The sequence below is a fragment of the Lepus europaeus genome, chromosome Y (genome assembly GCF_033115175.1).
Source record: "Lepus europaeus isolate LE1 chromosome Y, mLepTim1.pri, whole genome shotgun sequence".
NCBI classification, from domain to species: Eukaryota; Metazoa; Chordata; class Mammalia; order Lagomorpha; family Leporidae; genus Lepus; species Lepus europaeus.
Window position 1 is genome coordinate 338,239 of NC_084851.1, and position 72,089 is coordinate 410,327.

At 40.1% G+C, this 72,089-nt stretch overlaps 1 protein-coding gene across 1 annotated transcript; it reads left to right on the forward strand.

The window, feature by feature from the left end:
- Nucleotides 1–29,633: 29,633 nt before the first annotated feature.
- Nucleotides 29,634–41,431, forward strand: LOC133754212 (zinc finger X-chromosomal protein-like). Its single transcript, XM_062184721.1, is given in 6 exon segments — nt 29,634–29,912; nt 35,976–36,125; nt 36,359–36,502; nt 37,047–37,199; nt 37,696–37,836; nt 38,586–41,431. Coding segments are annotated over 6 exon segments (2,019 nt in total). The 5' UTR covers nt 29,634–29,665; the 3' UTR covers nt 39,770–41,431.
- The last annotated feature ends 30,658 nt before the right edge of the window (nt 41,432–72,089 follow it).

Below are 72,089 nucleotides of genomic sequence, written 5' to 3' on the forward strand. Positions count from 1 at the left end.
TGAATAGACTGTACTTGCTCCAGGATTGGCTTTAGATCCTTGATCAAATATGAGTTGGCTGTAGATGTTTGTATGAGTTCTGGTGTTTCTATTCTGTTCCATTGGTCTATCCATGTGTTTCAGCAACAGTGCCATGCTGTTTTGATTATAACTACCCTGTAGTGTGTTCCGAAATCTGGTATTGTAATGTCTTCAGCATTGTTTCTGTTGCACAAGATAGGTTTAGCTATTCGCATTGTCTTGTGCATCCATATGAATTTCAGCATCATTTTTTCCTGATCTCAGAAGAATGTCTTTGGTATCTTGATTGCTATTGCATTGAATTTATAAATTGCTTTTGGGAGAATAGACATTTTGATGATATTGATTCTTTCCATCCATGAGCATGGAATATTTCTCTATTTCTTTCTTTAAGGTTTTGTAATTTTCATTGTAGAGATCTTTAACGTCCTTAGTTAAGTTAATACCAAGGTATTTGACTGTTTTTGCAGCTATTGTGAATGGGATTGATCTTAGAAGTTCTTCCTCAGCCGTGGCATTGCCTGTGTATACAAAGGCTGTTGATTTTTGTGCATTGATTATATCCTGCTACTTTGCCAAACTCTTCTATGAGTTCCAATCATCTCTTAGTAGAGTTCTTTGGATTCCCTAAATAAAGAATCATATCATCTGCAAAGAGGGATAGTTTGAGTTCTTCCTTCTCAATTTGTGTCCCTTTAATTTCTTTTTCTTGCTTGATGGCTCTGGCTAAAACTCCCAGAACTGTGTTGAATAGCAGTGGTGAGAGTGGGCATCCCTGTCTGGTACCAGATCTCAGCGGAAATGCTTCCAACTTTTTTCTATTCCATAGGATGTTGGCCGTGGGTTTTTCATAAATTGCTTTGATTGTCTTGAAGGACGTTCCTTCTATACCTAATTTGCTTTGAGTTTTCATCATGAAGGGTGTTGTATTATATCAAATGCTTTCTCTGCCTCTATTGAGATAATCATATGGGTTTTTTTTTCTTCAGTTTGTTAATGAGGTGTATCACATAGATTGATTTGTGAATGTTGAATTATCCCTGCATACCAGGGATAAATCCCACTTGGTCTGGGTGGATGATCTTTCTGATGTGTTACTGCATTCTATTGGCCAGAATTTTATTGAGTATTTTTTGCATCTATGTTCATCAGGGAAATTGGTCTGTAATTCTCTTTCAATGCCTCATCTCTTTCAAGTTTAGGAATTAAGATGTTATTAGCTGCATAGAAAGAATTTGGGAGGATTCTCTCTTTTTTGATTGTTCTGAATAGTTTGAGAAGAATTCGAGTTAGTTCTTCTCTAAATGTCTGGTAGAATTCAGCAGTGAATCCATCTGGTCCTGGGCTTTTGTTTGTTGGGAGGGCCTTTATCACTGTTTCAATTTCTGACTGTTATTTTACAGTTTAGTTTTTCTATGTCTTCCTGGTTCAATGTAGGTAATTTGCATGTGTCCAGGAATCTATCCATTTCTGATAGATTTCACTGTCGCTGGCATACAACTCTTTGTAGTAATTCTGATGACTCTTTTATTTCTGTGATTTTATTGTTTCATTGCCTTTTTCATCTGATTTTATCATATGGGTCTTTTCTCTTCTTCTTTTAGTTAGTTGGGTCCATGGTGTGTCAGTTTTGTTTGGTCAGAAAACCAGTTCTTCATTTTCCTGATCTTTTTAATAAATATGTGTTTCTTGTAGGCAGCAAAGAGGTGGGTTTTGTTTTTTAATCCATGCAGCCAGTCTATGCCTTTTAACTGGAGAGTTGAGGCCATTTACATTCAATGTGACTATTGATATGTAGTGATTTTTCCCTGCCATTTTCCCAAAGGTATTTCTAATTTATACTTTGAACCTCTTGTGATCTTCTACTGAGAGATTCTCTTCCTTTTCCTTCTTTCGTAATGATGACTGTGTTTCTGTGTGAAACAGATTTTTAATCATCTTTTTGTGGCTTGAACAAGAGGTGACCGATTCTCTCAATTTCTGCTTGCTATGAAAGGTCTTTATTTCACCTTCATTCACAAGTGAGAGCTTTGTAGGATATAATATTCTGGGCTTGCATTTTTTTCTCATTTCATTTTGATTCCTCCTTAAGATTTCATTTTCATTACAGAGAGTTCTGTAATATCCTCAGGGATTTCAGAAGTTCATGCATTATTTTTGATTACTTCTAAATATTCTTATCATAATTTTTTGAGTTCCATTTCTTTATTTTTGTTTTTTTAACTTTTATTTAATAAATATATATTTCCAAAGACAACTTTTGAATTATAGTGGCTTTACCCTCCAAAACTTCCCTCTCACCTGCAACTACACCATCTCTCACTTTCCATTCTTTATCAAGATTCATTTTCAATTATCTTCATATTCAGAAGCTCAACTTAGTATATACTAAGTAAAGATTCCAACAGACTTTACCCACAAAGACACACAAAGTATAGAGTATTGTTTGGGTAGTAGTTTTACTATTATTATGGCCATTCTGTTCTGTTATGCTATAATTATCTTATTATTTTTCTGTTAGTTAAGGCCAGAGAACTCTCTTCACTTCTTCAGGGTTAAAGGTGTGCCAAAAGTGACACACCAGGTTTAGAATGGTAAATCTTCTCTCTCTTTTTGTTTATTCAGAAAGGAAGTAATTCCACTCTGCTGAGCTCTTCTCCTTGATGGCAATCAGTGCCTGAGTGCTAGACTCAGTGAGTATAATATTTGTCTGCTCTGTCCCAAGGATCACACAAAGGATCTGTGCAGTCCTCAGTGTAAGCTCAGATTCCCCTGCAATGTCTCTCTCCAGGAATCCAAGGCTGCCTGAGGTTGTGGCCTCTCCCACTGAGACTACTCATGTCTCAGCCACACTGTGAGTTCTCCCACACACTCTCAGTTTTTTTTCACAGTCCTGGTTCATAAGCTCCACACATTTGCTAGGTCTTAATCTCCAGTTATTACTCCCCATCAGAGTCAGGTTTTTCTGTTTGGCTGAGTGCGGGCGCAGCCCTGATTTGGTGCAGCTATTCTGTATGTCTAAAATGGCACCTGCTCTATTTCCTTGCATGCCTTTGTAAGGTAAGTGGAGAGAGAGAATTGTGTCTGTAACATCCCTTTTTTTCTCTCTAGTTAGACTTGTGTACTTTCCCCCATGGGGCTTCCTCTTTCCCTCTAGGCTCTTTCTGCTGCTTTTCCACCAGTGTATCATGATACTGTGATTTCTTCTCACCTATATTTCCAGTGCTGGTGCAGAGACTCTTGGCAGCTGGGATCCGGAGCCTTGGGCGCCTGTGCTCTCCACATAGATCCACCATGTCCCACTAATTTGGAAGAGTTTCTTCTGCAATTTTTTTCCCAAATCTTCCCTGAGACTACACTATATCCACTTTTAGTAAACTATCTTTTCCTGGACTTTCAATGAGCTCCCTCCCTATTCCGCAGTCTTGGAACTGCTGATGCTGTAGTTCTTAAAAAAATTTAAAAATTGATATTAAGACCATTTTTAGATGTTTGCTAAGATATATGTAACTTAAAATTCTTGTTGCTTTGGCCGGCGACGCGGCTCACTAGGCTAATCCTCCGCCTTGTGGCACCGGCACACCAGGTTCTAGTCCCTGTCGGGGCACCGATCCTGTCCCGGTTGCCCCTCTTCCAGGCCAGCTCTCTGCTATGGCCCAGGAGTGCAGTGGAGGATGGCCCAAATGCTTGGGCCCTGCACCCCATGGGAGACCAGGAGAAGCACCTGGCTCCTGTCATCAGATCAGCATGGTGCACCGGCCGCAGCGCGCCAGGTGCAGCGGCAATTGGAGGGTGAACCAATGGCGAAAGGAAGACCTCTCTCTCTGTCTCTCTCTCACTGTCCACTCTGCCTGTCAAAAAAAATAATTCTTGTTGCTTTAACTGAGGATCAGACTCTAATTTGACATCAATCAAAGAAATCTAGATTGATAAATTTTGTATCTAAAAAAATTCTCCTTTCTTACAGCATGTTCTTCACCAAGAACACATTTTCATGCTTGAGGCATTTACACCATTTGCTCATTTCTAGTTTTATATTTAGAAATTACCCTTTAAAATTTTTAAAATTGACAGAACATATAGAATTTCAAACTATTTACTTTTAAATATTGATCATAAATGGAGATTTCATGAAAGCCTACTTGTTAACAAACCCAATCATCTTTATAAAACTTAAGAGGCTAAGACACTTAAGTTTACATTTAGAAACATTTACCTTCACCAATATTATTTTTCTAAATAACTATACCTCAATGACTTAACACACTGAGATTTCAATGAATACTATAATTTCATCTGAAATACTTGTCTCAGATCAAAATTACCTTGTTATGATTTTAAATAGGTGATAAGGGTAAGTATAACATGTCCTGACCACAAAGAGGGGAACAAAAGTATGTTAACAACTTTGGACATATTTTTATTCCCTTAAAAACAGTTTTAAAGCAAATCACCAAAAATACACATAAATCATGTGAACTGACAGGTATTTGGCTTGATTTAATTTTTCTAGATGACACGTTAATCACTTTGGTATAACAACATAAAAGCTTGCAAATGCAAATTTATTTTTCCTCATAAAATAGCTCTAACTGAAAAACAGTGACATGTGAGTGTTTGACACAAAAAAGAATGCAGTAATCTTTTTTTAAAGATTTTTTTATTTATTTGACAGGTGGAGTCATAGACAATGAGGGGGAGAGAGAGACAGAGAGAAAGATCTTCATTCCATTGGTTTACCCTTCAATTAGTGGCCACAGCTTGAGCTGCACTGATCCGAAGCCAGGAGCCAAGAGCTTCTCCCCTGTTCTCCCAGGCAGGTGCAGGACATAAGCACCTGGGCCATCCTCCACTCCCCTCCAGGGCCATAGCAGAGAGCTATGGAAGAGCAGCAATGGGGACTAGAAAGCAGAGACCATAAGGGATGCCAGCGCCGCAGCTGGAAGATGAACCTATTATGCCACGGTGTCGGCCCCAGATGTAATCTTCTAAGTACCAAAATGGTGGTATCTCTTTTTTTAATTAAACTATTATTTAATAAATATAAATTTCCAATGTACAGCTTATGGGTTACAATGGCTTCCCCCCTCCCATAACTTCCCTCCCACCCACAACCCTCCTCTTTCCCACTCCCTCTCCCCTTCCAATCACATCAAGATTCATTTTCAATTCTATTTATATACAGAAGATCAGTTTAGTATATATTAGGTAAAGAGTTCAACAGTTTGCCCCCAAATAGCAACACAAAATGAAAAAAATACTGTAGGAATACTAGTTATAGCATTAAATAAGAGTGTACAGCACATTAAAGACAGAGATCCTACATAATAGTTTTTTAAAATTTAATTTTCTATGCCATTTCCAATTTATCACCGAGTTTTTTTTCATTTCCAATTATCTTTATATACAGAAGATCAATTCAGTATATAATTAGTAAAGAACTCATCAGTTTGTACCCACGCAGAAACACAAAGTTTAAAAATACTACTTCAGTACTAGTTATAGCATCACTTCACATTAGACAACACATTAAGGACAGATCCCACATGGGGTGTAAGTACACAGTGACTCCTGTTGCTGACTTAACAATTTGACACTCCTGTTCATGCCGTCAGTAATCTCCCTAGGCTCTATTCATGAGTTGTCTAGGCTATGCAAGCCTTTAGAGTTTGCTGACTTTGATCTTATTCCAATAGGGTCATAGTCAAAGTGGAAGTTCTCTCCTCCCTTCGGAGAAAGGTACCTCCTTCTTTGATGCCCCGGTTCTTTCCACTCGGATCTCACTCACAGAGATCTTTCATTTAGGTCTTTTTTTTCCCGTGGTATCTTGGCTTTCCATGCCTACAATACTCTCATGGGCTCTTCAGCCAGATCCGAATGCCTTAAGGGCTGATTCTGAGGCCAGAGTGTTGTTTAGGACATCAGCCATTCTATGAGTCTGCTGTGTATCCCGCTTCCCATGTTGGATCATTCTCTCCCTTTTTGATTCTATCAGTTAGTATTAGCAGATACTTGTCTTGTTTGTGTGATCTCTTTGACTCTTAGACCTATCAGAGTCATTAATTGTGAACTGAAATTGATCACTTGGACTAGTGAGATGGCATTGGTACATGCCACCTTGATGGGATTGTGTTGGAATCCCTTGGCACATTTCTAACTCCACCATTTGTGGGAAGTCTGATTGAGCATGTCCCAAATTGTACATATCCTCCCTCTCTTTTTCCACTCTTAAATTTAACAGGGATCACTTTTCAGTTAAAATTTAAACACCTAAGAATAATTGTGTGTCAATTACAGAGTTCAACCACTAGTACTAGAACAACAACAACAACAAACACTAAAAAGGATAAAGTATTACATTGTACATCTAGAGTCAGGACAAGAGCTGATCAGGTCATTGTTTCTTATAGTGTCCATTTCACTTCAACAGGTTTCCCCTGTGGTGCACAGTTGTCACCCATCAGGGAAAACAAATGATATTTTTCTCTTTGGGACTGGCTTAATTCACTCAGCATGATGTTTTCCAGATTCCTCCAACTTGTTGCAAATGACCGGGTTTTGTTGTTTCTTACTGCTGTATAGTATTCTATGGAGTACATGTCCCATACTCTTTAATGGTGCATCTTTTTCTGGCTTAGGAATTAAGGTGATGCTGGATTCATAGAATTTGGGAGGATTCCCTCTTTTCGATTGTTCTGAATAGTTTGAGAAGAATTGGAGTTAGTTCTTCTCTAAATGTCTGGTAGAACTCAGCAGTGAATCCATCTGGCCCTGGGCTTTTGTTTGTTGGGAGGGCCTTTATTACTGTTTCAATTTCTGTGTCAGTTATTGGTCTGTTTAGGTTTTCTATGTCTTCTTGGCTCAATTTAGGTATGTTGTATGTGTCCAAGAATCTGTCCTTTTCTGTAGATTCCCCTGTTTGCTGGCATACAAGTCCTTGTAGTAATTTCTGATGATTCTTTTTATTTCTGTGGTGTCTGTTGTTACGTTTCCATTTTCATCTCTGATTTTATTGATTTGGGACTTTTCTCTTGCTTTTTTAGTTAGTTGGGCCAATGGGTGTCAATTTTGTTTATTTTTTTAAAAAACCAGCTCCTCGTTTGGCTGATTTTTTGTAATGTTTTTTTGGATTCAATCCTGTTGATTTCTTCTTTGATTTTAATTATTTCCCTTCTTCTACTGGGTTTGGGTTTGGTTTGCTGCAGATTTTCTAGATCCTTGAGATGACTTGAAAGCTCATCTATTTGGTGCCTTTCCAATTTCTTGATGTAGGCACCTATTGATATAAACTTTCCTCTTAACACTGCTTTTGTTGTATCCCATAGGTTTTGGTATGTTGTGCTGTTATCCTCATTTACTCCCAGAAAATTTTTGATTTCTCTTTTAATTTCTTCTATGACCCATTGTTCATTCAGGAACATGCTGTTCAATCTCCATGTGTTTGCATGTGCTCTAGGGATTCCCAAGTTGCTAATTTCCAATTTCATTCCTTTGTGGTCTGAGAAGCTGCATGGTATGATTCTAATTCTTTTGAATTTGCTGAGACTTGCTTTATGGCCTAGTATGTGGTCAATCCTAGAGAAGGTTCCATGTACTGCTGAGAAGAATGTAAAGTCCTTAGATGTAGGATGAAATGTTCTGTAGATATCTGTTAGATCCATTTGGGCTATAGTGTCCTTTAAATCTACTGTCTCCTTGTTGATCTTCTGTTCTGTTGATCTGTCTATCTCTGAGAGTGGAGTATTGAAGTCCCCCAGTACTATTGTATTGGGGTCTAAGTCTCCCTTTAAGTCCCTTAACAAGTCTTTTAAATAAACCGGTGCCCTGTATTTAGGTGCATATACATTGATAATCATTATATCTTCCTGTTGAATGGATCCCTTAATCATTATATAGTGCCCCTCTTTGTCTCTCCTAACAGTTTTTGTGAGAGAAATTATGTGGTCCGATATTAAGATGGCTACGCCTGCTCTTTTTTCGTTTCTGTTGGCATGGTATATCTTTTTCCAGCCTTTCACTTTCAGTCTGTATGCATCATTGTTGGAAAGATGAGTTTCTTGTAAGCAACAAAAAGATGGGTTTTGTTCCTTAATCCAATCAGCCAATCAGTGTCTTCTAACTGGACAGTTCAAGCCATTAACATTCAATGTGACTATTGAGAAGGAGCAACTTTGCCCTGCCATTTGCCAAAGATACTTTCTAATATATGGTTTGAGACTCCTGTGATCTTTTGCTGTGAGGTTTCCTTCCTTTATCTTCTTTCATATTGGTGACCGTGTTTCTGTGTTTCTGTATGTAACACATCTTTAAGCATCTTTTTAGGGCTGGACGAGTGGCGACAAACTATTTCAGTTTCTGTTTGCTGTGAAAGGTCTTTATTTCACCTTCATTCACAAATGAGAGCTTTGCAGGAAATAATATTCTGGGCTGGCAGTTTTTCTCTCTTAGTACCTGGGGTATGTCTCACCATTCTCTCCTAGTTTGTAGGGTTTCTGAAGAGAAGTCAGCTGTGAGTCTAATTGGAGATCCTCTGAGAGTAATCTGACGTTTCTCTCTTGCACATTTTAGGGTCTTTTCTTTGTGTTTCACTGTGGTGAGTTTGATTACGACATGTCGTGGTGAGGTCTCTTTTGGTCATGTTTATTAGGGGTTCTATGAGCTTCCTGTACTAGGATGTCTCTGTCCTTCTCCAAACCTGGGAAATATCCTGCTAGTATCTCACTAAAAAGGCCTTCTAATCCTTTCTCTCTCTCTCCATGCCTTCAGGAACTCCTAGGACCCGAATGTTCAGTTTTTTAATAGTATTCTGTGGATTACTGACAGTATTTTTTAGATTTCTGATTTCTTCATCTTTTCTTTGGTTTGCCTGTTTCCTTTCCTGTTCTCTGTCTTCTTTTTTTATTTTATTTTATTTTTTTTATTTTTGACAGGCAGAGTGGACAGTGAGAGAGCGAGAGAGACAGAGAGAAAGGTCTTCCTTTGCCGTTGGTTCACCCTCAAATGGCCGCCACAGTAGCACGCTGCGGCCAGCGCACCGCGCTATTCCGATGGCAGGAGCCAGGTGCTTCTCCAGGTCTCCCATGGGGTGCAGAGCCCAAACACTTGGGCCATCCTCCACTGCACTCCCTGGCCACAGCAGAGAGCTGGCCTGGAAGAGGGGCAACCGGGACAGGATCGGTGCCCCGACCAGGACTAGAACCCGGTGTGCCGGCGCCGCAAGGCGGAGGATTAGCCTGTTGAGCCACGGCGCCGGCCTGTTCTCTGTCTTCTAATTCCAACATTCTTTCTTCTGCTTCACCCAGTCTGTTTTTAAGGCTCTCTAATGTGTTTGTCATTTGATCCATTGAGTTCTTCATATCATTTTGGCTTTTTGTCACTATCACAGTTTCCTGTTCTACTAGTTGTTTCATTTCATTTTGATTCCTCCTTAATATTTCATTTTCACGAAAGAGATTTTCTATCTTGTCCATTAAGGATTTCTGTAGTTCAAGAATTTGTTTTTGAGAACTTCTTAATGTTATTATCAGTTTTTTGAGATCCGCTTCTTGCATTTCCTCTATCTCTTCATCTTCATAATCTTGGATTGGGGTGTCTTGTTCATTTGGGGGCATCATAGTATCTTCCTTGCTCTTGTTACCTTGGCTTCTACTTTTGTTGTTTGGCATCTTGGAGATAATTTGTTTTTTTTTTTTTTGGCTGTGTTGATTTCTTCTCTTTATACTATGCCTCTAAGTGGGCTATCTGCTTTGATGGATCCTTAGAGGCTGTGATGGGTGTGGCCAGAGTGCTCTTACTGATTCTTCAGGTTTAAGGCTGTGCAAAAAGTGACTCACCTTGCTCCTTTCTGGATCTCTCTCTCTCTCTCTGTCTCTCTGTCTCTCTGTCTCTCTGTCTCTCTCTCTCTCTCTCTCTCTCTCTCTCTCTCTCTCTCTCTCTTTTGACTCAGTTGGGAAGTAATTCCGAATGGCTGAGTGGAATTGAGGGTAGTTGAAATCTGGCCTCTGTGAGTATTCGTTTGATCTACCCCTGGGACCACACAGAGTTTATGCAGCCCTCAATGTGTTCTCAAGTTTCACCTTAGACCCAAAGTTACTGAGTTTGTGTACTCATTGCCGCTTTACATATGTAAAATGATGCCTGCTCTTTGTTTTGCTCAAGTGGAGGGAGGGGCCTCTGCCTTTCCCCACTAATGTCTCGCGTTTCTGAGGCTTTTGTCTTACCTCCCGTTCATTCCCGCGCTGGCGAGATTCTGTGGCTTGGCTCCCGCCTTTGGGTTTCCACGTGGTGGGCTCCTTGTAGGTCCTCTGTGTCACATCCACTAGATCCGGAAGCGTTTCCTCTGCAGTTTTTTTCTTGAATCTTTTCCTGAGGCTACAGTAATTCCACTTTTATGAAACTTTATTTTCCCAAACTACGGCACATGTCCTCACTATCCGCCATCTTGGCTCCGCCCCCTCTGTCAGTATTTAGACAGTGCCATAACCAAAGTGGAAATTCTCTCCTACTTTCAGGGAAAGGTACCTCCTTCTCTGATACCTTCTTTCTATTGATACCTTAGAGAAATCCTTCAGTTAGATCATTTTCGAGCATAGAGATTTTGATTCCTCTTTCAGTGAACATTCTGCTGCTTGAGTAAAGGTGGCAGATTCCATTAACCATGTACACGTCCCTCCTTGTTCTACTAATATATATTCCAGTGCCTGTGTATTGTCCCTAACTACCTTGGAAAGGTGTCCACTGATCTAAGTTCTTGCTGTAAAAGTTGTTCAGAAGTCTAGGGCATATTACCTAAAGCAAGGTCTGCTTTTCAAAATCAGCTTTGTGAGGGAGGTACCTTTCTCTGAAGGGAGGAGAGAACTTCCACTTTGACTATGGCCTTGTCTAAATAAGATCAGAGTTGGCGAAGTCAAGAGGCTTCCATAGCCTTGGCAGCTCATGACAAGAGCCTAGGATGTTTACTGACGTCATAAATAAGAGTGTCAATTGTTAAGTCAACAACAGGAGTCATTGTGCACTTACTCCCCATGTACAATCTCTGTCCTTAATGAGTTCTACTATGTGAGTTAATGGTAAAACTAGTATTCAAACAGTACTTTAACTTTGTGTATCTCTGTGTGTGTAAATGTTGAAATCTTTACTTAGTATATACTAAGTTGATCTTCTATATATAAACATAATTGAAAATGAACCTTGACAAAGAATGGGATGGAAGAGGGAGTGGGAGGTGGGTGGTTGCAGGTGGGAGGAAGGTTATGGGGGGGGATCGCTATAATCCAAATGTTGTACTTTTGAAATTTATATTTATTAAATAAAAGTTTAAAAATCAGGTTTGTGTGGCTCACCAGGATCTTCAAGTATTATAAAATAACTCACTTAGGAGTTTTCTTGCCAATAACCACTCCCAGAAGAATCAAAAGAAGAGGTAGGTACAACATGTCTGCCTTAAAGTGCAACAGTCTTGGTGTGACAAAAGCAAGAGCTTTACTTATTTTTTTTGTTTTTGAAGAAGTATTTAAGATCTTTGACTGGCTCACAGGAGTAGGCAGACATATATTGTGAGTTCACCTGCTAACACTCAAGAGGTAGAAATTTATTCTTTGACAAATGTTCCAGCTTGAGATGACCTGTAATTTCACTGAGGTAGATTTGCTCAGTAGCACTTGATAGCAACCCTTCCATTTCAGCAGTAACTGGTCTTTCCTTCCAAGTTTCTTTTCTTACAGTTTTTATTTAATGAATGCATTTTTCATAGGTAAAAGTTTAGGAATATAGTGGTTCTTTCCCTCACACCCATACTCAAACCCCACATCCCTCTCCCTATCCCATCTTATTCTTCATTATGGTATATTTTAGTTTGGTTTTATATACAGAGGACCAACTCCATGATAGGCACAGATTTCAACAGTGTGCACCCATAATCACACACAACATATAGAGTACAGTTTGAGAACAAGATTTGCAGTCAATTCTCATAGTACAACTCATTAAGGACAGAGATCCTACATGGGGAGTAAGTGCACAGTGACTTCTGCTGTTCCTTTAACAATTAACACTCTAATTTATGACATCATTGATCACTCGAGGCCCTTGCCTTGGGCTTCCAAGGCTATGGAAGCCTTTTATGAATTCATTTATTATTTTTTGACAGGCAGAGTGGAAAGTGAGAGAAAGAGAGACAGAGAGAAAGGTCTTCTTTTGCCGTTGGTTCACCCTCCAATGGCCACCGCGGCTAGCGCGCTGCAGCTGGTGCACCACACGGATCTGAAGGCAGGAGCCAGGTGCTTCTCCTTGTCTCCCATAGGGTGCAGGGCCCAAGCACCTGGGCTGTCCTCCACTGCACTCTCGGGCCACCGCAGAGAGCTGGCCTGGAAGAGGGGCAACCGGGACAGAATCCGGTGCCCCAACTGGAACTAGAACCCAGTGTGCCGGTGCTGCAAGGCAGAGGATCAGCCTGTTGAGCCACGGCACCAGCTGTGGAAGCCTTTTGTGACCATGGAATTGGACACAGCCATAAGTAAAGTGGACATTCTCTCCTCTCTTCAGAGAAAAGTACATCCTTCTTTGATGGCCCTTTCTTTCCTATGAGGGCTCACAGAGATCCTTCATGTAGGTTATTTTTTGCCAAAGAGTCTTGGCATTCCACACCTGAAATTCTCTCACAGGCCTTTCAGCCAGACCAGGAAACCTTAAGGGTTTTTTTCATTCTGAGATCAAAGTCACACCACTGTTGATACAGTTGGAGGGACAGCCTAGTAGACTATGTCATTTGAGTCTGACCCAGAGCCATCAGGGGGCTGGGTGACTGCTCACCCAGATGGGGGAAGGAAGAATTATGTCTTTCCAATTCTTCCCCCTCCACAACAGTGCTTTGCAGCCAGCAGTGAGAAGGTGAGCACCACTTCATTCACAAATAGGTAGCAGCTGCCCAAGCTCCTCTGTGCACACACATTAGCTAGAGAAGACTATTGGCAGGAGAAACCAAGGCATCTGAAACAAATGGTCTGTCCCCACCTAGTCATCAGGACAACACCAGCTCCACTGCTACCAACTGGCAATGGATGGGGAGAGGGAACCATCCCCACCAAAGGGAAGTACCACCCATGGGGACTCTTGTACCCACCCAACACACCTGTGAAAGAGTAGGGTTGTGGCTGGCAGGTATAGTGCAGACTTCTGATCCTGGGATTTTAGCACTCTGAGTCTAGCTGGGGGTATCGAACCTGATCTGACCAGGTGAAACACACATGGGCAGCTGCTCAGGGAACCCCTCCCTGGGAACCTCTCAGTCTCCATGGACAGGACAGACTAGTGGGGTAGAACGGACTCTCTTGCACTCCTTGAACTTGGGAGCCCTGGGTGCTGGGGCTGAAAACACTGTGACTGTGTGAGACAGGTCAGGTGTAGCTGGGGTTTGGGGAAAGCTCTGGTTGCAGAGCCATGCTCTTGCAACTCCTTGATTTCCAGGGCAGCTCATTGCAGCTGGAACAATTTGTACAGGGAGGATTGCACTGATCATTCACATGGATGAGTGTTGAACACACTGGGGACTAACACTGGACATGCTCAGCTTGAAGAGGAGGAGGTGATTGAGTGATCACACCAACAGATGTGACCTTGCCCCACTTCTGTTAATAGAAGGAGAGCTACCACCTGCAGTTTGAGTGTTGCCCTGTGTAGTTGCTCCACCAAGGAGTACTGACCAGAACCCCCTGGACAAACCCAACACATATCTCTCAGTATTCACTGGAAGCACAGACATTCCACTAAACTACAGAGGCAAGCTCAAAAATAAAATTCATTGGGGGAGGGGGAGACAATTAACTCCACAAATACCTAATAAAAAGCAGAAATTCAAGAAACAAGAATAAGGGAGACACCATGATCTTCCCCTACAAAGGAACACAACAACATTTCAAAAGTAGAATGTGAAGATGAAGAGATTGAGAAAATGCTGGAAATGGAATACAAAATTTAATCATAAGATTACTCAAAAGCAACCAGAAGCAAATCCAGGAACTAAAGAAAACCAAACATGACATAAATGAAAATTTTTACCATGAAATTGAGATTTTGAAGAGAAATCAAAATTAAATACTAGAAATGAAGAACTCAATTGATCAAATAAAAAATAGGTGGAAAGCCTTAAGAACAGACTCAACAAAGCAGAATAAAAGATATAGAATTAGAAGATAAGTCTTTGGAAATTCTATGGTCAGACCAAAAAGCACAGGAAGGGAACAAGTTGGAGATAGAAAACTTTAAACAGTGTTGTATATCTATAGGATACTATCAAATGGCCCAATGTATGGGTTTTAGGCGTTCCTGAAGGTGTGGAAAGAGAGAATGGACTACAAGGTCTATTTAGTGAAAGAAGTACAGAAAACTTCCCAAGTTTGGAGAAGGAAATGGACATCCAAGTACAGGAAGCACACATAACTCCTAACAGACAAGACCAGAAAAGATTCTCACCATGACACGTTGTAGTCAAACCCTCCACAGTAAAACATAAGGACAAGATTCTAAAATGTGCACAAGAAAAACTCCAGATTACTTTCAGAGGATCTCCAACTAGACTCACAGCTGAGTTCTCATCAGAAACCTACAACCTAGGTGAGAATGGCGAGTTGTAGTCCAAGTCTTAAGAGAATAGGAGGCCACTGAGGCTGCAAGCACAACAGCTTGTGGATGAGAGAGTACAAGTCAGAGGGCAGGCAAGAGAAATGTGGGAGTGGAGGGCAGGCAGGTTCAGGGCAGCCACAGCTCTCTCCAGGCCTCTTATTCACTTCCAAAAGTGGAGAGGTTACATTGATTGACAGGTGGGTGATACAGGAGAGACTACAGGGGGGACAAGAGAGTTTTGGTATCCAGCTCAGGAACCTAATCTTATTGTCCTGCTTAGGCCTGTATCAGAGGAAGCCTTTAGGATTTCAGCCGAGCAGGCACTCAATCCAACCCCTAATCTTTGGTGGCCTGAGCTGAAAATCTCTGGTAATAAAAATTCAGCTGGTTTAAGCAAACAGAACTTAAGGAGAGACAGAGAATATAAAGATTACTTCAATAGCACACAAAATCAATGTCCCTTTGGTCTGTCACCAAAATGGGAAATGAAAAACTTGAATATAGAAATTAGCACATTGTTGCCGTTGGTTTCTCAACAATGTTGCAATGGATTCATTTCTGAGAGGAGCAGCATGGTGAGGGCAAGAGGCACGCAGTCACCACACAGACCCCGGGAGTCAGGTGAAAGTGGGCTTGAGGCAAACAGCCCGCAGACTCGTTTATTACAGTTGAAACAATATCTTATATAGCCAAGACCAGCCAATCTGGTCAAGGGGCGGTCTATGCCCCAACCAATCACATCCTGTTGCCAAGCAGGCTCTGTTGCCAGGTAGGTTTCAATGTCATTCCTGAGTAACTGATGCTCCCTTGCCAGCGGCCATCTTGGCATGGCCTTCTCATTCCACCACATTTCCCCCTTTTTGTTTATTTTTGAGCAACTGGAGGCAGGATTCTTGGCCACACCATTGCTGACCCCGTTTCCATGTGGTCACCATACGCAGCTGTGTCTGTCTTAGGTTGTCCCCCAAGGGATCTTACCCATCATTGACTAACCAGCGCTCAGATCGAGAGACCACAGGATTGCTTGCTCAGATAGGGGTAGGAATGAGGAATAATGGTTATCAGGAATGGCATGACCACACACAGGCTGTGGGCCATTTGAGTGGCTGACCAGAGCTAGTGGGGTACACAACAGTAACAGATGTGGCTTTGGGCAGTTTCCCAGGGTAGGATGATAGGGCAGGTGTGTCTGCTAACAAGGCGGAGTCTCGGTCTTGTTCAGCTGGTTCTGGTTGGCTGTCAGTTGCAGGCTTGATGTTTCTTGTTGGTACAAAATGGGCTGTTCCACATTCTCTGGAAAGACACAAGCATATCCTCAACCTTTGTTTAGCAGAGGGTGTGGTCCTTTCCATTATCCTGTCAGGGGGTCTTCCCACCTAACCATAGGGGCTGGGGTCAGGGATGGAAAGGATCCCCAGTGTTTATAAGCTGGGTTGATCCCGTGGGAATCAAAAGTAAGAAAATTGATAGTGAAAAGGGCCTCAGTCAAAGCAAGCTGTGGGTCTGAGGGCATGTGATTGTTTCTTTGTCTTTGTAAGAGATCTGTAATCATCCTATGAGTTCTTTCAATGATTGTCTGTCCCTGTGGTTGTATGGGATACCTGTGGCAGACTGTATGTTCCAAGATTTCAGGAAGGAAGTAAATTCCTGTGATGTATACACTGGCCCATTATCAGTCTTTATAGTCCAGGGGACACCAAGGACCAGCATGGCTGATTTAACTGTCTTTATCATATTACTAGCCTTTTCTCCAGATAGGGCTATTGAAAATACAGCCTTTGAATAAGTATCTACCACCACATGGACAAACTTAAGTTTACCAAAGGAATTAATGTGAGTGACGTCCACTTGCCATAGTTTATTAGGAGCAAGGCCTCACGGGTTCACTGCTGCTTGTTGCAATGGGACTAACGGAGCAAGGGGTGCACAATTCTTGCAAGAGTGCACTAGGTATTTGCATTGGCTCATTGTTATCTCTGGGAAAAGCAATTTTATGTGGCTTGCTGACACATGAAATTTTTGGTGTAAAATACGGGCTTGTTCTAAGTGCCCAATGGAAGCCGTGTTGCAGGATATAAGACGATCAACCTTTCTGTTGCCTTGGAAAATAAAGCCAGGTAACCCAGTATGTGATCTTTTTTTTTTACATTTTTTTGACAGGCAGAGTGGATAGTGAGAGAGAGAGAGAGACAGAGAGAAAGGTCTTCCTTTGCCATTGGTTCACCCTCCAATTGCCGCCGCGGCTGGCGCACTGCGTCCGGTACACCGCGCTGATCTGATAGCAGGAGCCAGGTGCTTCTCCTGGTCTCCAATGGGGTGCAGGGCCCAAGCACTTGGGCCATCCTCCACTGCACTCCCTGGCCACAGCGGAGAGCTGGCCTGGAAGAGGGGCAACCGGGACAGGATCGGCACCCCAACCGGGACTGGAACCCGGTGTGCCAGCGCCACAAGGCAGAGGATTAGCCTAGTGAGCCGCGGCACTGGCCCAAGTATGTGATCTTACATGTGAGATATAAAATGGGTATTTTCTGTTCTCAGTTAGCTCTTTAAGTGTTGTGAACATCTGGTCAATTGGCTTACTGGTCGGGTTAAAGACTGCAAAAGGGATCATCTTTGCTACCTGTACTGAGTATTTGCTGTCCAAAACTATATTTACCGGTCCATCTTGGCTAAGGAGTAGAACCTTGACTATTGCTCTTATTTCTCCCAACTGTACTGATCCCCTGTGGGGTTCTACATGGATCTTACCTTTTTCTGATAAAGATTTGATCATTATTCCAAAGAGTGACTTGTTGGCATCCATAAACATTTGCACATGGTGCCATGGCTATAGGTTGATTAGCAGGGAAAGCATGTTTTGGATAGCCTATTTCTAAGGTTTGTAGTGTCCGGAGTAGCCTGTCCGCTGGCAGGGGATTGCCAATCTGTCCTGCAAAATTTATCATTAAAGTTTGAAAGAACGCGCGATTCTGCATCAATGTTGACAGTTCTAATTGTGGTAGTGGTAGGACCAGTATGTCTGGCTCTGTGTTAAATGTCTTAATGGTATAATATCTTAATTTAAGTCCCATCATAAGGATGGCATCTATTGTTCACTATTTTATAGCAATCGCTCCAGGCTATGTGCACCCAAAAAAGTGGTCCATGTTATTGCCAAATAACTCCTAAGGGGCCTTGAGGGTAGATATGGTTATGGCAAATAGAGGTACCTGAGGGTCATATCTAAAGGTGTTTAAATTTGATAACTGGGTGTTAATTTTTTCTATAGTGGGTTTGGCTGCTGGTGTCAATGTGATTTTTGAAGAAGGGCTGTTTCCCTTAGTCAGTAAATCATATAGTGGTCTAAGTTCTGCAGGTGTAAGGGGAAGGAAGGGCTTCAGCCAATTGATTTGGCCACATAGTTGCTGAAGTTCATTAAGTGAGTATTTATGCGTGACATTTAGATTTGGTCCCATTGGAGATATATGGGAGGAGATTTGATAACGTGAGAATTGAAAGGGAGGAAAATGTTGTACCTTTGGTTCCCATCCTTTTTATATTTTTATTAATGGCTCTCAAATCCTGTAGACGCCTATATTTTCCCTGTTTCTTTGGTATCACAAAAATGGGCGTGTTATGAGGGCTAGTGGAGGGTTCTATGTGTCCATTTTCCAATTGTTCCTGTACTAATTCTTTAGGATGCTAAGTTTGGGTTGTATTATTGGCCACTGCTCTACCCAGATGTTTTCTGTTTTTTCCCATTCAATGGGGATGGGGCTTGGCTTTTGTATGAGGTGAGAAGTGGCCCCTAGAATTGGGGGTGAATCTTACTTGTGGGTTCTACATTAAAGGTACTGGCTTGTGGAGATTTGTGACCTATAGTAAACCACTTGCATTTGTGAGAGCACATCTCTCCCCCATAAGGTCAGGAAAACCTCAGCAATTAGTGGAAAGATGGTTCCTGTATCTCCATTGTCATCTCACCAAGTTACAGGTGTGATGATCTGATCAGCCAATTTTAATCCTCCAACACCTTGGAGGTCAGGTCTGGGTGCATCCCTAGCTTTTTTTATTGAACTTTTATTTAATGAATATAAATTTCCAAAGTGCAGCTTATGGGTTACAATGGCTTCCCCCCTCCCATTACTTCCCTCCCACCGACAACCCTCCCCTTTCCCGCTCCCTCTCCCCTTCCAATCACATCAAGATTCATTTTCAATTCTATTTATATACAGAAGATCAGTTTAGTATATATTAGGTAACAATTTCAACAGTTTGCCCCATATAGCAACACAAAGTGCAAAAAAATACTGTTGGAATACTAGTTGTAGCATTAAATAAGCGTGTACAGCACATTAAAGACAGCGATCCTACATAATAGTTTTTAAAAATTAATTAATTTTCTATGCCATTTCCAATTTAACACCAGGTTGGTTTTTTTTCATTTCCAATTATCTTTATATACAGAAGATCGATTCAGTATATAATTAGTAAAGATCTCATCAGTTTGTACCCACACAGAAACACAAAGTGTAAAAATACTACTTCAGTACTAGTTATAGCATCACTGTACATTAGACAACACATTAAGAACAGGTCCCACATGGGATGTAAGTACACAGTGACTTCTCTTGCTGACTTAACAATTTGACACTCCTGTTGATGCCGTCAGTTATCTCCCTAGGCTCTAGACATGAGTTGCCATGGCTATGGAAGCCTTTAGGGTTCGCTGACTTTGATCTTATTCCGATAGGGTTATAGTCAAAGTTGAAGGTCTCTCCTCCCTTCAGAGAAAGGTACCTCCTTCTTCGATGGCCCCATTCTTTCCAGTGGGATCTCACTCATAGAGATCTTTCATTTAGGTCTTCTTCTTTTTTTTCTTTTCCATGGTATCTTGGCTTTCCATGCCTACAATACTCTCATGGGCTCTTCAGCCAGATCCGAATGCCTTAAGGGCTGATTCTGAAACAGAGTGTTGCTTAGGACATCAGCCATTCTATGAGTGTGTTGTTGGTAGTTTTCTGAATGTGAGACATTCTCACCGGGGTGAGGTGAAACCTCATTGTGGTTTTGATTTGCATTTCTCTGATTGCTAGTGATCTTGAACATTTTTTCATGTGTCTGTTGGCCATTTGGATTTCCTCTTTCGAAATATGTCTCTTGAGGACCTTGGCCCATCTCTTAAGTGGGTTGTTTGTTTTGTTGTTGTGGATTTTCTTGACTTCTTTGTAGATTCTGGTTTTCAACCCTTTATCTGTAGTATAGTTTGCAAATATTTTTTCCAATCTGTCAGTTGCCTCTTCACTTCCCTGACTGCTTTTTTTTTTGAAGTACAGAAACTTCTCAATTTGATGCAATCCCAAATGCTAATTTTGGTTTTAACTACCTGTGCTCCAGGGGTCTTTTCTAAGAAGTCTTTGCCTGTACCTATATCTTGCAGGGTTTCTCCAATGCTCTCTAATAATTTGATGGCTTCGGGTCATAGATTTAAGTCTTTAATCCATGTTGAGTGAATTTTTGTGTAAGGTGCAAGGTATGGGTCTTGCTTCAAGCGTCTGCACGTGGAAATCCAATTTTCCCAGCACCATTTATTGAATAGACTGTCCTTATTCCAGGGGTTAGTTATGGATCTTTGATCAAATATAAGTTGGCTGTAGATGTTTGGGTTCATTTCTGGTGTTTCTATTCTGTTCCATTGGTCTATTCATCTGTATCTGTACCAGTACCATGCTGTTTTGATAACAACTGCCCTGTAGTAGGTCCTGAAATCTGGGATTGTGATGCCTCTGGCTTTGTTTTTGTTGTACAAGATTGCTTTGGCTATTCGAGGTCTTATGTGTCTCCATATGAATTTCAGCATTATTTTTTCCAGATCTGAGAAGAATGTCTTTGGTATCTTGATTACTATTGCATTGAATGTATAAATTGCTTTTGGGAGAATGGACATTTTGATGATATTGATTTTCCCAATCCATGAGCATGGAAGATTTCTCCATTTTTTGGTATCCTCTTCTATTTCTTTCTGTAAGGTTTTGTAGTTTTCATCTTAGAGATCTTTAACGTCCTTGGCGAAGTTTATTCCAAGGTATTTGATTGTTTTTGTAGCTATTGTGAATGGGATTGATTTTAGAAGTTCTTCCTCAGCGGTGGCATTGCCTGTGTATACAAAGGCTGTTGATTTTTGTGCATTGATTCTATATCCTGCTACTTTGCTAAACTGGGTGTTTAAAGGCTTGGCCTTGCAATCTTTTACACCTGGGACACAGCGTTTTCTGCCCATTTTTTAGCATTTGGGTAGTTTCGCTGTAGGTGTCCTGTTTCCTGGCATCCCCAACAAACTGGAGGGTCTTTAGACTTCTTTGTGCTCAATTTGTTAATGGCTGCAGTCAGGGCCTGTATGGGTGTATCAGCAGGGTTTACCTCCTTTGTGGCTACTATCCATTTAGAAATGTCTTCATTATGGCCTGGGGCATTTGCTGTTTTTGCCTCTTTGTTAGCACCTTCCCAAGATAATTGTTTGACCCAATTGTCTTGATCAGGGCCAGGCAGTAATCTTTTCTCTACTGCCTCCAAGACTCTGGCAAGGAAATCGGGGAATCATTCAGCTGGGCCTTGAACTAGATTTCTTAAAAGCTGACTATAATTAGGAGGATTTATATTTTTAAGGTTTTAATTACCAAATCTCTGCAGTGGATTCGTTTCTGAGAGGAGCAGTGTGGTGGGGGCAAGAGGCACGCAGTCACCACACAGACCCCAGGAGTCGGGTGAAAGCAGGCTTGAGGTGAACAGCCCGCAGACTCGTTTCTTACAGTTGGTACAACATCTTATGTAGCCAAGACCAGCTAATCTGGTCAAGGGGCTGTCTATGCCCCAACCAATCACAGCCTGTTGCCAGGCAGGCTCTGTTGCCAGGTGGGTTTCAAAGCCATTCCTGAGTAACTGACACTCGCTTGCCAGTGGCCACCTTGGCATGGCCTTCTCATTCCACCACAGCATATGGAATTATCTAATCACTTGGAACAATTTTAACGAAGTCAGAATAGTGGAAGAGAAGAGAGCTTACTGCAGTTGGCTAGGAAACTGATAAACGGTTACCAATTAAACAAAGCTCTTAAAAAGATATGTCATAATTTACTGTACATAGGTTGAGAGACATATTTCCCAGGGTAATGATACCTTGGGAGGGGCCATTTAATTTTCTTTCCATCCGCTGTGTAGGACATTGCTGGGTAGAGGGCTTGATGGATTGGAGATGCCTGAAATTCCTCCCAGGACTTTACAATATGGGGAGATGCCAAGGTGGCTAAATTAAAAGAAAGGGCAAGGTTCTGTCTCCATGAAATACTGGTGAAGAGGTTTTTGCTGCCACTAGATAAGACAGGGAAAAGTGACATGGACATTAAAAAAAGCAAATATTTATTTATTTATTTCCAAGGCAGAGTTACAGAGATGCAGAGGCAGGGAGAGGGAAGGAGAGAGAAGAGGGAAGGGGAGGGAAGGGAAGGGAACGGAAGGGAAGGGAAGGGAAGGGAAGGGAAAGGAAGGGGGAGGGGGAGGGTGATGGGGAGGGGAGGGGAGGGAGAGGGGAGGGGAGGGGAGGGGAGGAAGGGGAGGGGAGGGGAGGGGAGGAAGGGGAGAGTAGGGAGTGGAGTGAGTGGAAGGGGAGGGGAAGGGGGTAGGGGATGGGATGGGAGGGGTAGGGGAGGAAAGGAAGGTGAGGGAAGGAAGGGGATGGGAGGGAAGGGGAGAGGATGGGAGGGAATGAAAGGGGAGGGGAGGGATAGGGAGGGGAGGGGAGGGGTGTGAATGGAAGGGGAGGGGAAGGGTGGGGGGAGGGGATGGGAGGGGAGAGGGGAGGGGAGGGAGGGGAGGGGAGGGGGAAGGAAGGGGAGAGAAGAAATGGGAGGGGAGGGAAGGGGGAGGCAGAGAATGGGAGAGGAGGGGAGGGAAGGAAGGGGAGGGAAGGAAGAGGAGGGGAGGGAATTGGAGGGGAGGGAAGAGGAGGGGAGGGAAAGGAGGGGAGGGAAGAGGAGGGGAGGGAAAGGAGGGGAGGGGAGGGGAGGAAGGAAGGAGGAAGGAAGGAAAGGGAAGGATGGAGAGGGGAGGGGAGGAGAGGGAAGGGAAAGGGAGGGGAGGGAAGGGAAGTCTTCCATTCCTGGCTCACTTCCCAGATGGCCACACTGGCCAGAGCTGGGCTTATCCAAAGCCAGGAGCAGGAGATTATTCCAGGTCTCTGCAGGGGATGCAGGGACCCAGAGACTTGGGCCATTGTCCACTGCTTTTCCAGGCCACAGCAGAGCTGGATTGGAAGTGGAGAAGCTGGGACTCAAACTGGTGCATGTAGGGGGATGCTGGTACTGCTGGCAGTGGCTTCACCCAATATGCCACAGTGCCAGCCCACGTGGATGATTCTTTGAAGTGAAGTTGTCTAGGATTTACCACTGTTCTCGAGTTTTTTCCTTTGGTAGCTCTGCCAAGTATATTTTTGGAGATTGCTGGAACAGAGATTTTCTTTGTGGGAGACAGAATTTACATGTAAGGCAGAGTAGCTTTGTGATATTGCAGTTCCATTTTTGTTAAATTTTAGGGTTTTCAGGTCTAAAGAAGGGGAGGAGGAGGTCTCTCTGCATTTGTTTGTTGGCCAGACCTAATGGCACACTCAATTTAGATGTGTGCCTTTCCTCCTGAAGCTTAGGGTGACTGAGGGTGGCCATGAGAGTGTCTGGCGGTAACCAACTTGCTGTAGGTTTCATGCCTGGCCTTTTCCAGAGCTAAGCAAAGTCTCACCTTCAAACTGTATCTCAGAGTCTTCTATATTTAACTTGAGGAAGTTGATACAGCAGCAGCATGTGACAGGTGGTTAGACAAAGAAGTAGTTCTCAGGCACAGAGTGAAACAGTATTAAAATCTAGAAGACCTTAGAAAACAGTATACCTAGTGAAAAAAGCCAATCTCAAAAGGGCAAATACCATATGTTCTCCCTGATCTGTGATGACTAATAGAGCACCTAAAAGGTAGCCCATAGGAGTGAAATTGACCCTTTGAGAGGTGAAGACTTTGAACAGCCCTTGTCTCTGCTGTTGAGGAAATTTTTATTTTTTCATACTATTAGTTGAGTTCTTTGCTTAGTATAGAGTTAATCTTACATGCATAAAGTTCATTGAAAATAGATCTTAGTTGAAAAGTAAGAATGGTAGTAGGAGAGGAAGGAGGAAGAAGGGTGGGAGGGTGATAGGGAAGGTGGGTAGGGTGGGAAGAATCACTATGTTTCTAAAGTTGTATTTGTGAAATGCATGTGTTTGCATACCTTAAATAAAAGGTTTCGGAGAAAAAGAAAAAAAATTAAAACAAGAACTAAAAGGCTGTTAAAAAAGAAAAGTTTTGTTATATATTGTCAAATATCAAAACAAATCTAGAAGCCCTTGGAAGGCAGCATGAGAGTCTCCTGGTATGTGGGCCATGGGTTTCCTGCCAACAGAAGCCTTGGCTGACATGCTCCTGTAATGCTGCTGTGACAGATGTAGGGTCTTTAGGACAGCCCCAACTCAGGAAGCATTGTGGGCTTCTGTACACAGTGGAGAAGAGCTGAGTGAGGCTGCCACTGTGCTCAGGGTGAGCAGTGGTAACCCATCCAGGTGAACCTCCAGCCCCACACAGGAATTCTCCAAGAACTTATGCCTCTTGTGCATGTATCTCTGTAAAGTGTCATGATCCAGTGAAAAGAGTTAACTGTAGCATCTCCATAAGAACAAAATCAGAAGCCAAGCAGACTGCAAGCACGGCCTGAAGTTATCAGTATAATGATTGTAAGGCTGCAGTATGCAGGAATGCTGCCATGGCTATAACCTGAAGTCGTCATGTATAATAATAATGAGATTTGCTGTGTGCAGAAATGCTGCCATGATGTGATACAGTGTTGCCAGCAATCAGGGTAAAGTCAACAGTGTAATAATAACAAAGTTTACCTTGGGCAGGAACATTGCCACAATGTAACTCATTGGTGCCAGCAGTCATGGCTTGCAGCCATTAGTGCAATGATAAAGAAGCTCACTGGGTACTGGAATGCTGCCGTGATGTGACACATATGCTAAATGGTGAGGAGTCCTTTGGAACTGCTGCTTCGTGCTCTCTCACCTCAGAACCTCAAAGGCCTTATCTGTAAAACATGAATCTGATCTCTGCATCACCACCTTCTGCCCTCTTGGCAGACATCAAAGGGGGCAATAGAAAAGGTCTCAGTGACCGTTGGGGCAGGGAATATAAACCAGTTGCCCTGGCTTGTATTAGCATAACTGCTCTTGGCAACCCAGGACCAGCTGTGCCTACAGTGGTAGACTGAGGCCGTCAGGATAACGCTTGTCTCCATGAATGTGGACTACCCTAGCAGAATACATCACCTAGTTAATTATGTGAAGTGCACAGTGTTAATGAGTTCTTTAGTGGTGAACATATAGCAAGATATGTCTCTTAAATCACCAATTTTTATGCCTTAAATCTAAGGCCACTCCCAAAGTTTATTGGAAATGCAAATTCTAGAAGGAGTATACATGCAATGCCGTGTTTTGTACCAAAATCAGTTTATTGTTAATCTCATTTTCCATGAGCTCTAGAAGTTCCAATGCATATATAAAGATATTTTTATAAGGAATTTATTCCTGTGACTGTCAGACCTGTCAAGTCTGAAAGCTGTTGGTTATCTCAGCAGACTGGACACAGAACCTGGAGCTGCTATGCTGCTGCCTTAAATGCCTCTGCTTTCAGGGAAAAATCTTCATTTAATCTTCAGGTCTTCAACTGATTGGAGATGTATGAAAATAGATGACTGAAGGATAGTTGGATAGTTAGGAACCTAGATAAATGAGTAGATGAATGATGGCTATGTAAATGGAGAAATGCATGTTATAAACATATACAAATAGATGATAAAATGATAGATATTTAGATAGATAGATAGATAGATAGATAGATAGATAGATAGATAGATAGGCAGAGACATGTATAAGCAGAAGGATGGTCAGGTGATAGATACATTATAGAGAGAAGGAGAGATATGATGGATACATAGATATTTGATAGGGTAGATGTATAGATGGGTGATGATAAATGAGGCATAATAAATGATGAATAGTGATAAGACTGAGATATATAGAAACAATAGATAATAGAAAGAGAGAGATCGTGGTGATAGTTACATAGACTGCTAATGGCTGGATCTAAAACCTAGATGACTGACAGATAAATTATAGGTAAGTAGATAGATAGGTGATAGATAAATGGATGAGTTAGAGATGATAAATACAAGATATATAAATGGCAGGTAGAGAGATGTATATTAAGTAGATAGACATACAGACAAGCAGTGGATAGTTAGATTACAAGTAATCAGCTCAGGTAATTATGGGACCGGTCCATCTAAAATCTGCAGGTTGACTAGCAGTCTCGGCAAGTAGGTAAGAGCCATTGCTATTTTCTACAGCCACTTTCTGCATGAAACTGAATCTTTGTTCTCCATTTCTTTAACTGGTGGTCTGAGGTCCATCTGCAAAGACAAGGATAATCTTCCAGTCAACTAATAGTGGGCCTTAGTCACACCTAGCAAACACTAGCACAGCAAGTCCCACTGGAATGTGAAAGTGGCTGAGGTGTACAAACGCCTAGACTGACAGACACTGTCTCTATCCCAGGAAGTCCTCATGGTCTCAGCATCAAATAGACAGAAAAGCAGAGTTTTCAGGCATAGCTCTTCACCTCCTCCCTCTGAGCAAATGCTGAAGTTTTTGTAATTGAAGAATAACAGCTGGCTCAGTTTTAAGGCATCACCACCTCTTGTTGAGCTTTGGCCAAGGACAGCAAGAGGAGCGAGCTCCAAGTGTAACAAGTCCTTGACCCAACTTAGACTCACACTGGTGTCTCCCAACCAATTTTGTCTGTAACATGGCTTATCATGAAATATGTTTTTTTTTTAATTTTCCTTTTCCTTTGAAAGGCAGAGCCACAGAGAACCAGATACAGAAGGTAATAAAATGGCCAACAGACACTTGAAACAGTGTTCAGGATCAGTATGTATCATGGAAATGCAAATCAAAACCACAAAGATGTTTCATTTCACTATAGTTAGAAGACTATTATTCTGAAATCATCAAACAAGATAGCATGGAGATTGCTCAGAACTCTGAAATACATGTGGCATATGATCAGCCCTCTGGCTCCTGGAATTTACCAAAATGAAATGAAATCAGCAGACAATAGTATTATTTGTACCTCCATGTTTATTGAGTCTCAATTTACAAGCAAAGAGATTAAATCAACCCCCAACATATCCACTACCTGATGAAGGGGTATAGAAAGTATGATGCATGTATGCTCCACAGAATACCACTGCAACAAAATGGATGCAAACTAGTCTCAAAAAACCAAATATGATATGTGTTCTCTGCCATGTGACAGGTAACATAAAATAGCAAAAATGTATAGGAGTGAAATAGTCATTTTCAGATATGAGTGTCATATTTAGCTCTTGTTTATATTCCTGTTGCACTGTGGTCTTCGTACTTTTTACTTGTTGAATATTATGATTAGTGACAAATTCAGCCTGTGAATAGAGTGGGTTAAAATTTTAGCATTAGAGGCCAGGCTGTGGTGCAGCAGGCTAATGCCCTGGCCTGAAGCGCCAGCATCCCATATGGGTGCCGGTTCAAGAACCAGGTGCTTCACTTTGAATCCAGCTCTCTGCTATGGCCTGGCAAAGCAGTAGAAGATGGCCCAAGTGCTTGGGCCTCTGCACCCATGTGGGAGACCCGTAAGAAGTTCCTGGCTTCTGCCGCAGCTCCAGCCATTGCAGCCAGCTGGGGGATGAACCAGCAGTTGGAAGAACTCTCAGATAGAGTTCTCTCTGCTTCTCCTCTCTCTGTGTAACTCTGACTCTCAAATACAAAAAATCTTTTAAAAAGTACTGTGTTTAAAAATTTTTTGGCATTGCAAACATCTTTCATAAAGTAAGTGGAAAGAGAGAGAGAAGAGAGCTGGGGTGGATGTTAGAGCAGTGAGGAAAGCATGTTTGCTTTCTTGTACCTATGGAATGCCAAAAATCTGTTCTTTTTACGTTAATTGGGGGAAATTAAGAAACACAACTCACTAACATACTCTCAGACTGAAAGTGAAAGCATAGACAAATATATTCCATGCCAATGGAAATAAAAAACAAGCAGGAATAGCCACCTTAGTATGACACAAAGTAGACTTTAACACAAATACCATTAGACAACTAAGGGCATTATGTAATGATTATAGAATCAATTCAACAGAAAAATGTGATGTACTAAATATATTTGAACCCATTGCTAGAGTGCGTGACCATTTAAAATAAATGTTAATGGATATAAAGGAAGATGTAGACTCCATTATAATAATAATGGAAGACTTCAACACCCCATTTTCACCAGTGGAGAGATCAATGAGGAAAAAAATCAACAGATAAACAACAGAGCTAATTTATACTATTGACCAAGTGGACCTAATTGATATCTACAGAACTTGTCATCCCACAGCTGCAGAATTCATACACTCTTCCCCAATACCTGGAACTCTATCAAGGATGCATTCTGCCCTATGCCAGAAAACGTCATAAAATTTTTTAAAAATGAAATTGTTCTGAATACAATGGAATTTAACTTGGAAATGGACAGTTTAAGGAACCCTAGAAAATGCGTGAATGCAAGAAAACTGAAAAGCATGCTCCAAATAAACAATGGGTCAAGGAAGAAATCAAATGAAAATGAAAAATTATTAGTCATGAATGAAGACAACACAACAGCATATCAACTGGGATACAAAAAAAGCAAGGTTAAGAGGAAAGTTTGTAGCAATTAGTGCATACATAAAAAATTGGACTGGGTAGTGCTGTGCCATAGCTGGAAAAGCAAAACCTGCATCTTCAACTTCCCAAATGGGTGCCAGTTTGAGTCCCAGGTGCTCCTCTTCTAATCCAGCTACTGTCTAATGCACCTGAAAAAGCAGCGGAAGATGGCCCAAGTATCTGGGCCACTGTACCAACATGGGAGACCCTTAAGAAGCTCCTGGCCCCTGGCTTCAGGTTGGCACAGCTCCAGCCCTTGCAGCCAATTGGGGAGTGAACCAGCAGTTGGAAGAATATCTCTCTCTCTCTCTCTCTCTCTCTGCAGCTCTCTCTCTCTCTCTCTGTAGCCCTCGCATATAAATAAATAAATATTTTAAAAAAGAAACTGGACAGGTATCAAATAAATGACCTAGCCATGTGTCTCTTGTATCTAGATAAGAAGAAGCCAAATCCAAAATTAGCAAGGGGAAATAATAAAAAAACATAGAAAAAGGAATATACAAAAGATTCCTTGTGAGTTTTTTTAAAAACGTAGATAAAATTATAAAACAATTGGCACAACTAAAAAATGTGGAAAACCCAAATTAATAAAGTAAAAATTTAGATGCTATAAAGGGTGCCACATAACTTAGAAGAATCACCAGGAATTACTATAAATAGAGAGATATGTCAACAAGTTGGAAAATCTAGATGAAATCAACAGATTGTAAGACACAATGCACCAAAACTGAGTTATGAAGACATAGAAAACCCAAACAAACCAATAACCAAAATGTAAATTGAATCAGTAATAAAGAGCCAACAAATAATAACCCAGGACCAGAAGGTTTCATTGCTGAATTCTACCAAAAAATGGATCCCGATCCTTCTTAAACTGTTCAAAGCAATTGAAAGGGTGGGAAACATCCCAAACTTCTCCTGTGAAGCCAGCATCACCTTAATTCCAAAACTAGAAAAAGAAACAATAAAATTCCTCACACACCTCCCTGAGTATCACAGCCTACTACCTCCCTTCAGGGATAATGCAGGCTTCAAAAGAGGTTTTGGAGTTTTCCTCAAAATCTTGTAATGAAGGAATTCAGACATCTGTCTCTGTCTTTGTATTTGAGTTACAGATCAATATCTGATGAACACTTACACAGAAATCCAGTCTCAGAAGATGTTTTAGGCTCTAGGATTACTTCAGACTCAATGTCTATGCCTGAACATGTCTTGACAAATGAATCTATACATGTGTCTTCTGTTGCACACATTGAACACATAGTACATGATAGTGTAGTAGATGCAGAAATCGTCACTGATCCTCTCACCACCGACATAGTTTCAGAAGAAGTATTGGTAGCAGATTGTGCCTCTGAAGCAGTCTTAGATGCCAATGGAATCCCTGTGGACCAACAAGATGATAAAGGCAACTGTGAAGACTACCTTATGATTTCCTGTAAGTCTTGGAGCTCAGTGAATTTTAAACGCATTTTTTAAAACTTTCTTTCAGTGGTGAAATTTGTTTTACTTAAATTTCTGTAAAATGAAGCTTAATATCATAAATATATATGCCATGTGAGATAAGCAATAATTAAGTAAAATTGTACACAGTATTTCTGCCTAAGAATGAAACAGAAAGATGAGAAAGAAAAAGAGTAAAAAATGACTGAAGTTCATGGAATCATAAAAAGTGTTTTATTTTTTAGTCATCAGAATTACAAGTGAAATGTGAATGACATTCAACTTGAAATGTATCTTGTCTTTTTCTTTTTTTGGTGCAGTCACTTCTGTACTTTCTGATATCATCCCTTTTCCCTTCAACATAATGTTTTTTTTAATACATGATTGGCTTTGCAATTATCAGTTGCATTTCTTGAAATGAAATGGCCATAGATAAGCAGGTAGTTTATGTATGTCTCAGTTTGGTTAGAGGTTAATATTTACTCATTTTGAAAGGCAGAGTTACAGATACAGAGGGAGAGACAAAGAGAGATCTTCCATTTTCTGATCCACACCCCAAAAAGCCACAACAGCCAGGACTGGGTCAGGCCAAAGCCAGGAGCCCAGAATTACATGAGTCTCCCACTTAGCTACAGAGGCCCAAGGACATGGACTGTCTGCTGCTGCTTTCTCAGGCTCATGAGCAAGGAATTGGATTGGACATGGAAGAGCTGGGACACTGAATGGTGCCTGTGAGGGATGCTTCATTGCAGATGGTGGCTTAATAACTCTGTGTTCTTAACTCCAGCTCCTCATGTACGCTTTAATCTTGTCTTACTGATTGATACCTATGGGATGTTGATTTTCTTGACTGTTTAAGCATTTCAGTAACCTGAATATTATTGCGCATAGTTTTGTTTACGTAGGAGTTGTCATAAAATCTTTGGTATTTTTGATTCCGTTATTTAAATATGCTGTGCTATCTACATTAATGCCGAATTTACACGGTGGTCACCTTCTACCTGGTTATATAATTAACTTCTAATTAACCACCTGTCATGGGCATTTGGAAAATGCTGAGCCATGGGTGGGTTCTCTCTCTCTTTTCTCTGTCTCTCTCCTTTGCCCACATACAAAATCCCACCCCCACCACGAATAGAAAAAAAAAGTAAGGCTCAGCTAGTTGACCCCTGGCACCCATGTAGAAGACCTATTTTGAATGCTTGGCTGCTGGCCTCAGCCTTGCCTAGCCTTGAGTATAGTGAACATTTCAAGAGTGAACAAGCTGATGGAAGAGATCTCTATTTCTCTCCTTCCTTTACATCTTCTTTCAGTCACTCTGCATTTCAGATGGATGAATAGATGGAGGGTTGGATGGATATTGGAAGAGAAAAAGGTTCTTAGTTCCGAAGGATACAAAAGTGTTTTGGGGGATGATGGGGCAGAATGGAAATACATGGAAATTAATGATAATTCTAATAACTAAATTTTTAAAAACCACTGAATTACACTTTACATTGTAAAGGTGTTGAATTTTATGTGTGTCTCAGTGTAAAACATTGGAATCTGTGGAGGCAATTTGTTATTCTGTTAAGAAATTGATGGAATGATAAAATCACCAAATCATAATTACAGTTAGATTAGTGTACTAGGTGGTTTCCCATATAAAAATACCATGAAACAGTAACTATATAAAAGTTCTGAGACAACTATAGCCTAAGAATTTTTTACCTCTAAATTTACTCAAGTCAAAATTGACATTCAAGTGTCCACAATTTTAGGATTTTAGCATCTGTGAGTGATGGGCTTGCTGTTTGGTAATTAATGGTGAAAACCAAAGGATAAATATTGGAAACGACTCAAGACTTCAAAAGCTGGTAAAACAATGGGTAACAGTTTTTTAACTAATATAATATTGGACAAAACATTGAAGTAATGTAACAATAGATTTCTGCAAAACAAAGTATTTGGCATAATACAATATGTAAATATGTTAATTTTTAACCTCATATAGCAGTTGAAATATGCAATTCTAGCCCCATGTTTTCTAAAATATTAAGAATATTTTAAAATGTAGCATCTTGAATTGTAGGTAAACATGAACACTCTACTTCAAATTAATGTTGGATAGTTATTAATGTCAGGCAGTGTTACAGACTAATCAAAACAGAGGAACATTCCATTTCCTCTTGGTCACTGATTGTAATAGGGCTACACAAATATAAAAGTAATAAATGGGTTGTTTATGTGCTGGAGATTTCGGGGACTGGCCCTGTGTTGTAGCGGGTAAAACCGGCACCTGCAGTGGCAGCATCCCAAATAGGCACCAGTTTGAGTCCCTGCTGCTCCACTTTCGATCCAGCTCTCTACTGTGGCCTGCGAAAGCAGTAGATAATAACGCAAGTCCTTGGGCTCCTGCACCTGTGTGGGAGATGTGGAGGAAGCTCCTGGCTCCTGGGTTAGCATAGCTCTGGCTGTTGCAGCCAGTTGGGGAGTGAACCAGTGGATGGTCTCTCCCTCTCTCTGCCTCTCGTGTCTTGTGTAACTATTTCAAATAAATAAGTGAATCTTCAAAAAAAAAGAAAAAAAGTGAAAACTCGATCAAGAGTTTTTGACTTGCAAGTATGATCTAGGAGACACTCAATTCAGGAAAGTGCAGAGTAAATGTGTCAGTTGCTGGGTTAAAGAACAAGTCAGATGAGGACTGAGAAATCCTCTTATGTAATTTCAGCCAACACTTTTAATGAAATCAGCCAAAAACCTGATTGTGAGTTTAGAGAGTGTGTAGTGTGAATAATTAAAAAAAAATGAAACAATCGTGTGAAGTTCTGTGAAATGAGCTCACAAGAAGGTGAGTTTTTTTGTTTTATTGTTGACTCAAGGCAGGGGGGAAATCTTACTTGTTTCCTAGTAGAAATAGTCATGTAGAGTCATGGATCAGTAAGTGGTGTTAAAACTGTAAAGGGAGGATGTGATATGGAACCTGAGTAGAGAAGTTAGTTTTATAGAACAAGCAAAACTACTTTTCTCATAATATGCAGGGAAGACAAAGTTTATGGATTTACTTGTGGGATGTTAGATACATGGGCTTTCAATTCTTGATCCACAGATAGGTAGTGGTGGAACTTTAAGGGAAAAATGCGAAACAGAGTCCACTGAAGATTCATGGATTTTTTTTAAGATTTTATTTATTTGAGAGGTAGAGTTCTAGTCAGAGAGAGAGAGAGAAAGGTTTTTAATCCACTATTTCACTCCCCAAATGTCTGTGACTTCTGGAGCTAGGCTGATCTCAAGCCAGGAACCAGAGGCTTACTTCAGTTCTCCCACATGATTGCAGGGGCTCAAGCACTTGGTCCATTCTCTGCTGCTTTCCCAGGCCATAGCAGAGAGCTGCATCAGAAGAGGAATAACTGGGACTAGAACCCATGTCCATATGGGATGACAGCACTGACAATGGAGGATTAACCTACTGTGCCAGAGCCTTGGCCCCAGTAGTCTTATGTTTAAGAAAGAATATTCATGTTGCTTAGTTTTTATAATGAATAATTTGTATAGACTTATGTGCTGAAGGAAAAGTTGCATCATGCAAATTTGTAATTCCAGCAGCTGAGTAAAATGAAATGAAAAGAGGAGCATAGAAATGGAGAAAATGTTGAAGGGAATAGAGAGGTCAGCTGTGTTATTACACAGTTTTGTTAAATTTGATAGAAAAAATTTTGGAGATTTTCATTAAAAATTCTCCCATCAGTTTTTTTTTACTTGTATTTATTGCAGAGGTACAGAAATTCTGATATTGTAAATTCTGTTAATGGTTCAAATGATATGTTTTTTTTCATTTATTAAACTTTTACTTAATGAATATAAATTTCCAAAGTACAGCTTATGGGTTACAATAGATTTCCCCCTCCCATAACTTCCCTCCCACCCACAACCCTCCCTTTTCCTACCCCCTCTTCCCTTCCATTCACATCAAGATTCATTTTCAATTCTCTTTATATACAGAAGATCAGTTTATATATATTAAGTAAAGATTTCAACAGTTTGCCCCCATATAGCAACACAAAGTGAAAAAATACTGTTGGAGTACTAGTTATAGCATTAAATAAGAGTGTACAGCACATTAAAGACAGTTCCTACATAATATTTTTTTAAAATTAATTAATTTTCTATGCCATTTCCAATTTAACACCAGGTTTTTTTTCATTTCCAATTATCTTTATATATAGAAGATCGATTCTGTATACAATTAGTAAAGATTTAGTTAGAGTTAGAAATTTAGTTAGAGTTAGAAATGTGCCAGGGGATTCCAATACAGTCCCATCAAGGTGGCATGTACCAATGCCATCTCACTAGTCCAAGTGATCAATTTCAGTTCACAATTGATGGCTCTGATAGGTCTAAGAATCAAAGGGATTACACAAACAAGTGTCTGCTAATACTAACTGATAAAATCAAAAAGGGAGAGAACGATCCATCATGGGAAGTGGGATACACAGCAGACTCGTAGAATGGCAGATGTCCTAAACAACACTCTAGCCTCAGAATCAGCCCTTAAGCCATTTGGATATGGCTGAAGAGCCCATGAGAGTATTGTAGGCATGGAAAGCCAAGACACCATGGAAAAGAAAAAAAAAGAAGACCTAACTGACAGATCTCTGTGAGTGAGATCCCAGTGGAAAGAATGGGGCCATCAAAGAAGGAGGTACCTTTCTCCGAAGGGAGGAGAGAACTTCCACTTTGACTATGACCCTATTGGAATAAGATCAAAGTCGGCAAACTCTAAAGGCTTCCATAGCCTTGACAGCTCATGACTAGAGCCTAGGGAGATTACTGACACCATAAACAAGAGTGTCAAATTGTTAAGTCAGCAACAGGAGTCACTATGTACTTGCATCTCATGTGGGATCTGTCCTTAATGTGTTGTCTAATGTACAGTGATGCTATAACTAGTAGTGAAACAGTATTTTTACACTTTGTGTTTCTGTTTGGGTGCAAACTGATGAAATGATTTGGTTTTAAACACATTTGATCTCTTTTACTAAATATTTATTCCATCCATCTCAACAAAAAAGTATTTTTCATTTAATGCAAAATTCAATCATAGTTCTTAAACTTAGGGTATGTGAGATATGAGGCTTGTGATGCAAGGGTAATAAGTAAGACAGAAGGTGGAAAATTGTTAGGGAAGATTTTATTTAGTTGCATGGCTGTGGTTTGTATTTCATTTAATAGAAGAAGGATCTATTAGGTATTAGAAGTACTATAGAAGAAAAAATTTACTGGATTTTTATTTTGACGGGCTTAACCAGAGCAGTATCTTGGGGTATTTGAAAGTATTTGGAAGACAGAGAGATGACACACAATTGAATTTTTTTTCCCGGGGTGGGCAGTGATAAGTCACTTTAACAACAATCTGATTTTCTGAGTCCAGGCAATTTTTGAAGATAGGCAAATTGTGGGAACCAGTATTAAGAAAAAGAATATGGCACATAAGCTTCACACTGAAAATTGCATTTGAATGGTGTCATGTGTGGGTGTGTTTGATACAATTGTAAGATACCTTGCCAAAAGTAATTATTAGCAGCATTATTAATTTTCAGATATGCTTTTTTTATTTTGGAGAGATCTTACTCTAAAGCTTAAAAGTTCTTTGTTACTACAATTTTAAGGCAGTTTACATTAACTGTCTCACTGTAGTGTACCATCCTGACAGTTGTAGTTTGATTCTTTAAAAATTTGTGATTCAACAGAAGCAGATAAGATGAAATGGTATTAAGGTGTAGTTCTTTTCTAAGTGCTGGTTTTACTGCTAGGATATTGCTTCTAAGATCTTTAAAAAATCTGTAACACATAGTCGTCATTTGACTTAGGGATAGCAAGGATGAAATATTTCCTTTCGTGTCTTGAATTATTAGGAGTTTATGTGAAATTTTTTTACATGAAATACATCTCATGGTAAAAATCAACCACTTTTATGTAAGCCAGATTAAATATTACATTCACAAAAAGACCTCTTAAAAATACCATCATCTTCCTTAAATATCTGTTATTGTTCAGGATGTATTTTTTGCCATTTCAGTGGATGATGCGGGTAAAATAGAATACGAAAATTCCTCTGGAGTGACCATGGATGCAGAGGCAGAAATGAATCCTTGTAAAGTAGATGGCACTTGCCCTGAAGTGATCAAAGTGTACATTTTTAAAGCTGACACTGGAGAGGATGACTTAGGTAAGGGGAGATTTAAGCATTTTATTTATCCTGTTCCAAATAGTTTAATATGATGAACTTTTTCCTGAGATTTTTTACTTTCTTATATAATTATGTCAGATGGAAAATTTGAAATCTTTTCCAACACTTTAAGAGTTACTTTTAATGTTATAAAAACATTGTAAAAGCTAATAAATGAAATGGGTCAAACAAAATTTGAAATAAATTCTTAGAGCTGTCTTCTTCCCTGAAAGGTGGAACTGTAGACATTGTAGAGAGTGAGCCTGATAATGATCATGGAGTCGAATTACTTGATCAGAACAGCAGTATTCGTGTTCCCAGGGAAAAGATGGTTTATATGGCTGTTGATGAGTCTCAACAAGAAGATGAAGATCTAAGTAAGCAGGGGGGCTCTCAATGGGAGATATGTTTATGTTTCTATTCAACTTTTTAGTGCAAGCAATCTCTGAAGGAAAGAAACGGCACTGTTTTAGAGATTTTTTTATGCTGTCATACTCCAAGGAGAGACATCACTTTAATGTAAGCTTAGATTGTTGTTTTATAAACAGATTATGAGGAACAGCATTTGGCCCAGCAGTTAAAACACCAGAGTCCCATATCAGAGTGCCTAACTTGAACTCCAAACCTGGCTATACTCCCAGTTTCCCCACTGATGCATACCACTGGGGACAGGATATGATGTTCAAGTATTTGAGTCCTTGCCATACACATAGGCTAAAGCTAATACAGGCATTTGGAAAATGAACAAGTATATAGGCTTGTGGCCATCTGTTTGTGTGTCTCTCAAATTATGTACCAAAAAAACTACACAGGGAAAACCAATAATTATTGAATATTTATTGCTGTGTTTTCCTGATAATATATTTTTCTTGTGTAATCTCTGTAAACCTAATCACAAAGCTTTTATAATTTTCCACTTAGATGTTGCTGAAATTGCTGATGAAGTTTATAGGGAAGTGATTGTAGGAGAGGAAGATGCTGCTGTTGCAGCAGCTGCTGCTGCTGTACATGAACAACAAATGGATGACAATGAAATCAAAACCTTCATGCCAATAGCATGGGCAGCTGCTTATGGTGGGTCACATGCCAGCTATGTGGATTCATACTTCTTGAGCAATCAGTTTATTGCTGGAAAATAATTTCCATAGTTTTATAGATTTCAGAAGTATGAAGTTTATTGGAGTGGTAATTTAAGCAAAAGGAAAGAAAAATTTCATATTTTGTTGACTTCATTTAATCTTATTCTATATTTCTGTTGTGATGTTTCATATATTACTGTATGGGCTTTTAAACTCAGATTTTTTATATTGAGTTTATGTAGCTTATGACGTTACAATTTTGGGAGACAACCCCGAAAACTGTGGGGCAAAAGTGAATGCTGAAATTGGAAGCTAGGCATTTTTTGTGATCTTGCTATAAACATGCCCATTAAACCCTTTACCTAAATTAGGGAATTTCTGTCATTCATGAGTATCATGGCTTATTTCTCATTGTTGTAGTTAATAAGGAATTCCTAATTCTTTATCATTTATAAGACTGTATAATTTTGTTTTTTAATGCACATCGTTAGGTAATAATTCTGATGGAATTGAAAACGGAAATGGCACTGCCAGTGCCCTCTTGCACATAGATGAGTCTGCTGGCCTTGGCAGACTGGCTAAACAAAAACCAAAGAAAAGGAGAAGACCTGATTCCAGGCAGTACCAAACAGGTGAGGGCACACAAGTTCCACCACGCAGTGTGTTCTGCGAGCTCTCAGATGAAACTCTAGTATGTATCCACAGAACTGTCATGATGGCATTTTAGCCACTAGCTTGCAGCTTTGGTATATAGAATTTGAAAATACAATTTTCAGAATTCAGTGATATTCATGAATGATTTTTTTAGATAAGAAAGAAGCAGGTTTTGGATCATAATTTGAGACAGGGTGAAAAATCTCAGGATTCAGTGAAATAACAATTTGTAAAATATGTTTACATGAATAATATAAATATGTCAGAAGGCAAGCATAATTTACAGATGAGCAGAATATATGTACTTAAGTTGTTCAGGGGCCATATTCCTTTCCTGGATTGATTTGTATACTGATTGACACTTTAGAGAGAATTGTCATATATATGGTTAAGTCTTACTGTCAGCCTAAATTTTACTAGAAATGATCTATAAGTAGAAATGTTGGACTTTATTTTTAGAAATGATTCTCTGCACGTTCCTAAACTGATGTAGTTTTGTCATTGTTTGATTTTTTTTCCTTAAACTCGAGGGAGTCAGGTCAATTGAATCATCTGAGCAGAACAGTTTTTTTTTTTTAATTACTCAGACTGTCTCATGTTGCCCGGCAGTAAAAGGAATACTATTAATTTGAGTGTTTTTTCCAAGAATGTTTAAATCATGTTGCATTTTGAAGAAACCTAAGCAACTTGGTTTGATCACTCATGCACCCTTCTTTTGCTTTCTTAGCAATAATTATTGGCCCTGATGGACATCCCTTGACTGTCTATCCTTGCATTATTTGTGGGAAGAAGTTTAAGTCCAGAGGATTCTTGAAAAGGCACATGAAAAACCATCCTGAGCACCTTACCAAGAAGAAGTATCACTGTACTGACTGTGACTATACTACCAACAAAAAGTTAAGTTTACACAACCATCTAGAAAGCCACAAGCTGACCAGCAAGACAGAGAAGGTTATTGAATGCGATGAGTGCGGGAAGCATTTCTCTCATACTGGTGCTTTGGTTACTCACAAAATGATTCATAAAGAAAAAGTAGCTAACAAAATGCACAAGTGTAAATTCTGTGATTATGAGACGGCTGAACAAGGGCTATTGAATCGCCACCTCTTGGCAGTCCACAGCAAGAACTTTCCTCATTTTTGTGTGGAGTGTGGTAAAGGTTTCCGTCACCCATCAGAGCTCAAAAAGCACATGAGAATCCATACTGGCGAGAAGCCATACCAATGCCAGTACTGCGAATATAGGTCTGCAGACTCTTCTAATTTAAAAACACATGTAAAAACTAAGCATACTAGAGAAATGCCATTCAAATGTGACATTTGTCTTCTGACTTTCTCCGATATCAAAGAGGTGCAGCAGCATGCTCTTATCCACCAAGAGAGCAAAACACACCAGTGTTTGCATTGTGATCACAAGAGTTCGAACTCAAGTGATTTGAAATGACACATTATTTCAGTTCACACAAAGGACTACCCCCACAAGTGTGACATGTGTGATAAAGGCTTTCATCGGCCTTCAGAACTTAAGAAACATGTGGCTGCTCACAAGGGTAAAAAAATGCATCAGTGTAGACATTGTGATTTTAAGATTGCAGATCCATTTGTTCTGAGTCGCCATATTCTCTCAGTTCACACAAAAGATCTTCCATTTAGGTGTAAGAGATGTAGAAAGGGATTTAGACAACAGAATGAACTTAAAAAGCATATGAAGACACACAGTGGCAGGAAAGTGTATCAGTGTGAGTACTGTGAGTATAGCACTAGAGACGCCTCAGGCTTTAAACGGCATGTTATTTCTAATCATACAAAAGACTATCCTCACCGATGTGAGTACTGCAAGAAAGGGTTCCGAAGACCTTCAGAAAAGAACCAGCACATCATGCGACATCATAAAGAAGTTGGCCTGTCCTAACAGTACTTACAGAGATGATTGAAAAAATAACTGGTGTTCGTAGAAACTTCATGTTAAAGACAGTTACTATCACTTACTTAAATACTGTATTAATTTATGCTATGTACAAAAGCAATTATTCCAACATTTCTTTATATTTTATTCAAGAATATTCTGAATGCTGTTCAGTCCTCTAATAAGTTTGGGCAACTGGCAACAATTAGGTTGCTTTCAAGAAGGTAATCGCACAATCTATACTGAATTTACAGTTTTAGAGCTTTACTGTTTTAACTATTTACACTGTTCACCGTGATGGTACTTGTCTAAGACAAAGTAAGATTGGTAACTCTAACAGTAAAGATGTTTTCCCCCACATAAATTTTTTTCCATTAATAGATGCATCTGCTAATATAAACTGGGAGATTTTAATGTCACATCTTATAACATGGAAATCATTTTCTTGTCTTTCTTACTGTTCTTTTCAGACTACCTGACAGACTAAATTCGAAACTCTAGCATATGGAACACTGACTAGATTTGTATTTGGTTTTCATTTTGTTTAATAGGCAAAATATGCAGCTAAAGAAAGCTTACATTTTCTTTTCAGTGCTTTCATCTTTTGTCAACATAGCCAACATAAAAAATTATATTGCAAGGGCATGTATTTTTTTTTATTCTATCTGTGTTGATTTACCTTGGAATAATATTTTAAAAACATGACTTAACTGAAGATTGAATTTAGAGGTAAATGTGGCTCCTAAGATTTTTTGCAACTTGATGTGTATGCTGTACACTGAATTTGAGATATGAGTGTGTTTGCTCAAAACATATTTAATGACAATCTCAAATTTGATAAAATGTGGAATAGTTTGAAAGATGTTATGATTTTTAAGAGCTGCTTGGTAAACTTGTTCTTGAGAGCATTGATTCACATGAAGAATTAGAAGGAAAATAAGGACACTGGAAAGGGCAAAGCTATTCTTTAAATATTTTTGATAACTGAAAAATGGAAAGTAAGGTATTCCTAGGTGAAATGTTTTCATATAATTTCACATTCATACCTTAAATCTTGTCTCCTTCTGGGAGGCTAATTCAGTTTTCTGTTGAGAATTCTGTGAGGAAACTCTATTTTAAAAAAGAGACAATTAAAGAAGTAATGGCTCCATGTGTTTGTTACCACCTGGGATTTGCAAGTCCAGTCTTTTTCATTGTTTAGAGAGTTTGCAAAATTTAAAAAGATTTAAAATGCAAGTTGGCTTTGATTGGAAGATAAAAGTAGGTTTTAGTAACTAAAATCCTGTTGCATTGTTGGAATCTACCAGGTCTTTCAGTTTTATCTTATGTTTGAGAGTTAACATTTTTAGCAGTTAGTAAGTAATTTTTCAGTTAATAAAGTGAATGCAACTCACTAGGATTTGGTGAATATGAATATGAATTTTGGAGAACCGAAGCCACTTTTTAAGTTACGTCAGTTGAGTATTACACATACATATTTCGCACAAGGGAATTAGAAAACTTCTTCCCCATTTGATAACTGATTTCATTAAGTTGCTTCATTCCACTTATCATAACCGTTAAGTTTTTATCTGTCATCTTTCTATATGGTACTAAGTTATATTCAGAAGCTGTATTTACAGGATTAGAAGTCTAAGTGGTGTTTAACAGCCCCTATTATGCTAGATTAATTTAGTCTAGCTTAAAAGTCACTGGGCATATGGGAATTTAAACCTAATGTCAGCCAAAGCCCTGGAATAGATTTTGTTTTGGAACATCTTACTCCTTTTTAGAACATAGTCATACCTTCTCCCAGTTTTTAATGTTATTCTCTGTCCTGTTTCTGAAAACTCTGTTTCTTATTTACTTCTAAAACCTTATTTGAATTTGAATTTTTTCCTTGGGTAATAGAAAATGCTTATAAGACATTTATTTAGGAATTTTAAAACATTCTGTGAAGTTTATTGATGAGGAAATCAGTACATACTTATATTTTAGAATGAATTGAAAGATTAATACAACAAGGCTTATTTCTCACATAGGCTGGAGTTATTCAAAGTTTTTTTTTTATTTTTATTTTTAATATAATATATATTATATGTATATATATTGACAGGCAGAGTGGATAGTGAGAGAGAGAGAGACAGAGAGAAAGGTCTTCCTTTTTGCCGTTGGTTCACCCTCCAATGGCCGCTGTGGCCAGCGCATTGTGCTGATCTGAAGGCAGGAGCCAGATGTTTCTTCTGGTCTCCCATGCAGGTACAGGGCCCAAGGACTTGGACCATCCTCCACTGCACTCCCGGGCCACAGCAGAGAGCTGGCCTGGAAGAGGGGCAACCAGGATAGAATCTGGCACCCTGGTGGGCGGCAAGATGGCGGAATAGGCAGGGAGCACACTATTAGTCGGGGGGAAAGAAAGTTTAATATAAGTGGAGATACTGCAGGGTCAAGGAAGAGTAGGGGATGAAACAGCAGAGGAAACACTTCCAGAACTAGTGATTCACAGTGGACCTGCGTGGAGAGCGTGAGAGCCCAAGTTCGGGACACCAGCAACAGACTCAACACACCAGCGCTGGAACGTGAGGTGAGCCGAACCTCAATAGCCTGAGATACCAGCGGGCAAGCGGAAAGAGGAAGCTAGAGGGAACGAGGCTTGAAACTCCGTGGGGAAAAGTCCACCAGGCTAACTAGAAGAGAAATAGGAAAAAAATTTAAAAAGTGACCGACACAAGTTTCTCTCTCTCCGCTCACCTCTCAAAGGTGAGCAAGACAGAGCAGGCGCCATTTTGGACATACGTCATAAGCAGGGCGACCTCAGGTCTGCACCAGCCCTGAGCCTAGCAGAAAAACCTGACTCTGGGGGGAGGGGTGAAATAACAGGAGATTAACATCTAACTTGGCAACCCAGTGGGAGACTGCAGGAGAATTGGAGCCCACACTGAGGGCAGCACAGATTCCCTGTGTGGTCCTTGGGAAAGAGCTTCTGATCTCTGGCTCCTGTGGGTATATCATTTGCCTGCTAACTACCTCCAATTACGTTCAGCTGTGTGCAAATACTTCCCTTTTGAATCAAAAAAAGAAAGAGAGATTTACCACACCTAACCTGGGAGTGTCATCTTTGACACACCCTCAACCCTGAGGAACCAAACACAGCTCTCAGTCCACACTCATCTCAAGCCCCTAAGGCTCCACCGAAAGCAGACAGTCCACTTAATATAGAGCCATAGTGTAACAAGAAAAAACACCACAGTGAAGAAACCAAATATCTCCAACATGCCAAACAACAAACGCAAAAACCAAGCTAACAAGAACAAGGAAGACACTATGACGCCCCCAAATGAAAAAGACACCCCAATTCAAGATTATGAAGATATGAGATCAAAGAAATGCAAGAAGCGGATCTCAAAAAATTGATAAGAACATTAAGAAGTTCTCAAAAACAAATTCTTGAACTACAGAAATCCTTCATGGACAAGATAGAAAATCTCTCTCGTGAAAGTGAAATATTAAGGAGGAATCAAAATTAAATGAAACAACTAGTGGAACAAGAAACTCTGATAGTGATGAGAAATCATAATGAAATGAAGAATTCAATAGATCAAATGACAAACACATTAGAGAGCCTTAAAAACAGAATGGGCGAAGCAGAAGAGAGAATATCAGACTTAGAAGACAGAGAACAGGAAAGGAAACAGGCAAATCAAAGAAAAGATGAAGAAATTAGAAATCTAAAAAATATTGTCAGGAATCTACATGATACTATTAAAAAACCCAACATTCAGGTTCTAGGAGTTCCTGAAGGCATGGAGAGGAAGAAAGGATTAGAAGGCATTTTCAGTGAGATACTAGCAGAAAATTTCCCAGGTTTGGAGAAGGACAGAGGCATCTTAGTACAGGAAGCTTATAGAACCCCTAATAAACATGACCAAAAGAGATCCTCACCACGATATGTTGTAATCAAACTCACCACAGTGAAACATAAAGAAAAGATCCTAAAATGTGCAAGAGAGAAACGTCAGATTACTCTCAGAGGATCTCCAATTAGACTCACAACAGACTTCTCATCAGAAACCCTACAAGCTAGAAGGGAATGGCGAGACATAGCCCAGGTACTAAGAGAGAAAAACTGCCATCCCAGAATACTATATCCGGCAAAGCTCTCATTTGTGAATGAAGGTGAAATTAAGACTTTTCATAGCAAACAGAAACTGAAAGAATTTGTTGCCACTCATCCTGCCCTGCAAAAGATGCTTAAAGATGTGTTACACACAGAAAGACAGAAACATGGTCACCAATATGAAAGAAGGTAAAGGAAGGAAACCTCACAGCCAAAGATCACAGGAAGCTCAATTTCTCTTTGACATAGAATTAAACTCTGATGCTCTGTTAAAGCAATGTGTTAAAGTAATCTATTATGTTCTCTTGATGTCTGTTAAATTCTAATTGTTCAAAAACAGCTGAATTTTTATTAAGAGCTATGGGTTATTTAAATATGTGCTTATTTTCAAAGATTTGAATAATCACCTTGTAACAATGATCAAATTTGGTCTATGTGATGTCCTGATTTTAAGGAATCTTATTTCAAGCAGATATTTTGGATTTTGAGCCTTCTTGGCATTCTTGACAGGCATGCAAAAAATCAAAGTTTCAAACAATCTGGTCTCTAAAACTTCCAGTAAATCCTGGACTTTGGTTTTTCCAGTTTGGGCCCAACTGAAAAAATCAAAGGACCTATGTCTCTCATCTTATAGAGACACCAACTAATAAGTCTATTTGGATGATATTAGAAGGACTGTCAAGATGTGATGTGGTACCAGACTTTAAGTTTCTATAATGGAAAATGCTATTAATACAAATGTTTGAAAATTAAAAAGTCTAATGATCTTGTGTTACTAGACATGATATTTACCTCAATGAGAAAGCCCTAGAGGCCTAAATTTAGGGTTAAATACTTGTAAAATCCTACAGGTTCTTTCAAAAATACTGTGAAGTAAGCAAGTGCCCCTTGTTGGTTGATGAGTTTATAATTTTAAACATGGCGACTTAAAGTCTTTTGTCATCCACAGTTATATATGATGTGCTGCTCATAAAACTAAAGCATTTTTGGTTCTGTGTGTTCCTATGGACTTTTTCCAGTCACTTTTATTGTATTCAGTACTTTGGGATGGCTCTGTAAACAGATGAAGCCAATAATGTATTAACAGTACCAACTGAGAGAAAGTATGGTTAACTGAGGTTACTAAAATGAAAAAGCAATTCAAATCAATTGGCAATCTACAAAAAGAGTTAAAGATTTTAAAAGCTATTATTAAAATTGCTATATTGGTCTATTATGCTATAGTATATGTGTGTACATATTGTATGTCCACATGGGGAAATTTTATTAAGAGTTTTATTTTAAATGGCTTATAGATAAGATTGTCCATAAATTTAAGCTGCTAAAATCAATCAAAGATACATTTTAATTTGTGGGACCTGAATCTGTGTATCATATGTTTTAGACTTGTTGGTAGAAAGAAACTAAAACATTTTAGATGGTTGTGCTTAAGTTGACTGGCTAAACAAACTACACCATGTTAGATATTTAAGAGGTGTTTTCAAATACATGATTCTTAAAATTTATAGAAGGCATTGGACCTTCTGGTAAATGTTTTCTTAAGTTGTCATCTAATGGTTGAAACGGTTTGCTAAGTATTCATGTGATATTGCTATTGTCAGCAAGCGATCTAGGACTTGCTCCCTCATTTCTCTATTCTAAGCCCAACTTGTTCTTTCATTTCTCTATTCTCTTCAAGGTAGGAAACTAATTCTATTATGAAGGAATCTGTAGGATGCACAATTTAATCTTTAGACCTTATAAAAGAGATGGCTAACATTTTTCTGCAATAGCATAGCCAAAATAAGAACTTAAATAATAATCTCATAGCTAGATTCACTTCGCCATCAGCGAAGTATACAGTAAGTAGAAAAAAACCTCCCTTTCAGACCAAAGGGAAACAAAGTTTTTAAGGGAGAATATAATTTTCCTCATGGGCATTGTCTACCTTAGAAAAACTACTACAGAACATGCCTGTGACTATAGACTTGTAGTTCAGGCCACCGAAGATTAGAGATGCGACTTGGGCTCTCCCTTGACTTGCATCCTCTGGTCTGCTTTAACACAAACCAAGAGGAAAAGAAAGCTAGGCATCAGAAGCAATGGGTGGCAGGTCTATCAATGGCTGATCTGTACAGTGATATGCCCTCAAGGAGACCCAACAGGCCAGTCCACTGCAGTGGCTTTCAAGGTGGTAAGCCTGGGCTTCAGCAGAAGTCAGCTTGTGAAGCGCCGTGGCAGCTCTGCCAAGAGTTGGATCACTGGAAATGGACCTGCCCTGGAGTCAAAGGATGCCCAGGTCAGAGCCACAGATCTTATTGGCTCTAAGCTGAAAAGCCCTTCACTCAGCCCAACTTCCAAAGTGACCACTGCAGCTGAGGGGATGGTCAAGTAGGGTCAGCAACATTGCAGGCAGAACTGTAAATTTCTTGTTAGAGATGCCACCTGCCTTTACCTGGCCAGCTCTCCTCCCAGGCCAGCCAAGTAATGAAAGTCAACAGAGTGCCTTCCCCTAGGAGGTTCACACCTCCCTTAGGATATACCCCATGTGAAGAGATAGATAGGTCTGGGCCTCTGAATTTACAAGGTCTAAAGCCCACCAGATTATTATCAAGCCCCTTCTATCAGGTTCTATTTGCCTCTCAATCAGAAAACTTAATTGTAGCTTAGACAGCACCTTTCTTAGCTCCTCTAATAATGACTCTGTCCTTTGTTCTAGCCCTGTCTAGCACATTTTGGCCTCATTCATTTGTAATCATAACCTCTACTCTACCACCAATGGCGCTACTCCCAACCTGTGTGTACTGATGGTCCTCTTCCCCACTTAATGCTGTATAATTGTTCAAACCTGGTAAATGTCACCCTTAGGATCATTGGTTACTATCCTCACTCTGTCTTTTATGACCTTGTCTAAATATGATCAGAGTCGGCAAACTTGGAAGGCTTCCATAGCCTTGGCAACTCATGACGACAGCCTCGGATGGTTACTGGCGCCATAAACTAGAGTGTCAATTTGTTGGGTCAACAACAGGAGCCACTGTGCACTTGCTCCTCATGTGGGATCTCTGTCCTTAATGTGCTGTACATTGTGATTTAATGCTATAACTAGTACTAAAACAGTATGTTTCACTTTGTGTTTCTATGTGGGTGTAAACTGTTGAAATCTTTATACTAAATTGATCTTCTGTATGTAAAGAGAATTGAAAATGAATCTTGATGCAAATGGAAGGGGAGAGGAAGTGGGAGAGGGGAGGGTTGCGGGTGGGAGGGAAGTTATGGGGGGGGAAGCCATTGTAATCCATAAGCTGTTCACTGGAAATTTATATTCATTAAATAAAAGTTAAAAAAAAAGAAAAAGAAAAAAATAAAAATAAAAATAAAAAAAAGAATCTGGCACCCTGACTGGGACTAGAACCCAGTGTGCTGGCGCTGCAAGGCGGAGGATTAGCCTGTTAAGCCATGGCGCCGGCCCATTAATATATTTAATTTTTTTTTTATTTCTTCACAGGCAGAGTGGATAGTGAGAAAGAGAGACAGACAAAAAAGTCTTCCTTTGCCATTCATTCACCCTCCAATGGCTGCCACGGCCAGCGCACCATGCTGATCTGAAGGCAGGAGCCAGGTGCTTCTGGTCTCCCATGGGGTGCAGGGCCCAAGTACTTGGGCCATCCTCCACTGCCTTCCTGGGCCATAGCAGAGAGCTGGCCTGGAAGAGGGGCAACCGGGACAGAATCCAGCACCCTAACCAGGACTAGAACCCGGTATGCCGGCACTGCAAGGCGGAGGATTAGCCTATTGAGCCACGGCACCAGCCCATTAATAGATTTTTACATCATTTGTCAATGATGAATGGAATGAAGATTTGTGGATCAATTTGTGGGGATTCTAATCTATTTCTTTTGTCCACATTTCTATTTTTGTCAGTGTCATGATAATTTAATAATAACTGCATCCTGTATTGCACAGATTCTTGCAGCTATATGGTCAACAAGGATATTACTTATAGTTCTGTTTACTTATTATGACTCTGATTTTGCAATGAAAGCATTGCTGAACTCACTTAAGGAATTGGAGAATTCCCACCTTTTCAATGATTTTGATTGGTTTAATAATGAATTCCATTAATTTTTGGTTAAAAAGTCATGTATTCATGACTTTTTTTTTTGCAGGTATCTTAATTATTGAATCAAACTCTTTCAAGGTTCTTAGGCTATTTTATGTATTGTGCCTCAATTTTGGTAAATTATGTGTGTTCTGAAAACTATCATATCTTCTAGATTTTTCAATTTGTTAGCATGTAACTGTTTGTATTAATACCTAATTATTCCATTCACATCAAGATTCTTTTTCAATTATCTTTACATACAGAAGATCAATTTAGTATATATTAAGTAAAGATTTCATCAGTTTGAACCCACACAGAACACAAAGTGAAAAATACTGTGTAAACACTAGTCATAGCATTAATTCACATTGAACTACACATTAAGGACAGAGATCCTACACGAAGAGTAAGTGCACAGTGACTCCTGTTGTTGATGTAACAAATTGACACCCTTGTTTAAGGCATCAGCAATCTCCCTAGGCTCTAGTCATGAGTTGCCAAGGCCATGGAAGCCCCGTGAGCTCGCCGACTTTGATCTCATTTAGACTGGGTCATAGTCAAAGTGGAAGTTCTCTCCTCCCTTCAGAGAAAGGTACCTCCTTCTTTGATGGCCCCGTTCTTTCCACTGGGATCTCACTCACAGAGATCTTTCATTTAGGTCTTCTTCTTTTTTTTCTTTTCCATGGTATCTTGGCTTTCCATACCTGAAATACTCTCATGGGCTCTTCATCCAGATCCGAATGCCTTAAGGGCTGATTCTGAGGCCAGAGTGTTGTTTAGGACATCTGCCATTCTATGAGTCTGCTGTGTATCCCGCTTCCCATGTTGGAGAGGGAATGGGAGATGGGAGGGTTGTGGGTGGGAGGGAATTTATGGGGGAGGGGGAAGCCATTGTAATCAATGAACTGTACTTTGGATATTTATATTTACTAAATAAAAGTTTAAAAAAAGCTAATTATTATTCATTTTGTTTTGAAGCATCTCTTAGAACATCATTTTTTATTTTTGATTTATTAACTTTGATTTTCCTGGTGTTTTTAGACTGTTGTACCAACTTTTATCAATTTTTTTTTCAAAATGCCATTGCTTCATTCCACTGACACCTTACGCTTTTAATTTCAATTTTGATTAGTTTTCTCTAAATTGTATGTTTTTCCTACACTAAGATTTTGTTGGTATTTATTGTTTTCTATCTTCGGTGTCTTCCACTGCTAAATGATTTATCTGATGCCTCTTTAATTCTTTATCTAGTAATCTGTACCCATAAACTTTCCTGTTAGTACTGCTATTGCCCTATCCCTTATGGTTATCATGCTTGTATCTATTATCATTCTTTTGTAGCAGAATTTGTTTTCTGTTTTGATTTGTCCTAGCACACATTGTTCATTCAGAAGCATGTTGCTCACTCTCCTTATTTTTGCATATTTTCTGCAGTTCCTTATATACAGTCGCAACCTGTATTCAATACAATATAAAATTTTTATTTCATTTGTGAGACTTGTTTTGTGGTGTTGAAGGTTTTCTCTTATGAAGACTGTAACATGAATTGCTGGAGAGAATTTGTACCCAGATGCTATAGGAAGAAATGTGATGTTAATATCAAATAGATCCATTGGACACATACTGTAGGTTAAGTCTGTTACTCCTTTGTTGAAATGAATCTTAAAAAATCTGTCTACCCTATAATTGAGTTTACATACTTCCTTACATTTGCATCTTCACATTGATTGGATCAACTATTGTACAGTGTACCTCTTTTTCTCTTTTAAAAATATGTATTTTTATTTATTTGAAAGAGTTACAGAGAAAGGTACAGCCAGAGAGAAAGAGGGGTCTTCCAACCACTGGTTCACTCCCTGAATGACCACAATGGCCAGAAATGAGCTGATCTGAAGCCAGGAGCCAGGAGTCAATAGCTCCTTTGGATTGATATCCAGTGTTTCTTCTATTCTGCTCCATTGGTCTATCAATCGCTGTTGGTACCAGTACCAGGCTGTTTTGATTATAACTGCCCGGTAATATGTCTTGGAATGTCTGGTATTAAGATGCCTCCAGATTTGTTTTTCTTGTATAAGATTGCTTTACTATTCAAGGTCTCCTGTGCCTCCATATGAATTTCAGCATCATTTTTTCTAGATAGGAGAAGAATGATTTTGGTATTTTGTTTGTTATGACATTAAAACTGCAATTGCTTTCAGGAAATGGACATTTTGATGATACTGATTCTTCCAGTCCATGAACATGGAAGTGTAAGGTGTCCGGCACATAACAAATCTTTCCAGGCAGACGAATCAATTAATTCACAGGCTTTTATTGGAGTTCTGCTCCTGGGCGAGGTTCCCCCATCCCAACAGAGCAACAGAGCAGGCGCCAGGGAAGTTGTGCGTCAGAGATTGGGAGAGTTCCTTTTATAGATTCAGGGCATGGGGGTTAAAGGTTGAGGCGGGTCTGATCCTCATTGGTTGACCTTTAGGCACCCGTAGGGACCTAGACAAGGACTTTTCTTCCCTGGAAGTACAGGAAGGAACTTTCCATTCCCGGAAGTGTAGGCTTTCCCTCCTTGCGGATCCCAAAGTTACCAGGAAGATTTATCCACTTTTTTGTATATTCTATGTCTTTCTCTAATGTTTTATAATTTTCATTGAGAGATCTTTGACATCCTTGGTAAAGCTTATTCCAAGGTATTTGATTGTTTTTGTTGCTATTGTGAATCAGATCCATCTTAGAAGTTCTTTCTAGGTCATGGCATTGTCTTTATATATAAAGCTGTTTGTTTCTCTGTATTGATGTTATATTTTGCTACTTTACCAAACTCTTAGTTCCAATAGTCTGTTAGTGGAGTCTTTTGGATCCCCTATATATAGAATCATGTCCTCTTCAAATAGAGATAGTTTGACTTCCTCCCCAATTTGCATCATTTTGATTTCTTTTTCTTGGCCAATGGCTCTGGCTGAAACTTCCAGTGCTATATTGAATAGCAGTGGTGAGAATGGGCATCTTTGTCTGGAACCAGATCTCAGTGGAAATGCCTCCAAATTTCCCCATTCAATATGATGCTGTCCATGGGTTTCTCAAAAATTGGCTTAGTTGTAATGAGGAATGTTTGTTATAGATCAAATTTTATCATGAAAAGGTATTGTATTTTGTCAAATGCTTTCTCCACATCTATTGATATAACCATATAGTTTTTATAACTTTTATTTAGAGAAAATAAATTTACAAAGTACAGCTTATGGATTACAAAGGCTTTTCCCCTGCATAACTTCCCTCCCATCCACAAAACTCTCATCTGCTGCTCCCTCTCCCCTTCCATTCACATCAAGATTCATTTTCAGTTCTCTTTATATACAGAAGATCAATTTAGCATATATTAAGTAAAGCTATCAACAGTTTACACCCACACAGAAACACAAAGTATAAAATACTGTTTCAGTACTAGTTACAACATTAAATTACAATGTACAGCACATTAAGGACAGATCCTACATGAGGAGTAAGTACACAGTGACTCATGTTGTTGACTTAACAAATGGACACCCTTGTTTATGTGTCAGTAATCACTCTAGGCTCTAGTCACGAGTTGCCAAGGCTATGGAAGCCTTTTGAGTTTGCCGACTTTGATCTTATTTAGACAAGGTCATAGTCAAAGTGGTAGTTTTCTCCTCCCTTCAGAGAAAAGTACCTCCTTCTTTGATGGCCCTGTTCTTTCCACTGGGCTCTTATAGAGATCTTTAATTTAAGTCATTTTTAAAAAAAATTTTTCCAGAATGTCTTGGCTTTCCATGCCAAAAATACTCTCATGGGCTCTTGAGCCACACGCGAATCCTTAAGGGCTGATTCTGAGGCCAGAGTGCTGTTTAGGACCTCTGCCATTCTATGAGTCTGCTGTGTATCCCACTTCCCATGTTGGATCGTCCTCTCCCATTTTATTCTGTCATATAGTTTTTGTTCTTCAGAATGTAATATATAACATTGACTGATTTTCTGATTTTTGAACCCTCTCTACATAACAGAGTAAATCGCACTTGATCCAGGTTTCTTTCTGATGTGTATTGGATTCAATTGGCTTAAATTTTGTTACACATTTTTGTGGCTATGCTCATCAGGGAAATTGGTCTGTAATTCTCTTTCAATGCTGCATCTTTCTCTGGCTTAGGAATTAAGATGATGCTGGCTTCATAGAAAGAATTTGGGAGGATTCCCTCTTTTTCGATTGTTCTGAATAGTTTGAGAAGAATTGGAGTTAGTTCTTCTTTAAATGTCTGGTAGAATTCAACAGTGAATCCATCTGGTCCTGGGCTTTTCTTTGTTGGGAGGGCCTTTATTACTGTTTCAATTTCTGTCTCAGTTATGGGTCTGTTTAGGTTTTCTGTGTCTTCCTGGTTCAATGTAGGCAAATTTCATGTGTCCGAGAATCTGTCCATTTCTGATAGATTTCCCTGTTTGCTGGCATACAAGTCCTTGTAGTAATCTCTGATGATTCTTTTTATTTCTGTGGCGTCTGTTGTTATATTTCCCTTTTCATCTCTGATCGTATTGATTTGGGTCTTTTCTCTACTTTTTTTAGTTAGTTGGGCCAATGGGGTGTCAATTTTGTTTATTTTTTCAAAAACCAGCTCCTCGTTTGTCTGATTTTTTGTAATGTATTTTTGGATTCAATCCTGTTGACTTCTTCTCTGATTTTAATTATTTCTCTTCTCCTACTAGATTTGGGTCTGGTTTGCTGGAGTTTATCTAGATCCTTGAGGTGAATTGAAAGCTCATTTCTTTGGTGCCTTTCCAATTTCTTGATGTAGGCACCTATTGATACAAACTTTCCTCTTAACACTGCTTTTGTTGTATCCCATAGGTTTTTGTATGTTTTTCTGTTATCCTCATTTACTTCCAGAAAATTTTTGATTTCTCTTTTGATTTTTTCTATGACCCATTTTCATTCAGGAGCATGTTCTTCAACCTCCATGTGTTTGCACGTGTTCTAGGGATTCCCGAGTTGCTAATTTCCACCTTCATTCCACTGTAGCCTAAGAAGCTGCATGGTGTGATTCTCAATCTTTTTAATTTTTTGAGACTTGCTTTATGGCCTAGTATTTGGTCAATCCTAGAGAAGGTTCTATGTACTGCTGAGAAAAATGTAAATGCTTTCTGTGTAGGATAAAAGATCTGTAGATATCTGTTAGATCCATTTGAGCTATAGTGTTGTTTAAATCTGCTGTCTCCTTGTTGATCTTCTGTCCTGATGATCTGTCTATCTCTTAGAGTGGAGTATTGAAGTCCCCCAGTACTATTGTATTGGGGTCTAAGTCTCCCTTTAAGCCCCTTAACATGTCTTTTAAATAAACCAGTGCCCAGTAACTAGGTGCATATACATTTATAATAGTTACATCTTCCTGTTGAATGGATCCCTTAATCATTATATAGTGTCCTTCTTTGTCTCAAGTTTTTGTGTTAAAGTTTATTTTACTTGATATTAAGATGGCTACACCAGCTCTTTTTTGGTTTCTATTGGCATGGTGTATATTTTTCCAACCTTTCACTTTCAGTCTGCATGCATCTTTGTGTGGGGAGCTACCCCCACATATAGCACTGTCATATGGAATTTTCCATACCTAGCCCTAACCTCGGGTTAAGGCGACCTGTTTACACCAAGACTTGCCTGAGATATGCAGGTGTTCTAGACCTCTAACTGCATAACAGGATGTTATTGATGTTATCAGTTGTTTGAATTTTATGTAACCTTTTGTTTGTTAGGCTATACTGTCTCTGTGTAACCATCTTTGAGCTTGTGGGGCTGTGGGTATATATACTCGTTTCTTGCTGTGCTCAGGACCGGTGGTTGAACAGCCTCTCAGTCCCTTGTCGCCAAGCTCCCTACATTGGCTTGAAGCCTTGAAGGCATTAAACGCTGATGAATGGACCGAGTACTGTGTCTTCACTTAGTTTGTCGAGTGGCCACCGACAAATGGTGCCATGACTCGGATTTGCTTCATCAGGTAAGCCTCTAAAGAGGGAAGTCTATGGGCGCGAGCCACAGGAACTCAAGGGGGGCAGCTTAGCTCATGTAGGGCGTGGGAGACTGGGATTTAGCCTGGCAGCCCCTCCAATCTAACCATGGGAAACGCACAATCGCATAAGAATGTTAAATGGGTAGTCAAAGCTCTGCTAAAAAGTGCCACAATGCCGGTTTCTGGACATAACATTACAGAACTTTTTTTTTTTATTTAATGAATATAAATTTCCAAAGTACAGCTTATGGATTACAAAGGCTTCCCCTCCCATAAATTCCGCCCTACCCGCAACCCTCCCCTCTCCACTCGCTCTCCCCTTTCATTCACATCAAGATTCACTCTCAATTCTCTTTATATACAGAAAATAGTTTAGTATATATAAAGATTTCAACAGTTTGCCCCCACATAGCAATTCAAAGTGAAAAAAAGATTGTTGGAGTACAAGTCATAGCATTAAATAGCAGTGTACATCACATTAATGACAGAGATCCTGCATGATTTTTTTAAAAAGATTGATTACTTTTCTATGTAATTTCCAATTTAACACCAAGGGTTTTTTTTTTCCATTTTCAATTATCTGTATATACAGAAGATCGCTTCAGTATATACTAAGTAAAGATTTCATCAGTTTGCACCCACACATAACCACAAAGTGTAAAAATACTGTTTCAGTACTAGTTATAGCATTACTTCACCTTGGACAACACATTAAGGACAGATCCCACATGGGACGTAAGTACACAGTGACTCCTGATGTTGATTTAACAATTTAACACTCTTGTTTATGGCATGAGTAATCTCCCTAGGCTCTAGCCATGAGTTGCCCAAGGCTATGGAAGCCGTTTGGGTTTGCCGACTTCGATCTTATTCTGACAGGGTCATAGTCAAAGTGGAAGTTCTCTCCTCCCTTCAGAGAAAGGTACCTTCTACCTCGATGGCCCCGTTCTTTCCACTGGGATCACACTCGCTGAGATCCTTCATTAAGGTCTTCTTCTTCTCCTTCTCCTTCTCCTTCTTCTTCTTCTTTTCCCAGAATTTCTTGGCTTTCCATGCCTAAAATACTCTCATAGGCTCTTCAGCCAAATCCAAATGCCTTAGAGCTGATTCTGAGGCCAGAGTGTTATTTAGGACATCTGCCATTCTATGAGTCTGCTGTGTCTCCCCCTTTCCATGTGGGATCCTTCTCTCCCCCCCTTTTTTTGTTTTATCAGTTAGTATTAGCAGACATTAGTCTTGTTTGTGTGATCCCTTTGACTCTTAGATCTATCAGTGTGATAAATTGTGAACTGAAATTGATCACCTGGACTGGTGAGATGGCATTGGTACATGCCACCTTGGTGGGATTGTATTGGAATCCCCTGGCACTTTTCTAACTCCATCATTTGGGCAAGTCTGAATGATCATGTCCCCAATTGTACATCTCCTCCCTCTCTTTTTCTCATTCTTATATTTAACCGGGATCACTTTTCAGTTAAGATTTATACACCTAAGAATAATTGTGTGTTAATTACAGAGTTCTCAAAAAATACTAAAATGTATAAAATATTACATTGTACATCAACAGTCAGCACCAGAACTGATCAACTCCTATTTCTCATAGTGTCCATTACACTTCAACCAGTTTCCCTTTGGTGCTCAGTTAGTTGTCACCGATCAGGGAAAACAAATGACATTTCATTTGGTACTGGCTTAATTCACTCAGCATGATGTTTTCCAGATTCCTCCATCTTGTTGCAAATGCCTGGGTTTCATTTTTTTTGACTGCTGTACAGTATTCCATAGAGTACATGTCCCATAGTTTCTTTATCCAGTCTACTGTTGATGGGCATTTGGGTTGGTTCCAGGTCTTAGCTATTGTGACTTGAGCTGCAGTAAACATTAATGTGCAGATGGCTTTTTTGTTTGCAAATTTAATTTCCTTTGGGTAAATTCCAAGGAGTGGGATGGCTGAGTTGAATGATAGGGTTATATTCAGGTTTCTGAGGCATCTCCAGACTGATTTCCATAGTGGCTTTCCCAGTTTGCATTCCCACCAACACTGGGTTAGTGTCCCTTTTCACCCACATCCTCTCCAGCATCTATTGTTGGTAGATTTCTGAATGTGGGTCATTCTCACCAGGGTGAGGTGAAACCTCATTGTGGTTTTGATTTGCATTTCCCTGATTGCTAGTGGTCTTGAACATTTTTTCATGTGTCTGTTGGCCATTTGGATTTCCTCTTTGGAAAGGTGTCTGTTGAGGTCTTTGGCCCATCTCTTAAGGGGATTGTTTGTTTTGATGTTGTGGAGTTTCTTGATTTCTTTGTAGATTCTGGTTATCAACCCTTTATCTGTTGCATAGAGTGCAAATATTTTCCCATTCTGTCAGTTTCCTATTCACATTCTTGACTATTTCTTTTGCAGTATAGAAACTTCTCAGTTTGATGCAATCCCAATAGTTAATTTTGGCTTTGACTGCCTGTGCTGCTGGGTATTTTCCAAGAAGTCTTTACCTGTGCCTATATCTTGCAGGGTTTCTCCAATGCTCTCTAATAATTTGATGGTGTCTGGTCGTATTTTAAGTCTTTAATCCATGTTGAGTGAATTTTTGTGTAAGGTGAAAGATAAGGGTCTTGCTTCATGCTTCTACATGTTAAAATCCAGTTTTCCCAGCACCATTTATTGAACAGTCTGTCGTTACTCCAGGGATTGGCTTTGGATCCTTGATCAAATATGAGTTGGCTGTAGATGTTTGGGGTGATTTCTGGTGTTTCTATTTTGTTCCATTGGTCTATCCTTCTGTTTCTGTACCAGTACCATGCTGTTTTGATAACAACTGCCCTGTAGTATGTCCTGAAATCTGGTATTGTGGTGACTCCAGCTTTGTTTTCGTTGTACAAGATTGCTTTGGCTATTCGAGGTCTTCTGTGTCTCCATATGAATTTCAGTATGATTTTTTCCAGATCTGAGAAGAATGACTTTGGTATTTTTATTGGTATTGCATTGAGTCTGTAAATTGCTTTTGGGAGAATGTCCATTTTGATGATGTTGATTCTTCCAATCCATGAGCATGGAAGATATCTCCATTTTTTGGTATCCTCTTCTATTTCTTTCTTTAAGGTTTTGTAAGTTTCATTGTACAGATCTTAAATTCCTTGGTTAAGTTTATTCCAAGGCATTTGATTGTTTTTGTAGCTATTGAGGATGGGATTGAACTTAGAAGTTCTTCCTCAGCCGCGGCATTGTCTGTGTATACAAAGCCTGTAGATTTTTGTGCATTGATTTTATATCCTGCTACTTTGCCAAACTCTTCTATGAGTTCCAGTAGTCTCTTAGTAGAGTTCTTTGGATCTCCTAAATAAAGAATCATTAGAAGGCATTTTCAGTGAGATACTAGCAGAAAATTTCCCAGGTTTGGAGAATAACAGAGGCATCTTAGTACAGGAAGCTTATAGAACCCCTAATAAACATGACCAAAAGAAATCCTCACTACGACATGTTGTAATCAAACTCACCACAGTGAAACATAAAGAAAAGATCCTAAAATGTGCAAGAGAGAAATGCCAGATTACTCTCAGAGGATCTCCAATTAGACTCACAGTAGACTTCTCATCAGAAATCCTACAAGCTAGAAGGGAATGGCGAGACATAGCCCAGGTACTAAGAGAGAAAAACTGCCAGCCCAGAATACTATATCCTGCAAAGCTCTCATTTGTGAATGAAGGTGAAATCAAGAATTTTCATAGCAAACAGAAACTGAAATAATTTGTTGCCACTCATCCTGCCCTGCAAAAGAAGCTTAAAGATGTGTTACACACAGAAACACAGAAACACGGTCACCAATATGAAAGAAGGTAAAGGAAGGAAACCTCACAGCCAAAGGTCACAAGAAGCTCAATTTCTCTTTGACATAGAATTAAACTCTGATGCTCTGTTAAAGCAATGTGTTAATGTAATCTATTATGTTCTCTTGATGTCTGTTAAATTCTAATTGTTCAAAAACAGCTGAATTTTTATTAAGAGCTATGGGTTATTTAAATATGTGCTTATTTTCAAAGATTTGAATAATCACCTTGTAACAATGATCAAATTTGGTCTATGTTATGTCATGATTTTAAGGAATCTTATTTCAACCAGATATTTTGGATTTTGAGCCTTCTTGGCATTCTTGACAGGCATGCAAAAAATCAAAGTTTCAAACAACCTGGTCTCTAAAATTTCCAGTAAATCCTGGACTTTGGTTTTTCCAGTTTGGGCCCAACTGAAAAAATCGCAGGACCTATGTCTCTCATCTTATAGAGACACCAACTAATAAGTCTATTTGGATTATATTAGAAGCACTGTCAAGATGTGATGTGGTACCAAACTTTAAGTTTGTATAATGGAAAATGCTATTAATACAAATGTTTGAGAATTAAAAAGTCTAATGATCTTGTGTTACTAGACATGATAGTTATCTTAATGAGAAAGCCCCAGAGGCCTAAAGGGTTAAATACTTGTAAAATCCTACAGGTGCTTTCAAAAATACTGTGAAGTAAGCAAGTGCCTCTTGTTGGTTGATGAGTTTATAATTTTAAACATGGCGACTTAAAGTCTTTTGTCATCCACAGTTATATATGATTCGCTGCTCATAAAACTAAAGCGTTGTTGGTTCTGTGTTTAGCTGTCCTCCTATAAGTTCCTATGGACTTTTTCCAGCCACTTCTATTGTATTCAGTACTTTGGGATGGCTCTGTAAACAGATGAAGCCAATAATGTATTAACAGTACCAACTGAGAGATAGTATTGTTAACTGAGGTTACTAAAAAGAAAAAGCAATTCAAATCAATTGGCAATCTACAAAAAGAGTTAAAGATTTAAAGCTATTATTAAAATTGCTATATTGGTCTATTATGCTATAGTATATGTGTGTACATATTGTATGTCCACATGGGGAAATTTTATTAAGAGTTTTATTTTAAATGGCTTATAGATAAGATTGTCCATAAATTTAAGCTGCTAAAATCAATCAAAGATACATTTTAATTTGTGGGACCTGAATCTGTGTATCATATGTTTTAGACTTGTTGGTAGAAAGAAACTAAAAGCATTTTAGATGGTTGTGCTTAAGTTTACTGGTTAAACAAACTACACCATGTTAGATATTTAAGAGGTGTTTTCAAATACATGATTCTTAAAATTTATAGAAGGCATTGGACCTTCTGGTAAATGTTTTCTTAAGTTGTTATCTAACGGTTGAAATGGTTTGCTAAGTATTCGTGTGATATTGCTATTGTCAGCAAGCGATCTAGGACTTGCTCCCTCATTTCTCTATTCTAAGCCCAACTTGTTCTTTCATTTCTCTATTCTCTTCAAGGTAGGAAACTAATTCTATTATGAAGGAATCTGTAGGATGCACAATTTAATCTTTAGACCTTATAAAAGAGATGGCTAACATTTTTCTGCAATAGCATAGCCAAAACAAGAACTTAAATAATAATCTCATAGCTAGATTCACTTCGCCATCAGCGAAGTATACAGTAAGTAGAAAAAAACCTCCCTTTCAGACCAAAGGGAAAGAAAGTTTTAAAGTGAGAATATAATTTTCCTCATGGGCATTGTCTACCTTAGAAAAACTACTACAGAACATGCCTGTGACTATAGACTTGTAGTTCAGGCCACCAAAATTAGAGATGGAACACGGGCACTCCCTTGACTTGCATCCTCTGGTCTGCTTTAACACAAACCAAGAGGAAAAGAAAGCTCGACATCAGAAGCAATGGGTGGCAGGCCTATTAATGGCTGATCTGTACAGTGATCTGCCCTCAAGGAGACCCAACAGGCCAGTCCACTGCAGTGGCTTTCAAGGTGGTAAGCCTGGGCTTCAGCAGAAGTCAGCTTGTGAAGCGCCGTGGCAGCTCTGCCAAGAGTTGGATCACTGGAAATGGACCTGCCCTGGAGTCGAAGGATGCCCAGGTCAGAGCCACAGATCTTATTGGCTCTAAGCTGAAAAGCCCTTCACTCAGCCCAACTTCCAAAGTGACCACTGCAGCCGAGGGGATGGTCAAGTAGGGCCAGCAACATTGCAGGCAGAACTGTACATTTCTTGTTAGAGATGCCACCTGCCTTTACCTGGCCAGCTCTCCTCCCAGGCCAGCCAAGTAATGAAAGTCAACAGAGTGCCTTCTCCTAGGAGGTTCACACCTCCCTTAGGATATACCCCATGTGAAGAGATAGATCGGTCTGGGCCTCTTAACTTATAAGGCCTAAAGCCCACCAGATTATTATCAAGCCCCTTCTGTCAGGTTCTATTTGCCTCCTAATCAGAAAACTTAATTGTAGCTTAGACAGCACCTTTCTTCGCTCCTCTAATAATAACTCTGTCCTTTGTTCTAGACCATGTCTAGCACATTTTGGCCTCATTCCTTTGTAATCATAACCTCTACTCTACCACCAATGGCTCTACTCCCAACCTGTGTGTACTGATGGTCCTCTTCCCCACTTAATGCTGTATAATTGTTCAAACCTGGTAAATGTCACTCTTAGGATCATTGGTTACTATCCTCACTCTCTCTCTTTTATGACCTTGTCTAAATATGATCAGAGTCGGCAAACTTGGAAGGCTTCCATAGCCTTGGCAACTCATGACGACAGCCTCGGATGGTTACTGGCGCCATAAACTAGAGTGTCAATTTGTTGGGTCAACAACAGGAGCCACTGTGCACTTGCTCCTCATGTTGGATCTCTGTCCTTAATGTGCTGTACATTGTGATTTAGTGCTATAACTAGTACTAACAAACAGTATGTTTCACTTTGTGTTTCTATGTGGGTGCAAACTGTTGAAATCTTTATACTAAATTGATCTTCTGTATATAAAGAGAATTGAAAATGAATCTTGATGTGAATGGAAGGGGAGAAGGAGCAGGAGAGGGGAGGGTTGTGGTTGGGAGGGAAGTTATGGGAGGGGAAAGCCAATGTAATCCATAAGCTGTACACTAGAAATTTATATTCATTTTATAAAAGTTAAAAAAAAGGATCATATCGTCTGCAAAGAGGAATAATTTGAGTTCTTCCTTCCCAATTTGTATCCCTTTAATTTCTTTTTCTTGCTTAATAGCTCGGGCTAAGACTTCCAGAACTATATTGAATAGCAGTGGTGAGAGTGGGCATCCATGTCTGGTACCAGATCTCAGCGGAAATGCTTCTAACTTTTCCACATTCAATAGGATGCTGGCTGTGGATTTTTCATAAATTGCTTTGATTGTATGAGAAATGTTCCTTTTATACCCAGTTTGCTTAGGGTTTTCATCATGAAAGGGTGTTGTAGTTTATCAAATGCTTTCTCTGCATCTATTGAGAGAATCATATGGTTTTTCTTCTGCAGTCTGTTAATGTGCTATATCACATTGATTATTTTGTGAACACTGAACCATCTCTGTATACCAGGGATAAATTCACTTGGTCTGGGTGGATGATCTTTCTAATGTGATGGTGCATTCTACTGGCCTTGAATCTTATTGAGGATTTTTACATCTATGCTCATCAGGGATATTGGTCTGTAATTCTCTTTCAATGCTGCATCTTTTTCTGGCTTAGGGATTAAGGTGATGCTGGCTTCATAGAAAGAGCTTGGGAGGATTCCCTATTTTTCAATTGCTCTGAATAGTTTGAGGAGAATGGAGTTAATTCTTCTTTAAATGTGTGATAGAATTCAGCAGTGAATCCATCTGATCATGGGCTTTTCTTTGTTGGGAGGGCCTTTATTACTGTTTCAATTTCTGTGTCAGTTATTGGTCTGTTTAGGTTTTCTGTGTCTTCCTGGTTCAATTTAGGTAGGTTGTATGTGTCCAGGAATCTGTCCATTTTTGAAAGATTTTCCTATTTGCTGGCATACAAGTCCTTGTAGTAATTTCTGATGATTCTTTTTATTTCTGTGGTGTGTGTTGTTACGTTTCCATTTTCATCTCTGAATGTATTGATTTGGCACTTTTCTCTTCTTCTTTTTTTAGTTAGTTGGGCCAATGGGGTGTCAATTTTGTTTATTTTTTCAAAAAACCAGCTCCTCGTTTGGCTGATTTTTTGTAATTTTTTTTTATTCAATCCAGTTGATTTCTTCTTTGATTTTAATTATTTCTGTTCTCCTACTGGGTTTGGGTTTGGTTTGCTGGAGTTTATCTAGATCCTTGAGGTGAATTGAAAGCTCATTTCTTTGGTGCCTTTCCAATTTCTTGATGTAGGCACCTATTGATATAAACTTTCCTCTTAACACTGCTTTTGTTGTATCCCATCGATTTTGGTATGTTGTGCTGTTATGCTCATTTACTTCCAGAAAATTTTTGATTTCTCTTTTAATTTCTTCTATGACCCATTGTTCATTCAGGAGCATGTTGTTCAACCTCCACGTGTTTGCACGTGCTCTAGGGATTCCCAAGTTGCTAATTTTCAATTTCATTCCTTTGTGGTCTGAGAAGCTGCATGGTATGATTCTAATTCTCTTGAATTTGCTGAGACTTGCTTTATGGCCTAGTATGTGGTCAATCCTAGAGAAGGTTCTATGTACTGCTGAGAAGAATGTAAATGCTTTCTGTGTAGGATAAAAGTTCTATAGATATCTGTTATGTCAATTTGAGGTATAGTGTTGTTTAAATCTAGTGTCTCCTTGTTGATCTTCTGTCCTGTTGATCTGTCTGTCTCTTAGAGTGGAGTATTGAAATCCCCCAGTACTATTGTATTGGGGTCTAAGTCTCCCTTTAATTCCTTTAACAAGCCTTTTAAATAAACCGATGTCCTGTAATTAGGTGCATATACATTGATAATCGTTATATCTTCCTGTTGAATGGATCCCTTAATCATTATATAGTGCCCCTCTTTGTCTCTCCTAATAGTTTGTCTGGTAAAATTTATGTTATGATATTAAGATGGCTACGCCCGCTCTTTTTTCATTTCTGTTGGCAGGGTATATCTTTTTCCAGCCTTTCACTTTCAGTCTGTATGCATCATTGTTAGAAAGATGTGTTTCTTATAAGCAGCAAAAAGATGGGTTTTGTTCCTTAACCCAATAAGCCCAATCGGTGTCTTTTACTGGATTGTTCAGGCCTTTAACATTTAATGTGACTATTGATAAGAAGTCACTTTGCCCTATCATTTGTGGGTTTCCTGTGATCTTTTGCTGTGTGATTTCTTTCCTTTACCTTCTTTCATATTGGTGACCGTGTTTCTGTGTTTCTGCATGTAACACATCTCTAAGCATCTTTTGCTGGGCTGGACGAGTGGCGACGAATTCAATTTCTGTTTGCTGTGAAAGGTCTTTCTTTCACCTTCATTCACAAATGAGAGCTTTGCAGGATATAATATTCTGGGCTAGCAGTTTTTCTCCAGTACCTGGGCTATATCTCACCATTCTCTCCTTGCTTGTAGGGTTTCTGATGAGAAGTCAGCTGTGAGTCTAATTGGGGATCCTCTGAGAGTAATCTGGTGTTTCTCTCTTGCACTTTTAGGATCTTTTCTTTATGTTTCACTGTGGTGAGTTTGATTACGATGTGTCGTGGTGAGGATCTCTTTTGGTCATGTTTATTAGGGTTTCTATGAGCTTCCTGTACTAGGATGCCTCTGTCCTTCTCCAAACCCAGGACATTTTGTGCTAGTATCTCACTAAAAAGGCCTTCTAATCCTTTCTCCCTCTCCATGCCTTCAGGAACTCCTAGGATCTGAATGTTGGTTTTTTTAATAGTATCCTATAAATGCCTGACAATATTTTTTAGATTTCTAATTTCCTCTTTTTTTCTATGGTTTGCCTGTTTCCTTTCCTGTTCTCTGTCTTCTAATTCCGATATTCTCTCTTCTGCTTCACCCATTCTGTTTTTAAGGCCTTAACATTTGTTTGTCATTTGATCTATGGAATTCTTCATTTCATTATGGTTTCTCGTCACTATCACTGTTTCTTGTTCTACTAGTTGCTTCATTTCATTTTGATTCCTCCTTAGTATTTCATTTTCATGAGAGAGATTTTCTATCTTGGCCATTAAGGATTTCTGTAGTTCAAGAATTTGATTTTGAGAGCTTCTTAATGATCTTACCAATTTTTTGATATCTGCTTCTTGCATTTCCTCTATCTCATCATCTTCATAATCTTGAATTGGGGTGTCTTTTTCATTTGGGGGAATCATAGTGTCTTCCTTGCTCTTGTTACCTTGGTTTCTATGTTTGTTTGGCATCTTGGAGGTGTGACCAAAGAATTCTGTTTGGTTCTTCAGGGTTAAGAGTGTGCCCAAGGTGACTCACCCAGATTGTTCTCTGGCTTGCTCTCTTGCTCTTTTTTTTCCTTAAGACTCAGTTGGGAAGAAATTCCACACTGCTCACCAGGTGGCCTAGGGTAAGGAGTTTGTTTTACATATGTAAAGTGGTGCCTGCTCTTTGTCTTGCTGGGCTTTGTACGTAGAGTGCAGAGAGGCTAGTGACTCTGCTTGTCCCCCTTATTTATTCGCTTTTATTTTCTCTCTCCTCCTGTCAGCCTTGTGCAGTCCTCCCCACCCCCTACCCATGTGATTTCAGACCATGTTCTAATCTTCCCAGCCAATGTCTCCAGTTACCTTTTCCTTCCAGTGCTGGGGCTCAAATTCTGTGGCTGGCCTTCTGTGGCTGGGCTCGCTGTTTTCCCCACTCTCGCGGATCCCGTGTCTGTGGTGCAGCTTGGTGTGGCTCGGCGTGGTTAGGCACGGCTTGGCGCAGCTCGGCATGTCTTGGCGTGGCTCGGCATGGCAGTGGGCCACCTTGCTCTCCCTGTAGGTCCTCCATGTCACATCCACTAGATCCGGAAGAGTTTCCTCTGCAGTTTTTTTCTGAGTCTCTTCCTGAGGGTACAGTAACTCCACTTTTGATAAACGTTCTTTTTCTGAACTGTTGGTGTGTGCCCTCACTCTTTCACCATCTTGGCTCCCAAACATTACAGAACTTATAGAATGTGTCAGGAGCCATATGTCCTGGTTCACAGAGGAATGCCTCTTAACACATAGATGGTGGAGGGAGTTAGGAAGTCACCTTAAAGGGAAACAATTAACACCTGAGGTGTGGTGCCTCTGGCGATGTACTGACCAAGCCTTGGAGAGTAATCAGGAGGAGGTGGTCCATTGTTTGCTGGCCACCTCTGAGTGCCTCAAGAAAGAGAGCAGGGCTGGCAGTCAAGGTGGAGACAGCAATATTGGAGCAGCCGCCAGAAAGGACAGGCGGGAAGGAGCCGGGCTTGAGCCATCAGCTCCCCTGGAACCCACGCCTCCAGAACTGTGGTGGGCAGACGGCCCACCACCGGGATATCCTTCAGATGGGAGCCCCCTGATGGTGCAGACTCTACCATTTCCTCAACTAGCAAGATGGGTAGTGAGACGGATAGCTCATCCTCAGATTCAGACAGGGAGAAGAGAGCCTCCCAGAGAGGCAAAAGGAGGAAGGCTAAAGGCTCCTGGAAACCGATCCAATTGCCCCCCTTTGGGCCAAAGCCGAAACCACTGAAAATCAAACCAGAATGGGGTTTTCATGTAGTGTTCCATGAGGAGAGGAGGAAAAAGCATGCCAGGGGCTGGGAGGAATTTAAGAATCCAAAGGCCATTTTCCCAGTGATGGAGAATGATAATGGAGACAGAGGGTGGGCCCCTATAGATTTCTCTCAGCTGAAAGAACTTCAAAAGGTGGTCAATCTATATGGACCCCAAGCTAATTAAACTCACGCCGTCTTAGGCATGCTGGGGATGCAAGGGCTAATTCCTGATGACTGGAAAAACATTTGCAAGGCAGTCCTTGGAGGAGGAGATTTCCTCCTCTGGATGTCAGCTTATCAAGAATTAGCCCGTACCCAGGCTACTAAGAATCGCATGGATGGACAGCTGGCATGGAATGAGGATATGCTATTGGGAGAAGGATGCTTTGACATGGAAGACAGGCAGTGCAGGGTGCCAAGAGAGGTGTTAATTCAAATAAGGGAAATAGTGCTTAAGGCATGGAGGGTCATGCCAAAACACGGAGAGATAAAGCATAGTCTTACAAAAATCTTGCAAGGACCCCCTGAGCCCTATGCAGACTTCATTCATTGGCTTAATGAAGCAGTGGGCACCTTATTTAACTCTGTTGATGAGGCCATGCCTTTAGTAAGACGACTGGCCTAAGAAAAAAATGCTAATAAAACTTGTCGGGAGGCCTTAAGACCCTGGTAACACAAGGATATTCCTACCTTCTTAAAAATTTGCTGGGATGTTATGCACGACATTGCCTCTGGTTCACATGTGGCAGTGTAAGACCCCTGCTAAAAGTAAATATTAAAATAATATTATAGTAAAGGGTTAAAAAGTTTAGCTGCTGACAGTAGACATCCCTTAAAATAACTGTGTCTCCACCTGCCTGCAGAATAACCTTGGGAAACTGCTCTGTGTAACTGTCTCACACGATAACACTTGCAAAAGTCCGGAAAAGAGTTGCAATAAGGTTCTGTGACCATTGTATAAACTTACCCCTTCCTTCACTAAAATCGCAACAAGAGTTTGCCCTTCAAAATAGCTAATCACCAAATGCTCTGTATACATATGTTAAACAGGTGGCTATTGTCTTTAAAAACTGCTGTAACCCCTGCTCCAGGCTCTGGGATTTGGATGCCCCCAGACACAATTCTGTGACCAGTTGGAGGTAAGCTACTTGCTTTATTGGTTGCGTCATCTGGTCAGTGTTTAAGTCTGCACTTCATGCCCGCACGGGACTTGAATTTGTATTGGACCAGTGGGGGAGGCAGAAGTGTACTGAGACCCCTGGTCCCTCCCTGGGGGATGCTCCAGCGATGGTTTGGGGGAAACGAGAGAGAAAGTGCCTCTCTCCTTCCCAGGGAGAGCCTGGCCATCCGGCCGCTCCCGTTTGAACTTGTATTTTCGGTTTGCTACCGATTTGGTGCCACGCGCTCGTCTTGTGTGTTGTGTGCATCTGTTTTTTGTCCTCCTCCTCATTCGTTTTACTCTCTCCATACCCATGGGGCAACACCTAACAACCCCTTTAAGCCTTACTTTAGGCCACTGAAAAGAAGTTCAAAACCGCGCGCACAGTCAGTCGATCTACGTCAAAAATAAAAAGTGGGTGACTTTCTGTTCCTCGGAATGGCCGACCTTTGAGGTCGGCTGGCCGATGGATGGGACCTTTAATACTGATATTATCTCACAGGTCAAGGCATGAGTCTTTCAACCAGGACCCCATGGACACCCTGACCAGGTTCCCTATTTCACAGTGTGGGAAGACCTGACCCAAGACCCTCCCCTAACAAAGGCTAGAAAGACTCCATTACAGATGCAGGAAATAGGGTTAAAAAAGGTGAGCCATAGAACAGTTCATTGATGCCATAGGAATAGTCAGTCCTTGGTTCGCAGAAGGAGTCGTGGAAGAGCAACATTAAAATGTACTCAAAAAAGATTTAAATGTGCATTGAAAGAAACAAAACAAGCTGTGACAAAGGCTGGAAAAAGTTTATTGCAGAAATAGAGGATAGGGTTAAAGAAACAAACCGTAGAGCAATTTATCAGCGCTGTTAAAAAAAAAATTGCTCTTGGTCTGCTGAAGAGGGTGTTGTAAATAAGAAACACTGGGAGTAAAAAATATAAATCAGTGTACACTGGACAGCCCTTACCCTGTATTTAAATATTTTACTTGAAGTAAATGTTACCTGTTGTAAAATTAATATTACTATGTAAAATGAGAAATTGTGGTGACAAAGTGTCTTGACTACCCATTCTATTTTTGTATTATATGTTAACTCTACCCTATTATTATTATTATTATTATTATTATTATTATTATTATTATTTTTGACAGGCAGAGTGGACAGTAGAGGGAGACAGAGAGAAAGGTCTTCCTTTTTGCCATTGGTTCACCCTCCAGTGGCCGCCGCAGTAAGCGTGCTGCAGCCAGCACACCACGCTGTTCCAATGGAAGGAGCCAGGTGCTTCTCCTGGTCTCCCATGGGGTGCAGGGCCCAAGAACTTGGGCCATCCTCCACTGCAATCCCTGGCCACAGCAGAAAGCTGGCCTGGAAGAAGGGCAACTGGACAGGATTGGTACCCCGACCGGGACTAGAACCCAGTGTGCCGGCACCGCAAGGCGGAGGATTAGCCTACTGAGCTGCGGCACTGGCCAACTCTACCCTATTATTAATAGGAATGTTTGAACAGATTATGCTTGGTTTGCTTTAAAAAATATAAATCAAAATATGCTGCAAATAGTTAAGATTGCACAAACCTACAAAAATATAACAAGTACAGATAGTAAGAGGCTACTATCATTATGGCTAAATGGTTACCCACCATGTTCCATCCGCTGAAAAATTTGTTGTCTTATTAAAAAGAAATGTTACAAATATTTAATGAAACCAGAATCACTAATTTCAGAGTAATGCAAAATGTTAGCACATTTGTTAATTGGACTGTGTGTGCCTCAACACGTCTGTTTAACAAGTAACAGTGCCTCAGATCTCCATGCCATGGGATTGTCTAGCCAGTTCTCAGGCTGTCTGCAGCAGCTTGAGTTGTTGTATTGGAATGGTACTGTCTATTTTTTTTGTCCCTGACATGGGTGCCCAAGAAGCTAATTTCCCCTAGATATGTTTTAATTTATCCTTAAAACGCTTTAAATATTATTGTGTTTGCTGGATGTATACTTGTATGAAAAATTTGTACTGCATTCTTATAATGTGTTAATTATGTCTACCTCTCAATGCAACCCTAGGGCCAAATGTAAGGACATATTTTTGGGATGTAGAGGCTTGTATCTAGGTTCAGCTCTGGTAGACAAGTAACTTTGCTGCCTGATGACCTTCTCCTGCTCCTTGGGAGCCTGGCCAGTTCCCGGGGAGGGGGATAAAGGAATGTTTCTGATAAACAGGTGGGCATGCTTCGTGTCTCAGCTCTCTGGCCAAGATCCAAGACGGGACGCACTGCTTGCCTAAAATCTTAGCAATGAGCCACCCTTGTCCTTGGGGGCTTTAAGAGGGAGCCGGAGCAAGCCTCTGCTGCTGCTGCTTCATCCCAGGGGAACACACAGTCAAGCTGAATGTTAAACATGCCTGTAATGATGACTGATAATGTCTGATTCTCAGTATGGATCCTTTTCTGGTGCTTTGTGAAGACTGCCTAGTGATGCCCACAGTACTATAAATTCTGCTAAACATAAGTACAATGTAATTATGGATCGATTGGCTACTGTGGCTGAGGTGTTCTGTAATAGTCCCTTTGATAAGGGATTAACAAAATGGATTCACTAAAAATACAGAGTTCAGGAAAACTGGAAGCGAGGCCAGCCTCAGGCCCTCCCTACAAGGATCAGTGGACCCTCTTGCTATAATATCATTATAGCAATGGAGCCATGTTTATTGCAACATTCTGTTAATCTATGCTTCTTTACTGTTTTTCCTCTAAATAATTTTAGTGTGCACTACAAGGCTTGCAGCATATTTCTTTCAGATTAAACTAAAAGTAACTAAGTCTGTGCATAGAAGACAGCTAAAAATAATTTGCTGTCACAAACTGGCAAAGTTGGCAGGATCTGCAAGTATATGAAGCAATGCCTTTCTTCAAAAAGAAAACTGAAGTTGCATATGTAGCCTGTGATGTTCCTGACTAGAAAGACCCTCAGTTGGCCTCTTTGGCAAAGAAATGGGCTCTCTGCTCAGGATTGAGTAAAAATTAAAAAGGCAAGTTAAGGAGTGCACAGCCTCCACAAGTTATTGAGGTTTGCAATCGGTGCCAGTAGAAAAGGGGAATCAACTATAGGCTTTGGGGAGGTAAAAATAAATTTTGTTATCTGCATACTGATGCATGTGTAAGCAATTAAAAAAAGTGGTACAGGATAAATGTAAATTTAAAAAAATGCTGCCCTTTGGAGTCAAACCACCAGGTGGTAATAAAAAATTATAACAAGCCTCTGTGCCGCTGCCAGAGACAACTAAGGTTATTCAGTGTAAACAATACAGAATTCCAGGTAGACATAAAAAATCTAAAACAGTAAAAAATTATGTTAATGCTGGAGTGATGATTCCAATAATCACTAAAAGAAATTATCTAATTTGGCATGTTAAGAAATCAGGTAAAACCTGGAAAATGACTGTGGATTACAGAAGGTTTGAGTAAGTTACAGAAGGTGTAAAAAAGTTACAAAATGTTATGGGAAGAAGACATTTTCAGTTATAAAACTATTAGTCTTTTCTTTGACATAAAATCAAAATCTGATCCTCTGTTAAAGCAAGGAGTTAAAGTAACCTATTATGTTCAAGTCTTGATGCCTCTGTTAAATTCTAACTGTTTAAAAATAGCTGCGAAAAGAGCAATGGTGAAATGGAGGGATCCTATCACCAATCAATGGAATGGACCTGATCCGGTACTGGAGTGGGACGCGGGCTCCTAAGTGATGGGTTTTTCTATGCAGCCAATATGCCTTTACATCATTAGCCTCTGATAACTTCCACAATTGCTCCCTGGGCTGTGTGGCCCCGATACTGACATCTGTATTTACAGTGGCGGGTAGAGCGCGTCGGCGGCATGCTTCAACCTGAAGACAGTAATGGCAATGTCATCCTAATAGGAGAAGGACACTGCCCTTGCCATGGCTGTATCAGTAGTAAGTATTCCTGGACTGGCCTTTGGAAATAACCATGGACTGCAAAGGCTTGCATGTTGAGTGACCAAAACAGTTAATCTTACTGCTACTAGACTGTCCAATATAGCCAAAAAATTGGATCAAGTTTGCTACCAAACCTCCTTTGTAATAAAAAATATTTGATATTTGGCTGTATGTTTATTCTCTCACCTAATGTCAGGCTGGAATGGTACTCAAAGATGGGTAAGACACTCAGCATCCTGTACCAACCTAAGACAGGGCTCTAGGCCAAGTTGCCAGAGTTACTGATGACGGGTAAGGACAGGAATGACTGAGGGCAACCTAAGACAGAGGCCATTCTCAATTAAATAAAAAGGGGGTTGTGGCAGGTGTGGGAACAGCACCACTGCCCCTGTAAAAAAAAATAATCAACGCCAAAAATATCAGGCCCTCCATAGGGCAGTAGAAGACGATATACTGGACCTAGAGCAGACCATCAGTAAGCTAGAACAGTCTTTAACATCACTTTCAAAAGTAGTGTTGCAGAACAGAAGGCGGATGGACTTATTGTTTTTAAAGGAGAAAGGTTTGTGCGCTTCCCTGGGAGAAGAGTGCTGCTTCTACAATGATCATTCAGGGGCCATCAGGGACTCTATGCTAAACTAAGAAAAGCCCTGTAAATTTTAAGATTAAAGTTGTTGGACCCCTCAGTTGCAGAGATGCCCACTTGCTTGGGAGGATGCCCAAAGATCCAGACTCCAGACCAGTTGATGCAAAAAGCACGAGGTTTTTATTGAACGTTTGCGCAAACGGGCCCCCACCTCAGGCAGTGAGGAGCCCTGAGCAGCAGTTTCACACAGGTTATATAGCCAACGAATTAGCATATTCCTAATGTGCATGTGTAGGATTGGTCAGTTCAGAGGGACCATTAGCATATGGGAGAACGCTGGCGAAGAATGCTGGTGGAGAGTGCTGGTGGAAAATGCTGAGGTGGCACAGGATTGGCTGGTTCGGAGGGACAATTAGCATACCGGAGAATGCTGAGGGAGAGTGCTGAGGGAGAGTGCTGAGGTGTTACAGGATTGGCCGGTCGCAGTGACATCACAAGTGCGTGCCTAGAGACTCTTTGAAGGGGAGGGGCAGCTCTGCTCTGGGCACACCCAGAGGTTTCCCGGAGGGGAGGGGCAGTTCTGCTCTGGGCGTGCCTAGAGGTTCTCTGAAGGGGATTGACTTTTCCTTCCCAGAGAATGTCCTGCCCGCTAGACTCTGGGGAACATCTGACCTCTTAAGAAGCCCCTGATATTTGCCCAGGCCTAGTTTCTTGTCCCTCTCCCCATAAGGGTCCTTCATTCCCCCTTTTCTTTTTGCACAGATTTTAATCCTAAAATCTATTGGACCACGGAGGTCTTTGAAGCTTGACACTGGTACTGTTGAGTCAGCACCAGGGTTTGGACAAGGGAAAGCCTCTCGCGGATAAACTGGAGCAACCTGTTAAGAATACATGGGCCAAAAGTTAAAAGAAGGAATAGGATGAGTAGGGGGCCCATTATGGTCGATACTAGGGTAGTTAACCA